General features: G+C 45.6%; 1 long non-coding RNA gene across 1 annotated transcript; it reads right to left on the bottom strand.

Annotated features, from left to right (window-relative positions):
* Positions 1-49,446: 49,446 nt before the first annotated feature.
* On the bottom strand, positions 49,447-50,221 carry LOC138918752 (uncharacterized). Its single transcript, XR_011428468.1, has 3 exons — positions 50,082-50,221; positions 49,849-49,968; positions 49,447-49,584 (listed from the first exon to the last, which is right to left on the bottom strand). It is a non-coding gene; the product is annotated as an uncharacterized lncRNA (long non-coding RNA).
* Positions 50,222-72,089: the final 21,868 nt, after the last annotated feature.

The following is a 72,089-nucleotide window of genomic DNA, read 5'->3' as shown; positions in this document are numbered from 1 at the left end:
GGAAGAGGCACAAAGGAGATTTCTGGGGTGCTAGCAATGTGCTATGTCCTGATGCGGTGGTAACACAGATGTGTTCACTTTGGGGTTGGCAGACCTGAGCTTGAATCCCGGCTTAGTGGGGGTATAACCCCGATAAATTTCTTAACCTCTCCAAAGTCTCAGTTTCTTCATTTGTAAAATTCAGATAATAAGACCCAGTAAGTGTGAGTGAAATGACATAGGTAAAGCGCCTAGCTCAGGGCCTGACCTGAACTGGAGGCTCCACGGGTATTAGTTCCTTTCGCCTCACTCTGTATGCACTGCCTGACCCAGTTAGATGAGAGACAACCCCGGCCACCCACACACATCAATGAGGCATTCCTTAGGAAAGGATTTATCCTGTAACAGGGCCAGCAGCCACGGGTGCAATAGGGATGCAACCAACAGCCATTCAACAGAGTAAAGACATCTAGCTGGACTGGGGACAAAACCTATGACCTTGACTCTGTCGGGCTGGGCTGCGGGGTGTATGGACAGCATGGATGCCTCAAGTGGTGGGATCGTTTCTGGTTCCAACTCTCTTCAAGGGGAGAGCACGGCCTCTCTGATGCAGAGATGCCTGTCGCTGTTCTTCATTCGGTCTCCTGGAGTAAGGGATGCGGCAATGATGTGGAGGGTACTTCCATGTATTTGGCTGAATCCCAATTTGCAGGATTAGATTTTACCTCCCTGGACTCTCCCGGCAATTCCTCTTGGATCGAGTGTCCTCAGATTCCTGTCCTAAACTGCTGGGGGGTGAATATCAGGCAGCTGTGAAACATCTGCCACTGCATTCCACCTTCATTAGAGAGGTGGACAAAGTGATATATGTGTGAACTTTTTTCAATAGCGTGTGTGTTTGTGTGCACTTGTATAAAATTTCATTTTTAAGGCCCTTCTTGGAGTCTTGGGGATGAAAGCCAGCGTGGAGTTGATGCTATCATTATTACAGTGAGGCCCTCATATTGTTTTGGCAAAGATAATGTTTCCCAGGCATATAACGTTTTTCATTTAAAGAGGCAGCCGAAGCGCACATTCCAACTTGAAAGATTTTCCTTTCTGATGGTGGTTTCCTCCTCCAAATCCTTGGGAAAATGTTGCCACATTTTTTACCCAAATGATTGACTTCCTGGAAAAAAAAGCATCTAGAGCTCTTGTAAAGATTTAATTTTTATGAGTTCTCTAATTCTTTCTGGAAAAACAGATCACTACTCAAAGAGCCTCTGTGGGGGGTCGAGCTCCAGCAGGAAGGTCGAGGCCAGGACCAGGGGTGCTGGGTTCCCCTTTGGTGGTGGTGCTTCACGGGCTGTGGAGTTCAGGCCCAGAGGGAAGACGTCTCCAGTAGACTAGGTTTGAATTTTGGCTCCATCTCTTAGTGGTGTGTCCTTGGACGTTTAATCTCATCCCGGAGAGTGGGACCACAATCCTCGCTCTACAAGATTAAATAAAACAGTGTACATCAGTGGTTCTCAGCTGGGACCATTTTTCCCCAATGTTTGGAGGCATTCTCAGTTGTCACAGCTAAGGTGCAGGGGGTGGGGGTAGTGTGCGACTGGCATGTAGCAGATGGGGGCCAGGGGTGCTGCTAAACCTCTGATAGTGCACAGGATAGCCCCCCACAACACAGAATTAATAGGCCCAGAATGCCAATAGTGCCGAGGTTGGAAACCCTGGTGTGTGTGACCACTTGGGGCGGACCTGTCACTTAGCCAATCTTCCCTCCCTCCCCTCTTTCCTGCAGTCTATAAGTTCTTCCGCAAGCATTCTCCCTGCTGAGGACCTCGTTGGAATTTTAGATATTTCCTCCACCAGTTCACTCTTCCCTCTCCACAGTGATTATTTTAGATCTCTTCACTCCCACCAGCTCTTTACTCTCACTCTTAGCAGATGACAAACTTACAAAGAAAACAGACGTTTGATGACAATTCAATAAACTTTCTGCTCCGAAACCCACTGACCTACCTTAACTGTACCTCTGAGTCAGACACTTCTGGTTCCAACCTAAAGCAACCGTTTCTTCTTTGTCATTGGAGTCCTGATTTTCTTTATGGTGCTGAGTGGAGATCCGTTCATCTCAGAGAAGTGGGCCCAGCTTTGGTCTAGGGATGACTGTTAAGGCCCAATTTTAGGTAACGTGATGTATCAAGAAGACTTCTAGAGGGCTTCTGGAAAAACAATTTTCTTTTTTTATTTAAGAGGGAGGTATATGAGGAGAAACTCTCTGCCCTATACCAACTTACGCTCCCTGACTATGAATTGGTCATGTAAAGATGCAACCCTTAGAGCTGCTGCAGCCACCTTGCAGCCATGAGGCAAAGTTGAAGAAGATCACAGTTGTTAATTCTGAGCCCCACCAATGTTCAGCTGCTTGACTGATGGTAGCAACAGGCTACCTCTTGACATCTAAAATTGAAGTTTAAGTCGCAGTCCTAGAAGATTTGCTACTACTTGAGCCTGAAAGAATTTCTAACAGATACAGCATCTTCTTTCATTCTTGTCCCCATGAAACACCCCCTGGATCCTACCTCCATCTATTTTCTTCAGGATTCTCCTCTATCCTTGTCTCCTTACTCTTGTCTATATTTCTTTAACTTTTTCCTTAATATCAGCTTTTTGTTATGAATATTAAGACACGCTGAAGACTCTCCCACCTTAAAAAAAAAATCATTCCAAAAACCCTCCCTATACTCATCCCCTTCCAGGTACTTCCTTATCTTTCGTCTTTGTCATAGTTAGTTTTGCCTGCACTTGCTGTCTCCTCCTCCCCACCACCCACGTTTCTCTCAACATTTGCAATCTGGATTCCCCTGGAACTTGCCAAGGTCACCAAGACTTCCATTTTGTCCTGTTCAATGAATCCTTCTCAAATCTTATCTCATTGTGGCAACGCCCTCTCCTTCTGTGACTTCTGTAACACTCTGTGGGGTTTTCTGCCACCTGTCCAGCTGACTTTCAGTCTCTTGCATTGAGGCCCTTTCTTCTGCCTATTTCTTAAAGGGGTCTCCGCCAGCTCTCCTCTCTCCCTCTTTGTTCCTACTCTCTGGGAAATCTCATCAACAGCCCAGCAGCCCTTTATCATCCATATACTCCCAAATTTCTGTCTCTAGCCCAGAACTGTTCTGCTTTGGGATCCACATATTCATCTGCTCTTGAACAACCCCTCTTGCTTATCTCCCAAGAACCTCAGTCTTGACATAAGCAAAATTAATTTCAACACCTTCCCTCAAAACCTCATATCAGTCAATGGTACCACCTTTTACCTAGCTACCTAGGCCAGATACCTGGGAACCACTGTTGACTTTTCCTTCCCTCCCCTTTACTCTAATCTCTCATGAATGCTGTGAGTCATAGTCTCTAAACATCTCTCTGTTTTCCCTGGTTCCCTACAATCTCTCCCTCAGTTCGTTTCCTGCAACTCTCTCCTAACTTGTCTCCCTATCGCATCTTGCCCTACTCAACCCATTCTGCTGTCTAAAATGCTGATCTGAACATGTGTGTCACTCTCCTGCTTAAAACTCAATGTTGGCTCTTACAACATGGTCCAGACTCATCACTGTGACTTATGAGGCTCTGTCTTCTGGTCACTTTTTCCCTTATACTCTCTCGGTGGGGAGGGGGGTGCAGGTCTCAGCCTCAATCCTTCCTAGAACCTTCTACTCTCAACTCCTCTTCTCCATCCCACCCCAGCCTGGATGACTCCACTTGTCTCTGAAAGCTGAGAAGTCATCTGCCACTAACAAGTTCACAAGTCCTCCTCACTCACCTGTCTGGATGAGAAGCCACTCCATGTCCCACCTCTCCCTCTCACCTTGGAGAACTGAGCCTACTGAATTCAAATTATTTCTTTATGTGTCTTTGTCCTTGCTAAACTGTAAGCTCCATGAGGGTGGGCCTTGTGTCTGACTTGTTCACCACAGGCAGATACTCATTGAGTATGTGTGGAGTGACAAGAATAACAGGATGAGCAAGCAGTTGTGGACGTGTCAAGGGTCCTCCATCACACCCTGTAGGTAACCTGTCCTTCTGCCAGTGGCAGACCCCCTCCCTCCATTTCTTCTGTGCTCCACTTTCGACCCACCATCTTCTAAAGTCCACATGCATCTTCTGCCCACCTTCACATATGTAATCTTATCAAATTTCTTTAGTCCTTAGGACAATTGTGAGGCAGCATTATTACTTTCCTTGTAGAGATAAAGTTCAGAGAGATGAAGTAAACTTCCAGAGGTCACACAACTGAGGAGTGGCGAAGCCAGGACTCAAATGCTTTGTCCTTTAAGCTGTATGCTCCTCCCGCCACAGTAATCTTGCATGGATGTTTTATAGAGGTGTTGATTTAAAGTATTGTTGGCTGTTCATGTGAATTGACTGGATGTTGCTAACTAGAGTGTTGAGACAACGCCATTGGTCTTTTTTTTTTTTTAACTAGTAGGTTCTCAGGAAATGCTTGATGGTAGGTAAACTGACAGTTCCACCTTAGAGCTGGGTACAGTTTCCGGGTAGAGGGGGAGGAAAGAGGAGTGTTCTTTAGGGGTGATTCCAGGACTCCACCTTCATCCCTGTAGGGGAAAAACTTGTCTCTAACTTCAAACTCCACTGCTGGGACAGAACGAGAGCATAGTAAATGCCAGTCCTCTTCTTCCCGGCCCTCAAGAACTTTTATGCGACCTCTCTAAGAACGCTCTGAGGGACCCGGTTTTCTGAAGTTTGCATGGCTTGGAAAGGTAGCTTCCAACTTTGTGTTTCTGAAGCTTCTGTCATGCTTGGGGGCTTCGTAAACGGAGCGCTGGGCCCGTGGAGTCCCTGTTGATGTCCTGGGCATCCTGGAAGAGAATGCTCCTAGCATTTGGATTCTGCAAGATGCCTTTGAGAAATTCAGTACTACCCTGTCTGTCATTGCTGTCTTTCAACAAGAAGCCACAGTTGATTTTCTGCTTAGTATTCATTTGTCCATTTATTTATTCACCAAATCTGTATATATATATTTGAAAGCCAGTGGCAGGCTTTGCACGATCTACTGGGAACACAGATCATAAAGAATTACAGTGAGAAGAAAAATTCTGGGGGCGGAGTGTTAGGAAAGGCTCTCTGGGGGAAGGAATGACTCAGTTGAGACCTGGAAGATAAGAAGCTTTCAGAGACCAGCAGAGTCATCCAGGTGGGGTGTGGGAAGCACTGTGGCAGACACCGGAAGGGGACACAAGAGAAGCCCAAACCTCGGCCTCTGCTTTTCAGAAACTTTAAATTGAAAGGGCGACGCTGCCTCCTGTGATATGGTTAGGAAGGCCGCTGAGTGGTAGCTATCGAGTGTCCAAATAGATTTTAAATGTTTAAGAATTTCTAAAGTGAGATCCCTGTGTTTAAGGGCTCTGGGAAGCTGGTGGAGAGGTTTCAGTGCCATGAAATGGGGAAAGCTCGGCCTCACCACCTAAGGCTACCTCCTGAGGAAGTGAGTTCCCCGTCATTGGAGGTATTCAAGCAGGTCCAGAAGGCCAATTATGGAGAAGGTTGGGTGGTTAGGGGAGGCAGCAGAACTTCAATTGTTCAAATACCGCTCTCATGATGTTTGCTACACCTCAACTCCAACTGTGTTATTATTTACTCACTGTTTTAACTAAAGAGATACATCCAAAAAGGAAACTAGTGCAGATCTACATTTACAATATAAATTATCTCTAAAGTTTATTAAGCAAAAGTAGCAAGATGTAAATAAGCCTGATGGTTCCCATCACTTGTGTAAAAAGATACATATACATATATATATATATATTTATACACACACATCACACACGTGTATTGTGATGATATGTATATACATCACACATAAACTGTTGCTAGAAGGTGTAAAATAAGCTGGTAATGCTGATTGCTTCTGGAGTGGAGTGTTGACAGACCAGAGCACATATTCAAAAAACAGAAAAGAATGAGAATCATTTTAAGAATCAGTATCGATTTAAGTGGCCATTTTGTCTATTAGATCCACAGGGAGAAGACTTGAGTAGTAAACATCAAGAGGCTGCCTTTCTTTATTTTTCTATATTTTCTAAAATTTCTCCCAGGAACATATGCATTGCTTTTGATTTAAAAATTGTGTTAAATGGCACTCCCGGATAATGGAGAGTAAAGCGCACAGGTGTAAGAGAAGGAAGGAGCAGCGAGACCTATACACAGACTTAGAGAGGAGAGGTGGGAAAAACCTGGCCAAGAGGCTGTTTGTGATCTGAGAGAAAGTCTCAGCCTGATTGGAAAGGTCGGGCTGGGGGTTGGGGGAAGGATCCCAGCAAGGGGTCAGAGGCTGACTCTGAGGTCCTATGGTGAGGGATGGAGGCGCAGGGAGTGGCTCTGGCTGGAGAAGGAGTCCTGGAGGTTGAGAGCAGAGTAACACCTGTGGAAAGGGTATCGGGAGGCTAGAGGAGGCACAGGGCAGAGAGGCAAGCCTGAGGCAAGATGGTGGTCACAGCGCCAGGCGGCTGTCAGGGCCACTGAGTTGCACAGCTTCAGGAGGGACTTATTAGATTGCAATTACATAGAACCTCAATAGCTGGATATGGTTGGGACTCAGGAGGGGTGCTAGGCGGGGTAAGGGAAGACTCATAAGTGAGAGCTGAGAACGGGCAGAGAGGAGGCAGAGGCTAAGAAGGACCATGCTTTGGGGTGAGCTGGAGCTTAGATGGTGGTAGGGGGCAAGTGACCAGTGTGGGAAAATCTGGCTGGGGTGAGCTCGTGCCCCAACAGTAGAGGTTGCATAGGCTATCTTTTTGATGGAGAACATGTGCCTGCCAGTCAGCACCCAGCAAATGAAGTCACTGCGTTATCTGCGCATCATTAATTATACTGCTTCCAGCAGCGGTGGGCATGCCACACTTTAGGAATGGCTGGCTGGGGGACAGGATGGGCTAGATGGCTTCAGTGGTCATAGAACACCAGTGTGTGATTCTAGGCAACTAGGAAAAGCCCTAACTGACTGGAATAGTTGAGGTGGAGGGAGGGCCTGTGGTTTCTGGAGAGAGAGATGACACAAGTGAAAGAGACCTATGGAAGCAGCGCAACCTCTGAACACTGATCTGTTGGATAAACGCATGATGCCCTGATATGAAAAGCTGTGGGCAGCAGGGAGGGGTAGAACATAGCCATCATTTCCCTTTTTCTCTTGGTTAGTGGAGGGGGGTCCCACATAAGTCGAATTTAATAAAATCAACTTGGCCTTCCATCCCGACCCAGACTATTGAAAATTCCAGTTAATATAAGGCATCTCTCTCAGGCAGCCTTATCACTCTCCTTGGAAATGCGGTTAAGGCCTCTTAGAAACCTTAAATTTGAGGTTCTCAAAGCATCCTTTTCCATAGTTCTGAAAACCTAACACTGTGTTGATCTCTCTTTGGGATTGGATCAAAGACGGGTGTTTCATTCACCTTTCTAAACAGACAACAAGAAGACACACTTCCCTTTTTCCTAATTTCCCCTAGAAGAAAATGACATTTGCCTATACAGTTCTATTTTTTCTTTTGGTTTTTAATTATAAAAAGCTCCTAGCAGCTGATTTATTATATAGGGAACAAATTGTGTCTTTGAGACCCACTGCACTGTAATTACTTGAGTTAGCACTGCAGATATCTACGCAGGGGCCAGCAGTCAATTCTGAGTCGGAATAGATAATACACGGGCTGCTATTAAGTTTAATGTAGATTAATGTGAGTTGCTTCCCTTTGCACGTATGTATGCAGGTACCAATAATTAAGATTAATTTCCACTAGATAGAGTGGCCTTCATTGTGCACAGTGCCAGAAAATGCTTCTTTAATAGCCGTTAATTGGATATATTTGCTTTGATGGTGAAATCCTGATTAGTCTTGTTACCCTGCAAACTCCACTCCTTGCTCCCCCACCCCCGCCCACTCTTTAGGAGAAAAAGAGATTGACAACAGCAGAGTCAGAGCTGTGGGGGGGTGGGGGGTTTGAAGTCGTTTGCATCCCCCTATCCAAACCCATCCCACATACCCCATCTTCGGATGACTTAGTCCCAGCTGCGTCTACTTCCTGAGTGCCTACTATGTGCTGGCCGCTTTATTTCCATGCTTATTCTCAATGACAGCACTGTGAGGCGGGAATGACCCCCCTGTTTATACTGATGAGGAACTTGAGGTTCAGCCAAGTTAAGGTGTCTGCCCAGATCACAAGCTAGGAAGCGATAGAACGGGGATCCCACTCCGGCCGCTTTCTGAGTCAAATGGAAGGATTTCAAAAATTGCCAAGATGGGCCATTATCTTACCGGCACTGTTGTTCTTTTCCACGTTCCTGTTTCTCCCAAGGTCTTAGAGCCTAGACTGAAGCACCGCCACCCCAACCTTCTCTGTGTCTGTCGTCACCGTTATTTCCCATCTTCCCTGTACTGCACCGTTCAAGGGCAAGTAAAGAGAAAATAGAAACTCTCAAAGCTGGTCAGAAGCATCAGGCAAAAGCCCTTTCGTTTCTTCGACAGGTTGCACAGGCTGGTTTGTCTGAGGCGGAGCTGTGAAGTGGGAACTGTTCTAGAGAGATCCTTACTTCTCCTGGGCAGTAAACCCTCTCTATCCCCACTCTATGACGGGAGCCGCCTTCCTCATGTTTCCATGACTTTCCACGTGGCATCGGCACTCTCACAAAGAGCAGCCATTCCTGTCAACAGCAGCCAGCGCTCACCGGCTAGCTCGGGGGGTGAAGGGTGCGGTTGGTGGAGGAGCCACAAGAGGAGGAGAGAAGGCTTCAAGGTGAGCTTCCAGGTTGGTGGAGTCTCTGGAAGACTTGAGGTGTGACTTGGGGTGCACACAGAGAAGTATGACTTGGGGTGCCCAGCTTGCTGCTCTCGTGTGGCTCTGTGGAAGCACTTTGCTGCCTGGGAGAGCTAAGCTGGAATCTTGCCTCTGCCATGGATGAGCTGTGTGACCTTGGTTAGTTTACTTAACTGCTCTGAGCCTCAGCCTCCTTCCTCCAATACCACCTGATTCCCAAAGTTGTTTTTCTTTTTCAGAGAGGAAACGAGAGATAACGTGTGTTAAGTATTGTGCTCAAGGCAGGATTTGGCACATTCAGTGAATATCACTTCTCTTTCCATTTCTAGGGCCTGCGGCCCTTCTAATGAGTTTAGGGAGAAGCATCAACCTTCAGGAACTTTTTTCCTGGGGGAGCAGAATATGCACTGACACCACTGCATGGAACAAAACTTCTCCCTCGGTCTCTCTAGGTCTCTGAAGGATGTGTAAATCCTTCCTCATCTGTAAAATTAGAAAGTTGGGCTCAGTCCCTGGAATGCCACTGGCATTTTGAATGGTCAGTTTGTCATTGTGTGGGCCTATCTCACACATTAGAGCACGTTTAGCGTAACCTGCCCTGCCACTAATTGCCCACTGCCCCTCGGTCATTGCAACAGCTCACCATCACATTTCTGAGTGCCCCCAGGGAGATACTGTGCTCCCCACTCCAGTCGAGAACCCCTGGCTGGGCTCCCCAGTTCTGATATTCCTCATTGGCTCCCCACAGCACCTTCACCAAAGTGTGAGGGCACCCTGAGCCAGGCTGCCTTCCTGGAAACAGCCTCTGATGGTCCCAGGTTGTCTATGATGGAGGCCCTGCCACGGAGGAGACAGCCCCCTGCCCAGGTGCAGGCTTCCAGGACTGGTCTAACCATCCACCTTCCGTCCTTATCACTGGCGGCAGATATCAGCCTGGCTCCCAAATCCTCACCTGGCACGTGCTGGCCGAGGAGCCGTATGGCTGGAAAGAGGTGAGATGCCCTGACCTCTCCTTGACACTCTGTCCCCATGTGGCTCTGAGTTAAAAGGGTCCACTTAAGTCTTGTATCCCTTCTGCACAGGGCCTTATAGGCTGGCCAGCCCCTTTGAACAGGAGGTGAAAGTGAAATTAGAAAAAATGTTATTGATGTTTAGATAGCAGGACCTGATTTGGAGGGTAAGTCAAGCAGGTGTATTTAATAGCTCTAAGCATTTCTGATCGGGCCCAGATTCTCCTTTCGGAACTGTGTAAGTCCCAGGATGGTTGTAAGGTGAACACACTAAACTATACTTTTTCGAATAGAAGTATTGCTGGGTGTTTGGTGGCTCTGACTGTGGAGTCCAACTTGTGTCTCAATCCTATGTCTGTCATTTATTAGCAGTGAGATATTATGTGAATTATTAAATCTCTCACAGCCTCAGTTTTTCATCTGAAAATGGGGGAAATGAAACGAATTTTGCAGAGGGCTGCTGTGAGAATTAAAGGAAATAATGTCACCATATGATGCCTGACACATGGTAGGTTTGCAATGAACAGTGGTGTTATTAGGGAGGAGAAGAGTTTATGAAAAGGAGAAAACCTGAAGCGCACAGAATGGGCTGAAATTAGAGCAAGATGGGCCGAAGTCAGCTCTGAAAAAGGAAACCTGGAATGTGTATATTGTTTTACCTTGGGACAAAGAGCTAGTGAATGTCTGGAATTCCTGGAAATCTTCAGGAATACATGACTTATTCCATCAGAAATTGTCGGGCTATAGCTTAATCCAACAGAGGGGGAGAGAGTGGGTTAGGGGTTTTCAAACGTCAGGCTGTATGTGACGGCTATGTCCTCACCTGCCACCGTGCATCTGATGGGCGCAGGCATGTGCTTGGGTCTTGGCTGGCCTCTAATCGAGTGTGGCCCTAGCACCCCCTGGTCAAGGATGCACTCATACAATTTTACTTGAGTGGATGCGCACAGACCTGACTTTTTAAGAGAACCAGTGCAGAGGTCCAGCTTCCTAATAAGGCCACACTTAAAAGAAGGAACTTATATAGACTCAAGTTTGGCAGGAGACACTGGATTCAGAGGTCTTCAGACAGACAAAGAATCTGGCAGCAAAGGTTGGCATTTTAAGTTATTAACATTTGGGAAACAACACATTAGCAAGGGACCTGGAGGAGTGGGACCTGAGCGGGGCCCACAAGATTAACCTCTGTGTTACAAGAGTAGTCATAGAACTTGGCGACTGGCAGAGCAAAGGACTGGTGGCCTACGTGATGACCACTCTGTCTCAAATGACCTGGATAGACCATGAGAGCTCAGCGTGGCTTTCACAGGAATGCTCAATATAGAATCTTTGAATCTAATTCCACCATTTTGTAGTGTGGCAATGGTGGGAACTATTGAGAAACAACGACATGCCCTGAGGACCATGGATGTCCCCTTGACTGCCTGGGGCCAATGGTGATGTCTAGCATCATTGGTGAAGGTGAGTGACAGTGGCTTCAACAGCTACCAAGGTTGGCATTGCTGTTAGGGGTGGAGTTTATTGCACCCCATTATTAAGGGCATTGTTCAGACCCAAGGTATATACTGGTATTCTTGCCTTGTCTGCGATAGTTGGGATGGAAGGATGGATGGATGGAGGCACAGGTAGCTGGAGGAAAAGGGGATAGGAGGAACAAAGAAGAAGGAAGAAATGGATGGATGAAACCTGAATTTTAAAATGGAATTAGAGTGCTCTGTGCAGTTCTGGGTTTCACGCTCAAGAATGGAACTGCAGAGACAGAGAAAACCCAGAGAGTGACAAGGACCAAGGAGGATTCATAAAAGAAAAATTAAAAAAAAAAACACTTCTTCGCTACACTCAATGTGAGCTGGGATGTTCTCAAGGCTAACATCAAAAGACATGCATAAAGCCACCTGGGGCACAGTTACAAACCTCTTGAATTTTAGTCCAATAATCAAAATGCTTCAAGAAGGTAGTTTTAACACAAATTAAAAGGAACATTTCTTTTCATTCTATTAAATTATTATACGGAACATGAGGTGGTTATGGATTGGAATTATTACTGGGACTAATGGATGGGATTTACATGGAGGCAGGGTTAGCAGGAAATTTATCATTTAAAGACTGTCCAGCAATGAGTCGGACTTCCTGGTGACATCTTGAGCTCCTGGTCGTTGAAAATGAATTGTGTGGCAGGTGATGAAAGCGATTCCTGCCCTGGGTCAATGGTTGGACCAAAACCTCTCAATTTTCATTTTAATTCTTAGGTTTTACGTTTCTAGACTCAAGAAGGACTTAGATAAATTCGTATATGGCAGATCCCATTACAAGTTCTTATTGGAGGCTAGAATACAGTACAGCACAAATTTATAGAGTAATGTCAAGGAGGAAGAAAGGGAAGAAGAAAGGGATGAAAGGATTGGAACTAACATGTATTGTGCAAGGACTGTGCTGAAGTTTATCCTATCTCATTTAATCTTCTCAATTACCCTGTGAGGTAGGCGTGAGGAGGGTCACTTTTACAGATGAAGAAACAGATGCTCAGAGAGGTTAAGGGACTTATTGGAGGTGGCACAGTTAATTAGCAGCATAGATGGATTTTTTGGTTAGTCTTCCTGAAGCCTAAATCCAAGGCTTCTCTGCCATGCCATACGCCTCCTAAAACTGTCCTTGCCTGGAAATTCCCCGAGTCTCCGGCCGGGCGGCCTGGGGCCTGCAGTGTGCTGCCTGCCTTGCCTGCTGTGGTTATCTTAAGGGATGCTCGCCTCGGGCCAGGGGGCGTGGTGGTCAGTGAACGGCAGTTTCACTGCAGTTGAGAAGCTGGAGGTTTGCCCCCACTGCTCAACTACAAAATGGGTACAACTTCCTCCCCATGGTCTCCTGGGCAAATATGTCACCCCAAAAATCATAATCGAGAACACTCTACTACTTAGAATTTTTTGATACAGTATTTTGAGTTGGAAGTCAGGAAACAAGATTCTTGTCCCAGGGCCAGCTTTTAGTCTTTCTGAGACTCAGGTACTTTATTTTAAAAGGAAAGGAAAGACGGAAAAGCTACATCATCTCTGAAGTCTTTCAAATTATATCTGTTTATTATATAACATATAATTATATATAAATTATATATGTATATATATGTATGTATATATACTTCTATTAATATTTAAACCCACATCTGCTTATCTACTGATATCAGCTACAGCGATACGATTATCCAATAACCCAAACACAGAAAATAGTTTAATGTCAATTGTTTGGCTTTGGAGTGCGTTATTTAGTGATCCTGCTACAGATTTACTTAAAACAGTAATAAAATAAAATTTTATTTCCTAATAGCACCCTGACTGGTTGGTGCAATCCCAGGAGGACTGAAGGAGATTCACTCGGGTTGAAACAAAATTATCCACAAAGTGATGGCCACCAGCCAAGAGCTGACTACAGTCACGTGGGCTCCGGTGTCAGACGGCCGGGGTCTGGAACTGACGCACACACTCGCGGCTGGAGTCATCTTAGGCAGGTTATTTAAGATCTCGGAGCCTCGTTTCCTCGCTGGAAAGTGGGGAGAAGAGTGCCTGTCTCGTAGGATTGTTGAGGATGAGACTTGTGCACCTACAGAGCCTGGCACACGTTGGCCCTCCACAAATGGCAGCCATATTGTCATGCAGGTCCTCATGGTCATCCACACCCGCCCTCAAGGTCACGGTCAGTGTGTCTCCTCTTGGATTGGCATGCTGCCTGAGAGAACGGAGAGGCACTTGCCAATTATTTGGGTAAGAAAGTCTCTGAAATGCAAGCCATTCCCATTTGCTTTTAGCCCTGCCCTAGAGGGTCCAGGGGGTCTCCCCTGGCCTCTGTAAATTGGCCCCTAGCCACCAGCCTCACCCTCCTCCTGCTCTGGCAGGTGCTGTTCCCGGAGCGTCCCGCAGGCCAGCGCTCCAGCCAGGAGGGGGTTAAAACCAACATTTGCAGATAAAGAGGTAAACATATTTACATTCCTCTCTTCACACTTTATGCATATGTCATGCAGTGAATAGTTTTAGAGGTCTGTTTGTACTATCTCTCCAGAATTTTTACAGTCTGGAGGACACAAAATCTCTATAAAGTGACTTATTGAAATAGAAGCAGATTGGTAAAACCGTTTCCCCTCTTATGAACTGTGAAGAATGATCCTCTAAATGAAATCAGGAAGGAACTGGACAGAATCTTGTTTAATGGTCTGACAAAATGAATCACAACGATTCCAGACATCCATCACTGCTAAAAGGGAACCACAAATGATCTGTGAACCACTATATATTGATTACCCACATAGTACAAGTGTCGGATTTAATGTTCACACACCAGAGAGAGGCGGCAGGGACAGATGGTGCCTTAACTCTTCTTTGATAGATTTTAATGGTGAAATATTGATTTCTATCTGGCCAAGGCCTGCTGTTAGGGGCCAAAGTCATTTGTTGGGTATTGCTGGACACCCAGTTGGCCCGGCGTAATCAATCATTTTTGGCAAGGCAGGTGAAAATCTAGAGAGAAGCACCTTGGAACCCAAACTGGAGCGTGATGTGTCTGAGTCCAGCTACCTGGAGAAAGAGAGAGAGAGAGGGGACTCTTGGAGATTGTGCTTGTAAAGAATTATTAATGATAAGACATGTTTACTGAGGAGAGTCGCAGCGAATCAGAGCTGACATGAAATAGTCCGGGAGCCTCGTGGAGAAAATGAGCCTCTTGCTAAGAGGGACTATATTTTATTTAAACATCCTTCTAAGGCTGAGAACTCAGGTAATCTGTTGTGTTACAAGCCACTGGCTGTTCTTGCCATCCAGAGAGATAACACTGAGGCTCTAATGGGAACACATCAATCACAATCAGGCTGCAATTCCAGCGGTGTCTCGTCCTCCCAGCTCCTCTTTAAGCTCCTTAATAACGGTGATAACATAGTTCGGGGGGCTGCGGAGAGGGGCTCTCCCCTCTGAGGGTCATATTCATAAAGTGAATAGCTTGCCAAGTCAGCACCCAGGGAAATGGATCTGTGCCGGGACTTCCGTGCAGGCAGAGAGAGGAGCGTGGACGACTGGGGAGGGCTGAATCCAACAGGAGAATTTTCTGTCACGTTGGCCCCCCAGGATCTGTGATGTCACTCCTACCTCCTTCCTAAGAAAAGGGTGTGAGTGTGTGTGTTGTGTGTAATTATCAAGTAACAAGACGCATTTTCTTGGGCGGTTTATAAAATGGTCTTGAAGGCAATTCCCAGATGGAGCTCTGCACGGGTGTTGAGTGATGGCAACCGCATGGGAACAGGTGGATGGCTTCCTCGGAAGACTCTGGGCCTGGGACCGGTGAGGCAGGTGAGAGCGGGCGGGGGTCCTTGCCACCGTGGCAGCTCTGTGTCAGTTTCCAACCTGTATGCCCCAAGGGCCAGCATCTCTTTGCTGGTTTGACGCCCGCATAGACTATGAGCTACTTGAGGGCGGCAACTGTGTCTAATTAATTGTTGCATCTTCAGTACTAGCACGTGGTCTTGGGACTCACAAGATGCTCAATATGTGAACGTGCAGGTGCTTGTGTTGAAAAGCAGTCAGTCATACTGCTACGCCCCTTTTGAGTGTCCACATGAATGTGTGTGTGTGTGTGCAAATATACACGTTCATGAAAGAATGCACTGACCTTAGAAAGATTTGTAACACATTTTATATTTGTTTGTGTGATTTACTTTTTAGGAGGCAGCAGATGACAGCCTGGACTCCAGGGCCAGACTCACATCCCGGCTCCACCACTTACTGGAGGACGACTTTGGACAAGTTGCTTCAACTCTTTGCGCCTCAGTTAGCCCATCTGTAAGATGGGGATAATGATACTACCTAGGTTTCGGGGATTAAAAGGGTTAGTAGACATGAAGCATTTATAACAGTACCTTGTAGACAGTAGCATAAACGTTTTATGTCATATATTTATGTTTAAATTATATATTTAGCCAGGACATTATACTCAAAATCTTTATATAAATGAATACGGATTTACGCATAGCGATACATAAACTTCAGCTGGTTGATATTAGGAATCCCCACCAACCCTTCCCTCGTTCCCAGGCAGACAGCAAGCCTAAACTGTGAGCCGTGAGATAATTTTAGTGGTGGTTTGGTGGGGTGGCAGGTATTTTGATTCCTTGTAAATTCGGATACTCTCAAGCGATTTCATCCTGGGGCTTTAGTGGGTCTGTACTTGCCTGAGTGTGTTTATCTCCCAAAAGCTGTTCGCAGGGGGTGGGGGTGTGTGTCTCTCGCTGAACAAGTGTATATATTGGTGCACACATACAAAGGTTCTGCAGGGCAAGACCAGCCCAGCTTTGTGGACCGCCCCAGCTGTGCAGCCTGCCCCAGATGTGAGTGCAGGCAGCAGATTCCGCTTAGATTATCTTGCTTACCTAATGATTTTTGCTTCACTGCTTTGCTCGATTGTGTTCACCAGGACGGCAGGCTATTAAAATGTCAAGGCACATTGAATTGTTGTTATCCAGAAGAGAGACCTTTCCAATCAGCCTGTGTTCTGGGGGTTGCATAAACTCGGAGAAGGCGATTGGAGAAAGGCTTTACGGCTTTTTTACATAGAATGGGGTGAGCAGGGAGGTTGGGAGAGGGCACCAGGAGGGGGAGGAGGGGTGTGACAGGAGTGAGGGTTTATGGCAGCTGGAGTGTGCTAATTAAAATACCATCTCCTCAAACAGGTATTGGTGGCTCCTCGCCTCTGCATTTATGGGTAACTGCTATAGGGCCTTTCTGTGTGATGCTCCAGTTTAAAGACCCGGGAAGGGGAGGTGACTCACACTGGGCGGTGGGGGTGGGGCTGAGAGGCCGCAGTGCTGACAATCAGGGGTGGGGTACAAGAGCAGTACTATAAGGCGGACATAGCAAAGAGTTACACCGGTGGTTGGCAGGAAGGGCTAAGGAGAAAAAGGTTTCCTTGGCGCTGGCCTGTCCCAGCTCCGCGGAGGTCCAAGTTCTCTGCCCTACAGGCGCCGTTTCGGGGTGACAGTACTGAGCCCCGGGCGGCAGGGTCACCCGTGCTGCACCTCGGGCCCGGCCCCGCCTGTGCCAGCTGGGACAATCTGGAGACCTTCTTCTTTTCATGCCGTCAAGTCTCATTTGGCCAAGGATTTATTTTCCTTCGGGGAGAGAGGGAGAGCAGGGGCAAAGGACGTTCTCATAAAGTATCTAGCGATCAGAGGCTCGGAAGGCTCCGAGCAGAGACTCAAACTTCCGCGGATTGACTTTTCCCCTTCGTTCACATCAGTTCACAGTTAGCTTTCCCCAGCCACGTCTGTTTCACTTTTGTTTGAGAGAGATGGCTTTGTTTTTGCTCGTGTACGGTCTGCGAGGGCTCCGTCTGTCCCTCCCCCTCGCCTCAGGCATTGGGCATCCTTGACTGGCTGCGCTGGCTCCTCAGCGGCTGGTGGGCTGCAAGGCGCCCTCGCTTTTGTCAATTTTCTCAGCTGGAGTTTTATCTGCGCGCGCGCGCGCGCGGAGACACACACACACACACACACACACACACACACACACACACGCATGCGCTCACCCACCCCTCCACCGACTTCCCTGCCTCTATCCCAGTAAGTCACACGCGCCTGTGATTCTCAAGTTCCCTGCCCTCCCTACCCAGCCGCGCCCTGCCTCCGCAGCCGTGCCCTCCCCACTGTGGTTTCTGGTCCCCAGCGCGGCCCATTCTTCCCGCCTAAACCAAATCTCACGTACACGTTTCCACTTCCCTTCATTCCTGCTTCCCTCTCAGCTGGCTGGACACGTGGGAGAGTCTTTGTAAGGCCGCGTCGGACTTCCCTGTCCTTGGGGCCTCCTTCCCGATGGAGGATGGCTGTGCTCCGGGAGAGTCTCTGGCCAGTCAGACCTCCTTTGGTCCTTTTTCCCATCTTTTATCCAGAGACAACTTCTCCCTCACAGCAAACTCTTCCTGGAGCCTTTCCTGATGTTCCCTCTGTTCCCTCTGTCCCCTCCCCAGAAGGGTGAGGTACCCCTCATTGTCTCTCTTATAGCTTTATCATGCTTTATTGAAAATGTCTGTTCACTTGTCTTGAAGCCCTACAAAACTGTTAGTTTATTCATTTAGTTAACCTATCGTTAAGTATTGGAGATATAATGGGAAGAAAACCAGACACGGCTCCTCCTCTTATGGCCTATAGAAGAGTCTCTGGGTCAGAGACCCTGTTAGATTTATTTCTGTAACCTGGAACATACAGATGCTAGAGACATTTTGGAAGGATGGGTGAAAGAAAGAATAAATCCTCGCCCTGCCCTCTTGAGCACCCTCACCAATATTTTCTGTTTGCTGTTTTATATGTAGAACTCAGCATGACAAGCTTAATAGAAGATGTTTCTTTTTCAAATTCCTGTATGCCCGTTACCTTCCTGGGTTTCTGAAGCCACCCTGTGAGGTGGCTTTGGTTCAGTTCTAACAATCCATTCTACTAAGGCTCAATGAGTACAATGGCAAAGGTCAAATGGGTCACTAGTGATAGAGCCCGGACCAGACCTGACCCTGGGCCTCTGCACTCCTAGCCCAGTTCTGCTCTCCAGCTCTCTAGATGACACACATCCCCGTCTTCTATGCCACACGCTTCCCAACCAGAATCTCAGGAAAATGGTAGAAGAAGGAAGAGGCTGATGCCCAGTTTTCATTTAATTCTCTTCCAGATTCCTCCTGGACCCTCCCTGGCACAAGAGGTATTGCTTAAGAGGATGGTGCATTTAATGGATATTAAGATATGATTTCCTTTCTTAGCTTCTCCTTAGCCCCCACTCTTGCCCCCAGTTATCTTTCTGAACTGTGGTAGGCTCAACTCTGTCTTAATTGGAATTTCTGACAACTGCCAGGAACTTGAGGCTGAGTGCTATACCCGTCATCTGAGTCAGTTCCTTTCCATGATTAGATTTGTTGAATTAACATAACGTAACTGGGAGGTCCTGTGTACCTAGGCTGAGAGGAACAGACAGCTCCCCAAATGCTCTCTGGGCACAGAGCTAATGGCAGCTTTGGTTCTATGCCAGTGGCCTTAACCTCACCGACTTGGGGCACTGGAGACCCTCACTGTGTTGGCAAGGCCAGGGCTTCTGGGCCCCCAGGCTGCTGCCTTGAACCAACAGCCTACCACCGGAGGGGGAGGGGGGAAGATGATGAGGAGGGATTGGAAGGACTGAGTCAGCAGCACGAAAGCACAGCTCTGCCTCTCGTATGGTGCCCTATGGACAGCATGGGCTCCATTATGTATCAGCTGGGCCTTCTTGGGCTTCATCTCCCTGAGATCCAAGTTCCTAACCTGTAGAGTAGAAATAATAAAGACCACCTTACAAGATCGCCACAAGGATTCCATGAGACAATGTCTGTAAAGTGACTACCTCAATGTGTTGCATGGAGTGCACCCAACCCCAATATGTCTCTCTCTGATGTTAGCACACACATGTGCACATGCACACACACACCCACGAATGTGCACACACGTGCACATGCGCACGCTAATGAGCTTCTTCATCCCAGGCTCCTCTTCATTCTTCCGTTTCCACTTCCCCCTTTTCTGATATTCCCTAAATTCCTTCCCTTCTGCTCCTGCATTTCCTTTTCTCCTGCTCCACTTTCTAATGTTGTCTTTTCATTCGGCTGCATGTCCTTATCCTTTTCATGAAGTTTTCTCAACTAGGCTCTGCCCAATGACACTGAGTTGAGTGATCCAGGCCAGTTTCTTACCTTTTTGGGCAGGCAATCCTTCTCTGTCTTCAGGAGCCCCTTTCCTAGCCATGTTGTCCTGTTCTGTATCAGTCACCACATGTCTGTTCCGTCATCAGACCCTGGGCCCTTTGAGGCAGGGACAGTGGCTTAGTGAGCTAGCAAATAGGGGAGACTTGAAAAAGGTTGGTGGAAGAAAGGACTCTTTTTACGATCCAAGACCAGTCTTCTGAACTCCAGAGCATACACATGGCCACCGATAGCCCCTACACACCTTGATGCAAATTCAAAGGAGGTGCTTCCTCCAGCCAGGGAATTGGCTTGCCCAATGGAGAGTGGGCGGGGTTCCAGACCTCATCTGTCTCCTTGGCTCTCACGCAGGGCCCACTGCACAGCATGTGAATTATGCTGTAAAAGGAGCCAGGGATGCAGCATGGGCTGCCTGGGCACTGGTCTGATTCACGTCTCCCGTTGAAGTGACCTAGGTTTCTCCTGTTAAAGGATTCCCTGCCACTGGCCTACTCCATGGGCATGTGACTCTTTCCCACAGAGCTGCAGCAAAGTCTGGGTAGCGCCTTCCCAGTGCAACAGAGCTGCTTGCACCCCCTAACGTGCGGTCATTTCACAATGCCGCCACCTTCGTGGCAGTGGGAGGAAAGAATACCTCCTCCCCCCTCGTCCCCCGAAGTCTGCCCTCATTGGATGACCCTTCTGCTTTAAAATGATTGCAGAGAATGCCAATCATATGTATAGCTTCTTTTATTAAGTGCCTAGTCAATGCTAGTTAATACTAGTTAAAGCTAGTAAAAACTAATGCAAACACTGTGCAATTCTTTTTGCTCCTCATAAAAAGAGGAGAAGGAAAAAGCCTCTCCATTTCACAGTTATAGAAATTAAGGCTCAGAGAAGTAAGAAGCTGGTGGAAGACCATTTTCAGCCCTCTGCGCTCTCCCTCCCCAGGGATGGCGCCTCAGCTCTGGGGTCTCTGATCTGAGGATTCTCTTTAGTGTCTGCCAGAGGTCTTGGAAGGACCTTGGAAACTGTTAGGTGGGAAAGGGCATCTCTGAGCTGGGGGAAGATGTAGTTTGAGGAAGCGGCTGGGTTACAGCTTTCTTTGGCCAGAGCCAGGCCCATATCAAAACCACATGGCCGCTCCTCTACCGGAAAAGCATCACTTTTCTTCCTGCCAAAGAACCAAAAAAGTGAGTGAAACTTGGAGCTCCCAGGAGGCAGCACTCATTGGGGGGTGCTTCTGCTAATATGGCTCGTAGGAATATGAAACACTTTTGTCACATTTTAGAAGCAGGGAAGGCAGAAAAAGGTCATATTTTCATCTCTTCAAGTTTCCAATAATAAAATGAAATTTTGTTTTTCTTAATCTCCTGCCCTTTCAGTAAGTCTCAATGTTCTCAAGTTACTAATTTTTCCATGGTTTCCTGAAATTCCAAGTCTCTCTCCTCTGCCGAGGCTGGTGTTTGCCACAGCATCAGGCTGAGTCTACTGGCAAGTGAATTTTTAGATAACTTAAAAAAAAACTATTAGGAATGGCAGCATTGTAGAGACTGAGGGTGGAAGGAAGTGAGCATGCTTCACAAGTCTACACAGAGATCGCAAGACAGACCAAAGACTGCCCTGCCACCTGTGCAGCAATTCCTCAACCTCCGTGAGCCTCCGTGAGCCTCCGTTTTGGCATCTGTAAAATGGTGACAACTATAAGTGCATCCCAGGGACCCCGAGGAATGGATGCCATGCCATGTGAAGCATGGGACAAGATCTGGCCCATATCGGGCTCTCCCTAGGTGTTCACACTTTCCCTCCCAGTCATTCTAGCCCCCTTGATCCTCACTACAGGCCGCTCCTATGCAGCACTTGTTTGATTTAGCTCCATACAGCTAATTATTAAATTTTCGTTTAGATTGGTTTGTCTCATACTCCCAACTACAAGTGGGGTTCTATGAAGGATAAATTTGCTTTGTGTCTCTCCCATTAACGTGGGCATCTTGACTGTTGCATCAGTCATTAAGCTGGCAGCTTACAGAGAATGGAGGCTCAGTTCTACTTTCTTTGTAGCTCAGGCCATATGACCACTTGACACACTTGTCTTTGAGTCACATATAACCACTGAAAACGTTTGACAGAGGCAATTTTGCTTACTGGTCATAAGCAGTGAAAGAAGCCTCTGACACTAAGTGCGTACCCACTGATGAATCACTCAGTCCCTCTGAGCCTCAGTATTCCCATTGGTGAAATGGGGATAATGAAGACCATCTCCCAGGATTAGCTTGAGGATTACATGAAATCATATATGCAAAGAGGGAGCCCTATGCCTGGTACACAGTAAGTGTCTAATAAACTATAGCTATTATTATTTGTGGTTGTTATTTTTATTCTTAATGTTGTGTGAAAGCTATCTGTCTATCTATCTATCTATCTATCTACATCTGTCTATTGTGTCAAATATTCGCAGTGATATCCATTATAACCTCTTAAGAAACCATTCTTCACAAAACAATGGCTCAAGACTGAATAAAATTGTGCTGCAGCCACTTCAAGGAGCATTATCCTCTGTGCAGATTGTGGACTAAATGCGTTTAATTTGCTCACTTGACCCTTAAAAGAAATTATTTAATGCCAGTTGACATTTAGAATTTTTGTCTGTACTTTGAAAAGCAAATGACACCATCAAATATATTAATAAAGCAAACATCTAATTATCCTGAAAAAGTTAGTTTATACACGTAGCAATAATTTGAATTCTTAAAAACCAAAGTAGCTATTGTTCCTTTTAGGAATTCTATTCACTGTCTTCCTTTGTTGTGTCAAGGAATATTTCAAAGAGGTTCTCATCTGTTCACTCTATAAGTATTTGTTGAGTCGCAGGGGTTATGGAGATGAGCATGACATGGTTGATCCCTGCCCTCAGAGATGTCTCAGCGAAGACACCAACCTGGATCAATATCCCTGTGCTCTGGGAGAAGTATATGGAGGGTGCAAGGGTGGCAGGAGGAAGGGGCTTTCCATCAGGCTTGATGAGTGGTGGAGGAAGCCAAGGGAGGTCAGGAAAGGCTTTGTGGAACAACAGAGATAACTGCGCGAGCAGTTTCAGAGAGGAGGCAGAAACACACTGGGCATATTGGGGAAGAGTAAGTAGCACGATGGAGAAGTGAAGGGAGGAGAGGCAAAGAGACAGGTTGAGCTCCAAGATGGTCGCCATGACCAGAGTCAGGCCCAGAAGTGTAGAGAGGATCCCAAGAACTGCAAGGGGGGAAATGATGTGATAAGTTTTCTGTGTTAGATTTCTGGGAGGATGGAGGATGGACCTCAGGGAGGCGGAGGTGAGGTTCTGCTGAAGCAGGGAGAAAGTTAGAGGATTGCTTCTCAAAATATGGTCCAGGGGCCAGCAGCATCTGCATCACCTGGGAGCTTGTTAGAAATGTAGACTCCCTTTTTTCTCCTTCTCCCCAAAGCTCTCCCAGCACATAGTTGTATATCCTAGTTGGAGGTCCTCCTTGTTGTACCAGAAATACAGACTCTATCTCCACTCTAGACCAACTGAATCAGAATCAGCATTTTTACAAGGCCCCCGGGTGGTTTGTATCCATGCTGCATTGGAAAACTCTTGAAAATTTCGGGACTGAACTATTGTGGGGCATGGGCATTGGAGATAGAGGGGGACGAATTTGAATCTTGTCTAAGACTCTGATTCCACTGAAAAGTGGAATGACTTAGCAGGGAGTAATGGAAAAATTTTTTGGCAAGTTCTCTCTAGAAGCTGCTGTGTAAACGTGCATTTTGTGCCATCAGATATGTAAATTAGTTAGCTGCCCAGAGTTTATTAAGAAGTTCTAAAATGTACTAAAAGACAATGTGAAAGATAAATTACTTATGCAGGGCTGTGCTCGGAGAGGATGCTGGGTAAACACCATTTGAGTAGATAATTTAAAGCGAATGGGGTCTTCCTTAGCTTGTTCTAATAGCCTTATGGGTATGTAATGTGCTTGGGGCTGGGAGCATGCGGCCATGGATGGATAGATGGTATTGGACCAGTGAATAGCGAACAAGGCCTGAGGAGGGTGACCTCTCTCTTAGAACATCTTCATTCGTTCAGATGTTCATATACTGAATATTATACCAGGAGCTGGGAATATAGAGATGAGCCAGATAGAAGTGTAAACATGTGTCACGAAATGAAGGCACTTGAACAGCCACGAGCATGGATGTGATGGGTGCAGCAAAGACAGCATACTCAGCGCCTTGCCAAGTTTTGGCAAGCTGTAGCAGTTAGTTCTTAAATACACGGGTTCTGAGCCCGAGACACCCAGACTCCAAACTCTTCTTCCTGGGGTACCTTGGGCAAGTCCTGTAATGGCTTTGTACCTCAGCTTCCACATTGCAAAATGAGAATGATAACATATGCGTGTGAAATGCTCAGTAAAGGATAGCAATTATCATCCTCATCATCGTTATTACCCTTAACTTTGTTTTCATTCTTGTGAGAAATATAGAAGAAATTCAAAACACATTCTCAGCTCTCAAGAAATTTTCTGACTAGTTGGAGAAAGAGTCCACACCCCTGGGAGATGGGTCACTAACAACAGAAGCTAACTACAGGCTCAGGCCCATCCTTGTTGAGGGGCTCTGAGGAAGAACGTGCTCTCCATGGGCTGAGACACCTCGGAAAGGCTTCTCAGGAGAGATGCTATTAAGGTGGGAACGTGAGTGAGAGGGCAGAAGTGTCCTCCAGTCACGCAGAAGGAGGACAACAGCAGTGGAACCCTACAGATTTGAGGAGAGAAGGATCAACAGCAGCCTTTTGGCCCAAGGCCCTCATTGTGCACACAGGGAGCAGGGCAGAGGGTCGTGGCCATCTAGTTCTTTCTCAAGGTCACTCAGCAGATGAGTGGTTGTGCTGGGACAGGGACCACCTCTTCTGGCTCCTGAGCTGGTGCTCCTTCCACCTCAGCAGTAGTGCATCTGCATAAAACACCCCAGCACACAAGGAGCTCCCTAGTGCCTGTGGGTGGCTATATTGCGAGGCCAAATGAAGCAAAGTAGATAAAAGGAAACTTGGGTTCTGTCTGGTCAAGGATGAAATCCAACCTCTGTCACTGGTCCCCTGTAATGGCTCTTCCTGTCTCTTCCCTCCCTCTCCTTCCTTCTTCCTCAAGTGTATCCCAAGGGCCTACTATGTGCAAGGTCTCATGTTAAGTGTTGGAAACACAGGACTGAGGGAGACTCTCTGTCTCTGTCCTCAAAGAGCAGGAGTGGAGAAGGTATTTCAATATAAGAATGCGACCCCACTTGCTTGGCAGTGCAGCCTTAGCTCTGTATGAGAGATCTGAGGCTCTATTGGGAGCCTATGGGAAATCATGATTGATTAGTGATGTCTGCCAGGGGTGCAGGAAGAGAAGAATGGTTGCTCTAGGTCTGTGCATATGTCCCCAGAAACAAGTTCTGGATCTTGAGAATGTTTACATTTGTGACTTATAACCCTAAAAGGTCATGTTCAGTAGTTAGTGCAATGACTAAATTTAGCCCTAGAGATAAGAAAAAACAAAATCCATCAACTAACCAAAATTACAAACAAAAAACGTCCCATCCAACAAACAAATGAAAAAACAAGCTTTCTTCTCCCTAAAGAATCCCTGGGGTCGTAAGAAGCTTAGACTCTCTGAAGGGTAGCTGTGTTTAAGTCACTCTCTGTGGGAGCTTCAGAGGGTTTTCTTCCCCTGAACTCTCCGATTTGACTACTGAGTTGCATATATTGGCTTTAAAAAACCCTCAAATTTTACAGGATTTGTATTGCACTCACCATGGCCCCACCTCTTGATGCAGCCCTGCCTTCTGGCCAAAGCATCTGCTCCTCTCCACCCCCCGCAGGAGACTGGTGAGTCTGTCTGCCCCTTGAGGAGGGAACATCCTGAGTAATGGAGCATTTACAAACTACGAGGAACATGCGAATGGGTTCCTGGTCTATGCATATTCATGCACAGGAGCAGTACTCTTTGTAAGCCATGATAGTAGGATGAAGGCCTGGGTTTACTTTGCGGGAAGTCGGGATGGCTTTTATAGATCCACCCACACTCTCAGCCTGGTTTCCCTTTGAGACCACAAGCACACATCGGTGAAGCTCCTGGCTGCTGGTAGCTGGCCAGCTTTGACCATGGATTAGAGCTAAGGCACCTGGCCTTCATGGGGAACCAATCTGAGGCCTTATTGACCTGGAGTGTGAACCACATTGGGAAATTGCCCAAAGCACACAACTGCATAAATTCATAAGGCCCACATTGTTCTAGAGCTTCCCAAGTGTGGAGGCAGAATTAATATAGGAGAAAAGACAAAGGATTTGGACCCAGACAGACCAGAGTTCATATCTTACAAGCAGTGTGATGGTGGGTGAATTACTCTCTTAGCCTTAGCTACTTCATTCATAAACTAGGATATTAAGTCCTCAGTCATTTCATTGTTGGGAAAAATAAGTAAGCCAATACACGTGTGACAGTTAGTATTACGTTTGCTATGAGTAACACAGACCCCAAATAGCAGTGCTTAGACAGACAGCAGTCCTGCTCTCTCCCTTCAGTCTACAGGTATGCAGGCTGGGCTGGCCTAGAGGCTCCTCTCTGTAAAGTTCTTAGCTTTCTATTTTCTTTTTGTTCATTTCTCCACCATTCCTAAAGTTTGTTCTTATCCTCATGGTCCAGCATGATTGCATCCACATCCATGTTCCAGCAGGACACTGGAGGAAGGTCTGAAAAAGAGAGAACAAAGGGCATGGACCAGTCATCCTTGAAGGAAGGTACCCAGACACTTTCACACACTCCCACTTACATCCAATTGGCCATAACTGAGTCACATGGCCACTTCCTGCTGCAAGGGAGCCTGGGAAATGTAGTCTTTATCTGGATGGCCATCTGACCATTTATTACTTATGAAAGAAGGAGGAGTATAGATTTTGGGGGTCAATCAATTCTGTCCTGATTTATGAAGCACTTAGCATTGTGCTTGGCTAAATGGCAAATCCTTCCCTCTTTGTACTAGTTGCAATGCACGTTCTGAGAAGGATGTGGGTATGGGTTTTCAGTTCAGTGTGGCTGCCACTAGCACCCGCCACTCCTGGTACTGTTTTCTAAATTTACCACCTGAAAAATTCGTAGCAGGAGAAATTCCTTTTACTGTCTTCTTGCAAAGGAGCTGGTGAATGCTTGATGAGCATAGGTTGCTTGCTTGTAAGTTGACTGGGTTAGTGCATGTTTCCTACAAAGTCAGGAGCAGCTCAGTGAGTTAGACAGCCACCGTTGTATATCACAAGGAATGTTGTGAGGGGAGCAGAACCCTGGCATCTCACACTGCAGAGGCAGGTGGTCCCAGCCTGTAGTTCTTTCAAGAAGAAAGACCTGTTTAAATGATACCCCCACTCCTCCTTCTTTTGTGTTCTGGGGCATAAAGACAGGGAGTAGTGAACCATTTTTACCAATATTTACCCAGTTTACTCTATGCCAGCCAATGGGCAAGCCATAAGTGTGGGCATGTACACATTGTGGGGGTACACATGTTGCCCCTGAGCCCACGGAGTTTCCAGCAGTTGGGAAGACAAATATTAAACACATGATTACCCAAATCATTCTCTACCTACAATAACATCTAGATTTAATCACTCTTAGTAACTGGGTAGCCATTTTTAATACCTGCTTCCTTCTCACCTGTAGGTGATCAGGGACCAGGTCCTGGACTTCTTTCCTGGAAACGGCTCTTACGTGATGTGTCCCCTCTCACCTCTCCCTATTGCTGCTCTGGCTCCCGACCTCATGACCTCTTACAACTGCTGGGCTCATGTGGAGGTTGAGTGCGCAGGCTCTGGAGGGAGGCTACCAGCACTCCGGGGCCCCCACCTACTGGGTTGGTGTAACCTTGGGGTTATTTGACCCCTCGGTCTCAGCTTCCTCTTCTTTAAAGTGGGATGATAACAGATGGACTTTATTTGTTTGCTAGAGCTTCTGCAACAAAGTACCTCAAAGAGGATGGTTTAAAGAAGAGAAATTTATTGTCTCTAGTTCTGGTGGCTAGAAATCTGAGATGATGGTGTCAGCAGGGTTGGTTCCTTGCAAGAACCATGAGTGAGACTCTGTTCCATGCCTCTCCCCTAGCTCCTGGTGCTTTGCTGGTGATCTTTGGCATTCCTTGACTTGTAGAAGCATCATTTCTATCTCTGCCTTCATCTTCACATGGTGTTCTCCCTACAGGCATGCCTCTGTCCAAATTTCCCCTTTTTATAAAGATACCAGTCACACTGGATTAAGGTCCTTGTCTACTGCAGTATGACCTCATCTTAACTAATTATATCTGCAAAGACCTTAAGTCCAAATAATGGCACATTCTGAAGTTCGGGGAGTTAGGACTCCAACGCATGAATTTTGAGGGACACAATTCGTCCCATAACATTGGTCACACATAACTGTGGGTTCAAATGTGTTATATATATAAAGCACTTAGAACAGGACCCGGCACAAAGGAAGTGCTCAGAATTAGGAACTATTATTTTTAATAGTGATTTCTTCCTAACTGGTCTCCAGCTCTAATCCCTGCCCTCCAACGTAGCTGAAATGGTAGATCAGTCAATACAAATTGATCTCATTATGTCCCTGCTCAGACCACAGACCTTACCACGCAGTTCAAGCTTCTATATGATCTGGCACAAATTAATCCAGCTCTTCTGCATACTTCCACATCACATAATTTATAGTTTTATCATGTAATTTATAATCTGCTTTGCACTGTGATTGGCTGTGAACGCTGGCAGCCTCCCAGGTGAGCTCTTTAGGGCAAGGATCATTATTGTTTAATCTGTTCTCAAATATAAATCTATTTGCATTCATTTTTGAAGCTCCCATATCTACAACAGTGCCAGGCTTCCTCCAGATTTTGTGCAGTGGTGACTAAGTGCTCCATGTTGGGGTATGAGTGTGTGTGTGTGTTTGTGTGTGAGAGAGAGCATGTCTTCCTGCCTAGACATTCTCCTGGGAAGGTCAGCATCTTGCAGTAGAGTCGTCTGTCTGCTGTCTGGGCTGCTTGGGCTGCTGTAACAGAATACCATAGACTGGGTGGCTTAAGGAGGAAACATTTATTTCTCACCGTTCTAGAGTCTGGGAAGTCCAAGATCAAGGGGTTAGCTGATTGGGCTCCTGGGCAGAGCTCTGTTGCGGGTGGCCACCTTCTTCTTGTGTACTCACGTGGCAGAGAGAGAGAGATCATCTCTCTCATGTCTCTTTCTATGAAAGCACTAATTCCATTCATGGGGGCTCCATGCTCATGACCCACTTACCTCCCAAAGGCCCCACCTCCTAATACCATCACACTGGGGATCAGGGCTTCAACACATGGCTTGTGAGGAGACACAAGCATTCAGTCCATGGCAACTGCCCTGCACAACTTTGCTCTTGCCTTTATGTCCCACCTCTGCTCTTTACCTGGCAAGTCGACCTATGTCCCTCTGGACCCTGCTCCTGGGCTCCTTTTTCAACTCTGGGCCCAGCTGGTTTCCATTCTATCTTTTCCCAGAACCTCCTTCTCTCCCAGCCAAAGTCTAAAGTTGTTTGTGGATAGTGAGGAAATGCACTGGCAGGAGTAGCTGAGGTCTGGAGGAAGAGGAGCGTGAAGTTCCACACTGGAAGGACAGTGGCTGGGAGGAGCAGCAGCCACCACACTGTGAGGCTGCCATCCCAATTCCACCTCCTTATGTGGTGTGTTTAGGCTCTACGCTCTTTTTTGTTTTTAAATCCCTTCCCTTGCCAGTGGTGCCCCTTTCACTTCTCAAGTACTTCGTGTCCTCATGCTCCCTGGCCTGTAACTAAACCTCTCTGGAGAGAGAAGACACTACCAGTTCTTTCGCCCCGAATGCAAGTAGAAGTCACAGGATTCTACTTTCTCAGTCTGCTCTCTGATTAGGGACTGGGCGACTTGTTCCCTGTGGAAGTGTCTGGGGTGAGGAGCCTGGTGTAGGAGCGGAAGGAGGGTCTACCCCTGCAGCTGGAAACCCTCCCTGGACAGAGCTCCATATCCTCCATATCCAGCTCTTGGCACCTACTCTGCAGCTGCTCATCCAGAGATGTGTTCCCTTTACTAGTGAATCAGAAGTGGGCCTTTGTGGGCCACTGTTTGCTCTTCTGGCCGTGTGGAATTGTAAAGGGGTGAATGATGTGGCTCCTGACCTGAAGGTGCATCCATGAAACTGATGGGCTGAACAGACATGAGGAACACAAATGACTGAAATACACGGAGGCACCTGCCACCTGCAGGCAGGAGACGTGAGTAAGGGCAGACCTGTGGGGAGCAGGACTGAATGGAAGGCAGTGATTAGTCCTGGTAGGGGAATCTGGGAAGACTGTCTGGAGGAAGTGGCAGAGGGGCAGACCACATCTGGAAGAAGAGAATAGTCGGGAGTGGTCTAAGAAGGGAGCAGGTTAAGTATTGGCTCTAGAGCCAAGAGTCTCGGCAGGGAGCCAAGTTTGGAGATGGGCAGAAGGGTCTTGAAGTCCACACTGAGGAGAACTGATGACGAAGCTGCTTATGTTCACTTTGCTGCCCAAGTGAGTTTCCTTTGCTCTCTGGATCTCATCTGCCATCCCAGTGAGTCCTGCCTATGCAAGCCTCCTCTAGGTGGTATAGAACCTTTGCGCAACTTAGAAAAATAAGCTCCATCTAGGCGGACCTAGCCCTGCAGGCAAACAGTTTGGCCAGCAGATGGTGCCTCTGTGTGAATTGGAAAAGCAATGGCATATGGCTTGGTCAGCCCAGAACTGACTGGATTTTAGATTCCCTTGGCACCTTCAGCAAGGCATCTTCATGTAGGACAGCCTTATCTACGTCCCTTGAGTCCCAGCTTTACGAGCCCTCTAGATGCATCAGCCTCTCTCACAACTATTTAACCTTGACACGTGCTGTTCCCTCCGCCTAGAGTTCCTGTCTCCCTCTTTGCAAATTCCAACTCATCCCTCTAGACTCAGCCCAAGTGTCCTGCTGTTGGTGACACTTTCAGACTTTTTGAGGCAGAGGGGGTGATCTGTTCTTTGAGCTCCTGCGTGCACCACAGGGCTGGGCACTGCTTATCCACCAACACATCCCACACCAGTCCTGGCCACCCAGCGGGGGCTCAGGAAAGCCTGTTGAGTGAGTGGGTGAATTGCATGCATCTTCCCATGTCTTCTCTCTTTACATTCTCTGCCATCAGAGAGGTGAGTAGGGTAAGTATCATTAACTTCCTTGGGTAGGAAAGAAACTGCTGGTCAAAGAGGGTCAGTGGCCTGCTGGAGGTCCCAATCTAGCTCTGCACTGTCGTCTCCTGCAGGAACCCTACCTACCTTATTCAGAATGTGCTCAGTCAAGTAAGAGTACTTCCTGCTTCTTGGAGAGGCTCTGTACAGTCCTGCCCCTCTGCCTTTGCCTATGCTGTATCTGCTTTCTGAATACTTGTCCCACACCCCACGTAAAAACTAACCCAAGTTTAAGGGCCAGTTCCGATACCATCTTCTCCGTGAGTACGTCTACAATCTCTGGGCCCCCAAGTCTGCATTTTGTACTGTGTTTTGCCCAGAATCAGTAGTCAGCGTGCTGATGTCTCATTCTTCTGAGAGCTGGAAGCACTAAGTTCTGGGCCTTGTTTGTTACTGAGTCTTTTGGACCACTGAGAATAGTGCCATCTGCCCAAGAAGATACGCCACATGTGCTTCCTGGGTTGGAGATTGCTTGTATAAGCTCGGTTATACTCACGTGTCCTTTCATTTAAGTATTTATTTACCACTTCTAGCCCACTTTTTTTCCAGAAAGAGTTAAAGCAGCTTACCTCATTTTGAAGTGGTTGTATCAGTGGCTTTCAAATGATCATCCAAGACCCATCATATCAAATACATTTTGCATCATGTTCTTGTCTCTATATTTTTTTCTTAAACTAACACACTCTAATACTTCCTATTCAATTCCCTTCTGCTTTTAAAATGCTGGTTGTAACCAATTAAATTGATTTCACAACCCACTAATGGGTCACAGCCCTCATTTTGAAAAACACTAATTGAAACCACCAAGAGGCAGGATTCTGAGAAAGCATTGGCCAGTGGGCTAGCCTGAGTTCTGTTCTTGGATAGGCATGGGAGGGAGTGGTGGACGCTGGAGTCATTGAGGAGGTGTCTGGACCTGAAGTCAGATTCGGTGTCCTTCCAGGGCCATGAGCAGTGATGTGGGCAAATGTCCTGGCATATTTCCACCTCCCATTCTGTTCCGTGTCTGGCACCCAGCACGCTCCTGCTGCCCCCTGGAAGGCCCCTTTGATGACCAACAGTGGCAAAGCCTTTCCTCTCTACCTCTCCACATCTGTGTCCCTCATTCCACTCTCCTAGCACTATTGCACCTGTTTGTCACCCAAGACTGTGAGTTCAGGAGGGATGTATTTTGTCTGTTCTTACATCCTCAGTACTTGCAGAGTGCCTGGCTTATAGGTACACAATGAACATTGGCTGAATAAATGAAGGAGTGAATAAGTAAGTGGGTGACTATCATTAGAGTCCTGCTCAGCACAGAATTCAAGGAATTGCTAACTCAGATGCCCTCAGGGGTCAGGCACGTAACATTCCTGCATGAAGCAGGCCATGTAGGAGGTGACAGGCCTCTCATTCAAGAAACCCCTTGGAAGGCCAGTGTCTGTCTATATACTACTTTCCTGTTGCTGCTGTAACAAATCACTACAAACTTAATGACTTAAAACAACAGAAATTTATTCTCTTACAGTTCTGGAGGCCAGATGTCTGAACCGAGTCTTCAGGACTAAAATCAAGGCACCAGCAGGGCTGGTTTCCTCTTGAGGCTGCAGGGTAGAATTGTGCCTTCCCTATTCCAGCCTCTGGAGGCTGCTGGTGTCCTTTGGCTTGTGGCCACATCCCTCTAATCTCTGTCTCTGTGGTCACACGGCCTTCTCCTCTTCTGTCAAATCTCCCTTAGTCTCTCCCTCATAAGGACCCTTGGGATTACAATTAGTGCCTACTCAGATTGTCCAGGATAATCTCCCATCTCAGTATCATTAATTATATCTTCAAAGTCCTTTTGCCATGTAAGGTGACATTCCAAGGTTCTGGGATCAAGATTAAGATATCTCCGGGGATCATTCTTCAGTCCACCATGCCATGTCTGAGCGGAGTCAGAGGGAAAGTTGGAGCTAAGAGGAACCTAAGATTCTTCTGGGCCAATCTTCTTACTACAGACACAGGCAAGTGAAAGCCATGGAGAGGAAGTGACTTGCCCATGCTCATTTGCCGGTTAGGAGCAAGGCCAAGATTACATTTCAGGTCATTGCCGTGTCCACAACAGCTTCTTCTCTCAGGTGCCCTGTGGCTCTGGGACATTTTTTGCAATGTGTCCTCAGCAGTCATATCTAAAATGCCAGACAAAAGGTTCAGCAGTTGTATTTTCACCCTAAAAGTCAGACATGTTGTCAATAATTATTTCAGGACTTTGGGAGTTGAACCAATACATGAAAAGCTGGTGCTACTTTCCACAGAGGTGAGGCATCGTTAAAGTCTGGAGGATTTTTAAAGCGCCCACGAGCTGCAAGGGGCACCTTAAAATAAATGTAGGTACTCTTTCCTCTTAATCCCATTATTATTCATGTCTTACTTTCTATTCAAACTATTCATATCCCAAGTACTCATACCTTTCTTTTTCCTGATTGTAATCATGCACTACAATAAATCCAAAGGAAGTCACAGCCCGTATGTTCAGAGGGCCCAACCCCTTCAGTTCTGTGTCGAGAGAGATTTGGAGGTTTTACCTTTTCCTTCTAGGTTAAATCAGTGTCAGAAAAGAAATACAAACCCTAACTTAGGAAAAGCACCAGGGAAGATGTGATTGTCGGTCCCATGGGACACCCAGACCAGTGTGTCCCTGGATATTTGTGAGGGGGTAGGTCCTCACCTGTGTTTCTGAACATGCCCGAATACCCTAATCTATCTTGAAGAAACCAATGTTGCTTAGTCAATTTCTTTAGATAGAAAAGTAGGTAGATAGATAGATGGATAGGATTCTTTATACAAACATATATACATCTGTAGAAATGCATACATATGTAAAAGATGTGCATATGTGTGTTTGTACAAGTGTGTATGGGTCCTGTATGACCCGTTTAGAATAACGCATTCTATAACTTTACCCTAATCGCCTCTGTGTAAAGTAGAATTTAATGCTATTGGTTTTCCAATACTCAAAGGAGAGTGATACGAGTGGGAAGAGTTCATTGTGATATTCTGGATGTGGGGAACTGGCCTGGTTTTCCTTTGTGATTCTTATTCTTAGGCCCATCAATTGATAAGGCAATGACGGCTGGATGTAGCTCTTGGCAAACATCAGGATGGGAAAGGGAACATCTCTACCCAAAGCTATGGGTTTTAAACAGATGTCCGAGCATCCCATTGATGTGTCACCCAGAGGAGGACTTAAAATGTTTGGGCTACTGCAGGACCAATCATGCCCTGAAGCGTGTGATTATTCCTCTGTGCATCTTGTGCGTCCCTGATCATTCTGAACCTTCATCGTGATGGTTTATCCATTTATCTTTTCTTTCCTACTAAATTGGAAGCTTCACATTGACTTACATCTGTTTCTCTAGTCTGAGGATTTGGCACCCAACACTCAAGAAAAATCTTGTTGAATGCATGCTTTGGTTGAAATTTTCTTTTTATATTTTATCTTTTACAGTAGCCAAATTTTGGGGATTTCTGTAGCAGAAAATGTTAAATAAGTATCCGCAAGAGCCAGTAGGGTGGCAAATGAGCCTCAGTGAGGAAGGTGGCGAAAGGCAGCAGAGAGCACTGGGTTCTGGGGCACGGAGCATGCTCATTGATGCTAACGGGCAGCACCACTCAGCTCCAGACAATGTGGACATTTGTGAATATGGATTCAGTTTTTCTAGATCGTTCCATTCTTCAAAAGAAGCTGGAAAATGTGAATTTAAATATGAAACTGTCTGGCTGGATTAGGTCTGCAGGCCACCAGCTTGAGAACTCTCCCGTCTGGAGCTCCTTTCTGAATAACCAAACGATCAATCCTGTGCATGGAATAGTCTAGTGCAGTGGGCAGTTTGACTGCTCCCTCTTTCGCTCTGTCTCTCTCTAGCCTTCAAAAACACTTTATTTTGTTGTAGGAATGTTACATTATCAAATAATTTCCTTCTCTTGTGCTACATTCATGAGTCGCTCTGGAATGAATTTATTTCTTGTGAAATGATCATTTGGGAGGTTAACTTTAAATAAAATTAGAAGCAATGCATATTACACACAATTAACTTGGTCAAATTTAACAAATATTAATCGCTTGTTACTGGATAGTGGATTCTACACAGGACCCAAAGATGAGTTAAAGCACGGTGTCCGTCCTCCAGGACTACTACTGTCCTCAGACTCAGGCAAAGGGGCCCTGCTCTGGTCCTGTGCCAAGACCAATGCTGCTTTGGCTTCATGTGCACACAGATGTCCCAGGGAATCTTGTTAAAGTGCTGATTCTGATTCAGGGGGTCTATGGTGAGGCCTGAGAGTCTGCATGTCTAACAAGCTCCAGAGTGATGCTGATGCAGCTGGGTCAGGTTACATTTTGAGTAGCAAAGCTCAGAGACCCTGCCATGGCCTTCTTCTGGCTGTACCTCTCCCCACGGAGTGAGGAATCTTGGGAGGTCAAAGGGTAGGGCCCATGTGGTGGTCATGCTCCTTCTCGGCTATACTCTGGGTTCTGGGACCCTGAGATTATCTTCTTCAATGGCTCCAGGCCCTCATTCAGGACTTGCATGGTCCTCTTTCCTAGACCATTCTCTAAAGGGTAGACTGTGCCACCCAGAGGCTCACTCTTAGGCCCAAGCATCAGCTGAGGTATTTATGAGAGATACAGAAGGCACGTGACATGAGGCCTGAGGTGTCCTCACACATAGACACAAGGTCCTGCAATCTGTCCACCAAGCCTTCCAGGTGATAATTCTACACACTTAGGCTGAGAACCACTGCTCTAGATGAAGCAGGACCAGAGGTAAGTACAAGTTGCTTGGAAATCCTCCAAAATAATATGATATCAGTAACCCAGGGACCATGTCACCCCTCTTCCTCTGGCAGCATTGCAAGGAAGCCTCCTCTCTTTTCTCCTCTTAGCTCCACCACTAGCTTTGACTTTGCATAAGACAGTTCCCTTCTCTGAGCTTCCAAGTTTTTACCCACAAAATGAGAGTTGGAGTATAAATCATTGGAGGATTTCCAGATCTAATTTCAGGACTTAGATCTTCTAGATCTAAGGCAGTGAACCTGAAAATCCATGAAATATCTTCAGTTTCACTTATTCACATTAAAGTTTCCTTGATTAGTTTTATAAACCTTTCTCGTTTACAATGTATATACAGTACTCCTGGGTGAGGCGAGGGGTAAAGGGTGGCATGGGACGATTACTCTATAGCAGCACGTCTAAAACTTCAACGTGAATGTAAATAATCTTATGATAACAAGGGATCTTGCTAAAAAGGCAGATTTTGATTTAGTAAGTCTGGGGTGGCCCAAGATTCTGCATTTATAGGGAGCTCCCAGGTGACGCCCATGCTCCTGGTCTGGGGAGCACCCTTCAGTAGCAGGTTTCTGTAGTGTCGAGAAGTTTAATCAGATGCTTCCCTCTGAAGCCCTGGGATCAGTCTGAAAGAGAAATGGTATTTTATAGAAGCAAGGAACAGAGGAAAAATAAATTATAGCAGGGTACACAAAAGCGTGCCACTTAGTAGGTAATGTAATCAGTGTACTGTAACTAGTCATAAACTGGCGAGAATGTGCCCATTAAAGGGGGTGGGTGCTCCTCAGCTCTAGCCTGTTAGTGCCATGGAGGAATGTGCCCCCAAGTTGCCAAATTTTCCAACTTTTTAAGAGAGTCCAGAAACTAGGAAATCTTTTTATTTTGAAATGTTGTCAATTTATTTATATAAAATTAACTGACAGCTAAAAGCCAACTATTTAACTAACCATGTGAGCCAAACAAAACATGTGTGAAGACCTAATGGCCTATGAGAAGACAAATTCAGGAAGGGGAAAGAAGTCTTTCCTGGGCTCTGGGGTGGGGAGGAGGGCTGGGGAGAGGACACCAGACAATCCAAAGCCTGCCTGTGTCTAATTGGTGCAGAAGAAGAAAGGTGAGTGGGTAAGAAAAGCAAGTGGGAGAGCTCAGAAGACTGACTTGACTGCTTCCAAAGAAGTATCTACTTATTCCATCTCTTCCTCTTAGGGCTGATACAGAATTTCCCCCCTGGAGCTTGGGGTGGGGAAAAATAAAGAGGAAGGGGGCTCATAGCTGAATCTGAATCATGAGTGACCTGTTTTCACTCATAGGTAGGGAGGGGCCCCAGACCCCTCTCTTCCCCCTAGTAGCACTGCTATCCAGTGGCCCTTAGGGGATGTTTTCGGCATCTACTTGCTGAGCTTGCTACGTATTTTCTGGGAGAAGCTCCATGGCCACAGGTTGTCCATGTTCCTGTGGGTAGCCTTTTGGATGGGAAGCTTCCAGAGAGCATCCCCAAGGGAGAGTTGGATAAAATATGTCGAAGAGACATCATCTGGTTCAAACTCTCATTTTGTGACATCTCACATCTCACTGAAGGCACAGACTAAAACCAAATCTTGTGAAGTCAAGTTTCAGTGCCCTTTTCAAGTTTACCTCGGGGGTATTGAGAAGACTAAATGTGAAAAATGTGAATAGTATTTGTAAACCATAAAGCACCACAAATGCATCAGTGATTGTTGGGAGGCAGCAGGAAGCCAGTGAAGCCTGAGTTAGCATCCTAGCTCTCACCAGCTTTGTGAGCACAGCCAAGTGACTTAATCTCTCTGAACTTTTCTCCCCATCTGTAAAATGGGGGCAGGCAAAGCCTACTTCATAGAGGTCAAGATTGAGACAGTGCATAGAACGCACCCAGAATTTTTCTCACACATAATAGCTGCTGCTCAGTTAATAGTAGCTAATATTATAATTATTATTCCTTATACATTCAAATGCCTCAAAATTCCTCTTGATATTTTGAAATGCTTTATAAACTTATTTAAGTAATTTTCATGTCAAAAATCAGAAAATACTGATAAATAAAAAGAAAATATCAGTGGTGATCTTTGCATCTGGAGGTTCATCCCTGATACCAACTCTAGACACTCAGACTTCTGTATACATATTTAACTTGTAAAAATGTAACTATAGCATTTTCCAACTTGCTTTTTAAGTGATTCAACAGCATGAGGAAATTTCCATCAATAATTACATTTTTACATCATTTAAAAGGACTGCAGAGCTCCTCTACTTCCAGGAAGATGGAGTAGATGGACTTTTCCCTCTTCCTCCCATTAAGTACAACTAAAAACCCTAAACATTATATATAAAACATACACAAGAAGACTCTGAAAGGTAGAGAGAAAATGATAGATTGGATAGAGACCTTCAGGACACAAAGAATGACTCAGAGATGAGCTCCCTGGGTTTTCTTCTTGCCCTGTATATCCCAGCATTGGAGTTGGAGAAGCTGGCAACCTGGAAACACCAATGGGTGCAGACAAAAAGACCTATCAGAAGACTGCTCTTGGGGCTGGCCCCATGGCCTAGTGCTTAAGTCTGGTGCACTCTGCTTTGGTGGCCTGGGTCCAGTTCCTGGGTGTGGACCTACACCATTCCTCAGTGGCCATGCTGAGGTGGCAACCCACATATAAAATAGAGGAAGATTGGCATAGATGTTAGCTCAGGGAAAGTCTTCCTTAGCAAAAAGAGGAGGATTGGCGACAGATGTTAGCTCAGGGTGAATCTTCCTCAGTTAAAAAAACAAAAGACTGCTCTTTCTAGACAAAAGACAAGGAAAAGGGCAGCATAGGAGGACAGAAAACTTTCAGACAATAACCACTCTACTCCAGCCAAACACTACAGAAAAAACTGTGGCCCCACTCCTACCCATGCCTGCAAAGGCCAAGTGGGAAGCCTAGATTTCCACCCTCACAAGGCTGTAATGAGGGAACCCAACATACACACATGGGAGTGGTGTCAGAGAAGGCCAGGTAGGGAGCCAGGACTTTCACCTCCCCCAGCTGGAAACAAGTTCTTCCCAAACCCAACATCACAGTGTCGGTGGAAACCACATGAGAGGACTGGACTTCCACTCTTACTTGGCAGCAATAAGGCACTTCTTCTTCCCATCAGTGTGATATCAGAGGGACCCTAGATAACCAGAACTTCCCCATCACCCAGCAGTAATGACGCTACCCCCACACAATGTCAGTGGAGGCCACATGGGGAGCCAGAACACTCACCCTGCCCAGAAATAATGAAGAGTCCACTCTCCCTATTGGGGATAAACAGAGGCCAAGTGAGGAATCTGAACTTCTACCATCATTGGGAATAATGAGACAGTGTCCCTTCTCTTCCTCCTGGAGTGATGGCAGAGCAAAGCAAATAAGAAAGAAGATCAAAATAAGATGTAGAGGTTTAAAACATAATACAAAAATGCCCAGTTTTCAAGAGTAAATCACTTGTAATATCAAGAGCCAAGAAGATCTCAAACTGAATGAAGAAATCATCAATGGATACAAACATCAAAATGGCAGAGAAATAGAATTATCTGACAAAGATTTTAAAGCAATCATAAAAAATGCTTGAATGAACAATTAGGGACATGTTTGAAACCAATGAAAAAATAGAAAACCTCAGAAAAGAAACAGAAAGTGTCAACAAAGAAATAGAAGATATGAAAAGAAAATTTTAGAATTAAAAAATACAATAACCAAAATAGAAAGCTCAGTGAATGGACTCAACAGCAGAGTGGAGAAGACAGAGAGGAGAATCAGTAAGCTTAAAGAAAGAACAGTATAGAGGGCCAAATCTGAACAGCCGAAAGAAAATAGACTTCAAAAAAATGAACAGAGTATCAGATACCATGAGAATATAACAAAAGTTCTAACACTTATGTCACTGGAGTCCTGAAAAGAGAGGAGAAAAAAACGTGAGGCTGAAAAAGTCCTTGAAAATGGCTGAAACTCCCCAAATTTGGCAAGAAACACAAACCAACAGATTCAAGAATCTGAATAAACCCTAAAGAGAAGAAACCCAAAGAAATCTATGCCAAGACACATTATAATTAAACGTCTAAAAATGAAAAACAAAGAAAAAGTCTTGAAAGCAGCCAGAAAAACATGACACCTTCACCATAAAGGGAAAATAATTAGAGTGGCAGCTGATCTCTTACCATAAACCATGGAGGTCAGAAGGAAGTGGCACAATATTTTTCAGGTGCTGAAGGAATTGTGTGAACTATGAACCCAGTGAAAATATCTTTCAGGAATGAAGGGGAAATAATGACATTTTCAGAAGAAAAAAAACTAAGTGAACGTACTGTCAGTTGACCTACCCTAAAAGAACGGCTAAAGGAAGTGCTTCAAACAGAAAGGGAAAGATGAAAGATAAAAGGAGAGCATCGGAGCATCAATAAAGAAGGAAAATTTGATAAGCCAAAATATGGGTAAATTCAGTAGACTGTCCTTCTCTTGAGTTTTCTAAATTACGTTTGATCATTAAAACAAAAATTATAACACTGTCGGATGTGGTTCTAAATATATGTGAAAAAGTATTTAAGACATTTATATTATAAATGGGGAGGGCAAATAGAGACAAGATTTTTATGCTTCACTCAAACTGGTAAAATGCCATCACCAGTAGGCTATGATAAGTTATGTACACATAATTTAATGCCTAGAGCAACCAGTCAAGAGCTATACAAACAGATACATTCAAAAACATATAGATAAATCAAAATGGAATTCCAGAAAATGTTCAAGTAAACCACAGCAAGACAGAAAAAAGAAAACAGACAAATAAAAACAGAGAGAACAAGCAGAAAACAAAAAATAAAATGGTAGATTTAAGAACTAACATATCAATATGTAAATTCAATTTAAATAGTCTAAAAACATCAATTAAAAGGCAGAAATTGACAGAGTGAACTGAAAAGTTTGTCTCAACTATCTGCTGTGAACAAATGCACTTCAAATATAATGACATAGACAGGTTGAAAGTAAAAAGATTATATATGATGCAAACATGAATCAAAGGAAAGCAGAAGCGGTCATGTTAGTATCAGATAAAATCAACTTCAGAATGAAGAAAAGTGTCAGAGACAGAGAGGGACATTATCTAATGATGAAAGAATGAATCTAACAAGAAGATAGTGATTCTGCATATGTATGCAACATACATAGATTTCATCAACAAGATGAAAAATATATGATGCCCAAACTGATAGAAATAAAAAGAAAAAAGATAAGTCCACAATAACAGGTGGAGACTTCAACAGCCCTATCTCAAGAACTGATAGAGCAACTAAACAGAAAATTGCCAAGGATACAGCCATCCACCAACAGGATCAGATCAGCATTTACAAAGTGCTCTACTCAGCAACAGCAGAATGCACATTCTTTTCAAGCGCCCATGGAACATATGCCAAAAGGATCGTACTCTGGGCCACAAAACAGATCTCAATCAATTTAAAACAGTGGAAATCTTACAAAATATGTTCTCTAATCACAATGGAATTACACTAGAAATCAATGACATAAAGATAACAGGTAAATATCCAGGTACTTGGAAGCTAAACAACACAATTTTAAGCAATCTGTAAGTCAAAGACAAAGTCTCAAGAGTGACAAAAAAATACATAGAACTGAATGAAAATGAAAATACAACATGCCTAAATTTGTAAGATGCAGATAAATCAGTGCTGAGAGGGAAATTTATATCTCTCAATGCATACTATAGAGAAGAGAAAAAGTCTCAAATCAATATATAAACTCCAACCTTGAGAACCTAGAAAAAGAAGAGCAAAATTAAACCCAAAACAAGCAAAGAAAAGCAATAATAACGATAAAAGCAGAAATTAATGAAATAGAAAACATAAAAATAGAGAAAATCAATGAAACAAAGAGTTGGTTCTTTGAAAAGATTAATAAAATTGACAAACCTGTAACAAGAAAAAAAGAGAGAAGGCAGAAATTACCAATGTCAAGAATAAAACAGGAGACATCACTACAGACCCTGCAGACATCTAAAGGATAATAAGAGAATGTTAAGCACAGCTCTACACACACAAATTGGACAACTTAGAGTAAATGGATCACTTCCTCAAAAAATACAAATGATCACAACTCATCCAATATGAAATAGATAATTTGAATAGTCCTGTAACTATTATGGAAATTGAACTCATAATTTAAAAACTCCCATAAAAGAAAGCTCCATGTCCATATGGCTTCACTGGAGAACTTTACAAAATGTTTAAAGAATTAGTAACAATTTTACATCATCTCTTTCACAAAATAGAAAAGGAGGGAACACTTCCAATTTATTTTATGAGGCTGGTATTACCTTGATACCAAAACCACACAAACACATTACAAGAAAAAAAACCCCAAAAAGCTATATCAATATCTCTTATGAATACAGGTACAAAAATTCTTAACAAAATACTGGCAAGTAGAATTCAGCAATACATTAAAAAACTTACTAACCATGGTCAAGTTGGCTTTGTTCCAGGGATGCAAGATTGGTTCAATATTCAAAAATCAATCAACATAACCCACCATATTGAGAGGCAAACCACATATTCAACAAAGGACTAGTGAGGATGTGGAGCAACAGGAACTCTTATTCATTGCTGGTGGGATGCAAAATGGTACAGCCTCTTTGGAAGACAGTTTGGCAGTTTCTTACAAGACTATGCATGCTCTTAGCAAACGATCCAGCAATCAAGCTCTTTGGTATTTACCCAAATGAGTTGAAAAGTTATTCCACAAAAACCCCGCACACAGACATTTATAGCAGCTTTGTATATAATCGCTCAAATTCGGAAGCAACCAAGATGTTCTCCAGTAGGGGAATGGATAAAATTATGGTTTATCCAAACAATAGAATATTATTCAGTGCTTAAAAGAAAGAGCTATTAAGCCATGAAAAGACATGAAGGAAACTTAAATGTGTGTTGCTAAGTGAAGTCAATCTGAAAAGGCTGATTCCAACTATCTGGCCTTCTGGAAAAGGCAAAACTCTGGAGACAGTAAAAAAGATCAGTGGTTTCCAGGGTTTAGAGGGGAGAGCGCCAGGAATAGGCAGAGCACAGAGAATTTTTAGGGCAGTGAAATATTCTGTATGATACTAAAATGGTGGATACATGTAATTATATGTTTGTCAAAACCCATAGAATGTGCAATACTGAGAGTGAACTATGGGCTTTGGATGTAAAGTATGTAATTTAAACTATAGGCTTTGGGTGACGATGTGTCAGTGTGGGTTCATAGATTGTAACCAATGTCCCACTCTGGTGCAGGACGTTGAGAGTCGGGGAGGCTGGGTGTGTGTGGGGGCAGGGAGTGTATGGGAATTCTGTACTTTCTTATCAATTTCCTGTAAACCTAAAGCTGCTCTAAAAAAATAAAGTTTGTTTAAAGAGAAGCAACCAACACCTCCTTCACTAGGTGAATGGATAAATTATAAATTTACCCTTTTTATAATTATATCTAAATTATATTCAACATCTAAATTAGCCTTTGGGAATGCAAATTAAAACTACAATGGACACATCACTATACTCCTATCGGAATGGCTAGAATAAAAATTAATGACGACATCAAGTTCTGGCAACTACGCAGAGAAAATGGATCTTTCATACACTGCTGATGGGAACGTAAAATGGTGCAGACACTCTGGAAAACAGTTTGGCAGTTCTTAAAAAACTAAACACGAAACTGCTATACAACTTAACAATTCACTCCGGGGCAATTATCCTGGAGAAATGAAGACTTCTATGTTCACAGGAAATCCCGCCGAGAAATGATTACAGCAGCTTTACTCGTAATAGCCTCGCACTGGATACAACCCATCTGTTCTTCAGTGAGTGAATGCTTAAACCAACTGTGGTACATCTGTACCATGGAATAGTATTCAGCAGTAAAAAGGGACAAACGATTGATACATGCAACAACCTGGATGAATTTCCGGAGAATTAAGCTAAGTGAAAAAAGCCAACCCTAGAAGGTTACATACTGTAAAATTCTATTTATACAACATTCTTGAAATGACAAAATAATGGAAATGCAGAAAGAGATTAGTGGTTGCCAAAGGTTAAGAAGGGGAAGGAAGTGGGAGGGTAGCAGGTATGGCTACCAAAGGGCAACGGGAAGCATCGTGTGGTCCTGGAAACGTTCTGCACACTGTTCTATAGTTGTGCAAGATGTTCCCATTGAGGGAAACTGGGTGAAGGCAATGGGCTCTCTCTATTATTTCTTACAACTGCTTGTGAATCTATAATTATCTTGAAATAAAGTTTAATTAAAAAGACAATTTGATAGGTTAAAAGAAAGGACTGCAGACTATTGTATCCTATGAATATGCCACAATTTATTCAGCCAATTTCTTACTGTCTTACATTGAAGTTATTATAATTTTCTTATTTCAGAAAGCACTGGTATGAATGTCCTTAAAGCTAAATTTTGGAGCATATCTTTACTCATTTTCTTATAATATACCCCTAGAAATGGAATTGCCGGTCGAGGGCTACGTATTTTTTCACATTTTCAGCGCCCCTTTGCATCCAAAGTATAGAAAGATTCAATATTTGGAAGCATTGAAGTTCTGTGAACACTCAAGATGTGAACAGAAAGAAAATTTTAAAAAGATGCCCATGCTATCGATGTTATATCTCTAAGAACTTTCCTCATAAGAAAATTGTACAAACGCCTTTGGTTTTTTTTCGTGTTTTATTTGCATTAATTTTCATTGAATCTGGGGCGCAAAGAATTGCTTGCTAGTGACACACGCTCATCTTCGCTGCAGGCATGGTCCTCTTTCACGCAGTCATTCCTTTGACTTTAAGAACGTAATAAGCACCCAGGAACCCACCACAATATTATAACGAGGATCTTGAAATAATTTACATTCTTCTTTGTGATCTGCCCTCATCCTGTCCTTCTATTGAGAAAACCATTTAGAAGTCTGTGTTTTCCTTTTCTTTCACACAGTTTCATCTTAGCTATATGCTTTCTGAAGAAGTATATGCTGTATTTAAGTTGTTTTAATTCTCATAAGGAGTGTCACGCTGCATGCAATCTCCTGGCACCACTTTGTGCACATTTAACATTTCGCGGCTCAGATTCATCATTATACCTGTCTCACTGTACTTCATTTTGCCTGTTGTATATACTTAGTCGTGTCCACATACCACTGTGTTTTTCATACATCCCCCAAGTTATGGACATTGAGGTCACTGTTATGCCTGGCATGGTTCTGAATACACTTAGACATTTTTTGTTTTTTTGGTGTACAGGTGAAAATGTTTCTGTAGGATAGACACCCAGAAGTAGAATTGCTGAGGTATATGGTATGTGCCAGACTGTTTTCCAAGGTGGTTATATATCTTTTCCTTCTAGAAGCGTTGTTTAAGAGGTCCTGTGGGACCACATCCTCTCCAACACTTGGTATTGCTACACTTAAAAATTTTTTTTCCAATTGAAGAGCGTTATGGTATCTGTGAAACAGTATCATTATGGGTGTTGGTTATAAAATGGTGTCTCATTATGTCTTTGCTTTGCATGTCTCTGGCCTGTTATTATATTTATTGGTTTCTGTGTTTTTGCTGCTATAAGACGTCTTTTTCTCATTTTCTTTTTATAATTTAATCTTTTCATGTAAATCTTTAGCAATATGCAGTTTATTTTTGGTTAAGGTGTGTATGAAGTTACCTTTTGACAAATAGATGCTGTGTTTTCCCAACAACAATCCTCTCTTGGACTATTCCTCAAGAAAGTGTGCCGTTTTCTCTATATACTTTCTTCACAACCTTTTTAAGTTTGTAATAAAGATCTTAGATTATACTGATGGCTAAGTAATTCTTGGTCTTCCTTGATGAAGTTGTCTTAACGTTGTACAAATAACCCAGCAGCCTTGTCTGCGTAGATGCCTCGAACACAGCTCTGCTGGAAAGACCCTGCTAATCCAGGTGAAGACAATTTTACCTGCTGTGCAACTAGCCCCTGACAGCCAGCGTGGCTGTTGCAGCTTCCCAGACCTGGCACATATCATGGGCTCAGTAAATGCTTGTCAGTTAACATAAGACGAAGAATTCAGTAAATGATTTCACTAATTTCACCCAATTGCACACCTTTCTCTCTAAGAATTCAGTTATGCAGGCAAAATATTTGGGCCTTTCTTTACTGTAACATGGTCTTAATTTTTCACACACTCTTCAAAGTACATCACCAAGTTAATTTTCTCCTTGAATAAGAGACCTTCACATAAGAAGGTAGAAATAACAAACCCATATATGCATATGCATAGAAGTGGACAGATATCCTATTTTTAAAAATCTAGCTTTCCTTTGGGGAAAAAATATCAACCTTTGGACCCTGTGATCTTTATCACTAGGCAGGAAGGCTGTGAAAAAATGCTCCCTCTTCGCCGGCCACGTAATCCTCAGTACCCGAGTAATGATCAGCACTTGTGAGAGAAGCAGCAGCCTCCGGACGCTGGTGATGTGTACTAAGGAGCTTTGTATCCTGAAATCCATATTGTAGAAGGGACTGAAATCTACAGAAAGCCACATCTGTGTGCTCCTCGCCAGACCCCAGCAAGAAGCCTGAATACGGCATGTCATCATGATTAATTGTGGGTAATGAGGGTCTTATGAACCCAAGAAAGAGAAGCGTTTGTTTCTCTGCTGCTACAGTTATAGCCTCCGATTTGTTTTCAAGCACTCTACAGAGGTAAGCCAAAATAGAAAGGGACTATTCTATAGCCATCCTTTACTTCCCCGCCAGGCATTTTGGTAAATTAACACACAGGGACCAGTGAGAGAATTTGTGAGCTCTTTCAAGGATGTGATAAAGAAAAGGTTTCCTAGTTAAAAGAATCTTAAAAAATCAGGCTGTAGGAAATCTGCTGTGAGTTCTCAGAGAAGCTCACTAGTGCTCCGAGTTCAGATACAAATAGGACAATGTTCACAGAAGCACGGTGAATAAAAGAATTCTTTGATGGAAGCAGCGATGTTTTCGTCATTCTCTAATCTACCAGAAGGTGGCGCAAATTCACCGCCGATACAGTAAAGGAGGACGCGGCTTTCTTTTCTGGAACCCTGCTCGGTGCAAGTACAGTAAAACAGAAAACAAAACAAAACAAAACAAAACAAAAAACCAACCCTCCCCTACTTAAAAATAAATTAAACGGACGGAAAGATTTCATCTTTAAAAAAACAACTCGTATAACATCTGTCAACTTATTTCTTTCAGGACTCAGTTGTGTGGGTCAAACTAACGAACAAAACAAAACAAAACTAGGATGGGATGGAGATTTGAGGAAGATAATTTTTAAAATCTTAATGTAAGAAAATTAACAAGATGAGGTTTGTAATCGCTTCAGACAAACACTCCATTAAGGAAACGGCCTTGTCGGAGATTCTAACAAATAGCAAAGTGGTGTTTAATTGGACATACCTTTTATTCCATTTAAAAATGTTTATGGTCGTATTTTAATGGTTGAAGGCTTACAAATATCTTTAGGATGAAGCACTGTGATTTCCCTTTTGTGTGGCAGCTTGTGTATTTGTGAAAGAAAAATTAAACCTCCCCCCAACGAAGATAATACAGGAACCAGAAAACTCAGTGAGAGTGTTTAAACAACAAATAAAAACAAAAAATAACACAAAACCCCACCATTAACAGCAAAAATAACAAAACTTTTTTCACTGGGCGTGAGGGGAGCGGCTGGAAGCAAGCCCTGGTTTCCAGCAACTTGAATGTGGGCGCTGGTGCCCACTTTTCCACAGTCAAGAGCATTTTTAGGGATGTGACGTCCACGCGGAAGGGAGAAAGTTTTCTAAAAAATTTTTTATTATTTCAGTAAAATATCAATTGGGCACTTTCTAAACCTCTTTTCCTAAATCCTCCCAGTTTCCAAGAGGGAGTATTTTTGAGTACAGACAAACAAAACAACCCCTCCCCAAACCTTTCCATATAGAAAACAAAACAAAGACCCAAAAGAAAGGCTTGAACATTTTCAAATTAGAATTTCTAAAGACAACGCACTCAGAGAGTGAACTCAGAGTTCCGGGTTAGTCCTGATTTTTCAGCCCGAAACCGAGCAGAGTTTTAACAAATGTTACCAGGGAGAACAATGTATTTTTTTTTTTCCTAACTAAAATCTATCTTTTAAAAAATTAATTTGCTCTCCGTATTGCCGGATAACATTTTCATTTAACTTCGGTGCCGTGCCTTGTAATTAGTTTCTCTTGATCTGTTTCTTGGAAGAAAAAAAAAAAAAGTAGAAAGAAAGAAAAACAAAAAGAATAAAAAACAAGCTTGTAGGTTGCAGTTCACATTTTTTCCTTTATCACGCCTGGCGGGAAAAGAACCAACCAGGCTGAACCCGGAGCGGCGGCAGTCACACGTCCCGCTTTCCCAAACCTCAACGTCTTTTCTTAAAATCTTCGGGGCTTATTGTGAAGCCAAGGGCGCTTGGCGTAGGAAGAGAGTGATTTATTTGGGACAGGAACAGGGTCTTGGAAAGGAAACTGGGGGGTTCACGAGGAGGACGGGCCGGTTTTATTCAACGACTTATTCTCGGGTTTCGGGGTCTGAAGGGCCGTGGATGCCCCTCCCGGGCTCACCTGCGAAGTCTCCCTCTTGGCACCCGCTTTGTTCAGGGTCCCTTTAAAAGCTTCTTGCTGGCAGAGGGACCCACAATGAAACAAATCCTCATTTTATGACGTCTTTCCCCCTCTAGGAGTCCGAACAATGTTTGGCGGGCTCGGCACGCAGGAAGATAAAAGAGTTTTATTTTAAATGCGATACATGTCAGGATTAGACAGCGTTTCCTTTCAGCCAAACTACAGAGCGGATCTTCATTTCCTATTGCCCGGCTTCCCCCGAAAGAAACTTTTCTTTTTTCTCCCCTCTCTCTTTTTCTTTTCTACCTCCACCCCCCTCCTCCGCCCCAAAGAGTCAGGCGGAGAGTCCTGTGCACAAAGCTGCTCTCCAACCCGCGGAAATCAGATTTCACTGCTGAGCGGGGTGAGGATCGGGGCCACCCGGGGCCTCGCGACGCCCCGGCCTCGGTTCCCTCCGGGGAGCTGCAGGCTGGCCGGGCCGAGCGCGAGCTGCGGGGCGCGGGGAGGCCGTGCGGGGCCGGGGTCCCCGCGCTGCCCCGCCGGCCTTTGTAAGGGACGGGCAGAGACAAGCGCCTTCGCCCTGGCACCAGTGGCTTCACTGTGGCCGCAGCGGCCCCTGATGGGACGCGGCGACTCGCGGAGCGCTGGGCGCGGCCTTTGTCCGCGCGGGGCTGCGGCCACCTCCCGCCCCGCCCGCCGGGCCGCGTCGCCCCCTTCCCGCGCGGACGGCGGAGAAAAAAAAGCACCAACAGCATTTTGCACTTTTCCGCCACTTTAGCGGGAATCGGAGGAGACCGGCGAGAAAACCCGAAAAGGGAGGCCGTTATTTATGGCCGGCGAGTTGGAGTCTGGCACCATATGGTGGGATTTATCAGCCCCCGGCTCCCCCCAACGTCGGGCAAACAGGGCCTGGCTGACAATGTCGCCGGCCTGGCCCGCGCGCTGGGAACGCCTCGCCGGCTCCTTTCGTCGCTTCCAACCCCCTCTCACATTTTTTCTGCAGAAGTTGATAGAAGACAGGCTTTTACTTTTTTATGGTATTACTCGCAATTAAACAAAAAAGTAATTCGTGATCTTTGGGCATCAGCACTTAAGGGCCAGTGGCACCCTCCCTACCCTTCGGAGGAGGCCGGAGTGGGGGGACTTGGGCCAGGTGGAAGGTGGTGTAGGGTTAAGAAGCGTCAGACCTCGGAGAAGGGCCTCACTTCCTCTTCGTTTTGTCGCCCTTTGTGTTACATACGGGGGCAAGCAAGGTCTGCCAATCACTACCATTTCTCTTTCTTGTTCTATAAAGACAGGGTCGTCACAGCAACAGGGACATGACAGGCTGGTATCTCTCTCGAGCTCCAGGGGGCCCCTAATAGGATTGAAGCAAAAGATCAAGCGAATGGTTTCCTATTTTAGGCCCGTAATAACTCCCAACTGCTTGCATATACATGGGCCTTACAGTGTTATGAGGCGGCTTTAATCTCAGGAAAGAGTCGCCCACTTTCTAGCAGAATATTTTAGAAAACCTTGTGGCATCCTCCCTCCCTCACCATCCTGCGTCCTCATCTACCCATCTTCCCCTTTATTTGGGGGAGAGGGAGGGAAGTCTCCCCTCCCTCTTGATTTTACTTACCACCCCTCCCCCAGAAGCTGAAGGTGTCATTTCCTTTCATTAATTCATTTTGCCAGCTCAAAGTAAATACTCCGTGTAGAGGGAACAAAGACACCCCTTTTTGGTATTCGGTTGAAGTCCCTGATGGGATCAGAAGTTTGCACATCTTTTGGAAAAACTGGCCTTGGATGTGGTTTAGCCACCCCCACCCCCCACCCCCCACCCCCCACCCCCGGCTCCCCCAACACACACACCTAGGAAAACACAAAGCAACCTAAGGAGGAATGAAAAGGTTCCCCAGGCCATTTGTGTTCACAATGCAACGTGAAGTCATGTCGGCTGGGGAGTGTGTGTCCTGCGTGGGTGTCCTTTCTACGTGGGCTTGCAGTGGAGAGAGGAAACAAATGAAATGCGTGGGACAAGGGGACGGTTTGTTTTCACCCTCAAGACCTGGTGAAACCCGTCAAACAAGCCTGACTTCAAAAAACCGAGACTGCCTGGGAAATGTGAATGCAAACAGGGCTGGAATAATCAGCACCACCAACATCTGTCGCCACAGCTGTTTCCTTTCTGGTTGGTGAGAGAACCTGTCTCTCCCCGGGGCTGGCAGTGAACTGCAAGCAACCAGTCCAGGGTCTTTCTCTTCCAAACAGAATCCTCTAGGTCTCTATGTACTTAGCTTGCTTAAAAATAAAACACAAAACAAAACAAAGATGACATTCTCCACCTTTCGGGCGGACATAGGTAGCCTGGTAAAGTAGGTGAGGAAAGAGAGTTTTTGTCATGTGGTCACAGATGGGGAAACTGAGGCACAGAGGCAGCCAGTGACCTTTCAAGTTAATATCCAAAGACGAATCAGAATTGGTGAATTCAGTCCTCAGCCTACTGGATTCTGCTGGGTGTCTTGGAAGGCACTGGGTTTAAATAAAAAAAAAAGAGGTGAGTATTTTTATTGTTTGTTTTCTCTTTCATTCAATCAAAGTGAGCATCTAGGGTGTGGAAGACAAAATGCTTTGTGTCGTGGAGGGGTAAAGCAAGGGCATGGATCCAGCGAAGTGGTGGCTTGGTCTGAGGTTAGGGCAGGGAGGTCTGACAAGGGAACACGGGCTGTCTGGCCGGAGTAACCAGAAGAGACTTCATGGAAGAAGCAGCCTTGAAGTTGCTGGGAGTTGCAGGCTGGCTGAGATTTTGATAAGTAGAGGTAGGAGAGGACATTGGAGCTCCAGAGAACAGTGTGCATTCCCAATCGCAAGGGGACAGCAAATTAGTCTTTCAGGGGCTGGAGGGAGATAAGGCAGGAGTGAAAGAGGAGCCAGCTGCTGCCAGGCTGAGACGTTTGGACTTTAACCTGTGGACAAGGGGAGTCCCAGAGTGACAGCTCTCGGGGCCATTTGTGGAGGGTGAATCAAGGGCTGATGCCCGGCAGGGTTTGGAGTTGGGGAGGAGGCATGGATTGAGATCCCAGTGGGAGGCTGTGCGAGGCATGAGGCGTGAGGGCTGCTGTGGGCCAGTGGCATAGGGTTGGAAAGGACAAATGGTTGTGCAGGAACTGGATGGACATAGGGCTCAAAGCAGAGAGGCAGGTCAGAGGTGACTGGGTTTTCAAGCCTGGGTGACCAGGGAAAAAAGGCAGCCTCGTTATGTGCAAGGCATTAAAATAACATTTAAATCCAGTTTTGCATGCAGAGTATTTAAAACAGAGAGAGCTTCGTGAAAACAGAGAAACTCACATACAGACGTTAATGAGCTTTTCCAACGTTGAAGAGCTTTCATTGTCAAAGCCAGATGCTTGGCCTCCTGGCAGAGCCGCAGCCAGACTTAAAGCCAGGATCTCAGAGCTCTGTGCCTTCGTGGGGTGGACAGAGGAGCAGCCTGTAGAACGTGTATTTTCTCCAACACATTATTCTTCCTTAGCACTCATTTCAATTTTTATACCATTATTGAGAAAGGAAGTGAGAGCAAGCTATCCAGAGGCATTTTCTCTGCACCTCCCAGGCGGGAGGAAATGTTCTGGTATTAAAACTGATCTGGCGTTTATTTACTTATTTTTCAGTTGCATCCAGTGTTTGCTTGAGAATGTTCCAGAGGGCAGATAACTGGATCATCACGCAGCCAGTGCAGGCCAGAGGATGGAAAATGGTGAAAACGGACTGGACTGGGCATCTGGGTCCAGAGTTCTCTTCCTGGGTATGCTGGCCAGGCTGTGTGATCCCATCCACACAGTGGCACCCTCTGGGCCTGGCTTCCCCACCTGCAAACTGAGGTGAGTCGACTGATCTCGAAGGCCCTTTCCAGCTCTAGGCCTGTGGATCATTGATGTGACTCTTTCTCTGAATTTTCCCAGTGGTTTCCTCCTTATAGTCTGTATTCTGCTTTGCATGTGCAAACAGAAAGGATATTTATGTCGGGTGATTTAGACTTTATTCTGATTTTTAATAACTTCATTTGCATTGAACTTTATAAATATTTTGAAAGCATCAACACATCCATTCTCACTTGATCCATGAAACTGCCATGTCAAGTGAGTAAGCCAGGGAATTTAGCCCCAAATGTACAGCTAATGATAATCATTCCTTTCAGGGAGTGCCTACACATGCCAACATCTGCCTTACAGTGAATCTCTGTTTAATCACCACAATACCTTGTGGGTATCGCTATCCCTACTTTACAGATCAGAAAGCTGAGACTTACAAGGGTTGGGACTCACTGAATACTTCCTGCTCCTCTGTGGCTTAGACAGAGTGTGAATTCTGGTCTATCAACTCTAACTCTGCTCTCCCAGGCCTGGGGAAGTCGTCCAAGGGTGCCCACTGTCTCCTTCTTCTGCACAGTATTTCTCCTATGAGTTTACCATCTGTACCATCCAAGGACACTGTTGGCCAGCATGGCCTTCCATGGTCTTTGTGGCCTTCCATGACCTTGCCATGTGAATTTTAAGGGCCGAGATTTAAACCAGGCAAGCTGTTGAACAGATGTTTGTCAAGTACTCAATACATGTCTAACACTCTACCACGAGCTTTGGGACCCTGAAGAAATATTAGAAATGTCTCATTCCATGAGGATTTTTCAATCTGAGATGAAGAAACCAACTGAGCCAATAAAACTTCGGTGAATGGGCAGTGTTCTGCATAATGGAGACGACCAAACTTTGTGGAATGGTCACTCTGCTCCCACTGCAGCCTGGACTATTTAGCTTGGCAAGCCTATGTGGGGGCCACTTTCTACACATCTTTTAGGGAGAAGGATGTTGATCCAAATAGAGTATTTCAGTCACTGCCTGGAGGTCCCACAGCCAGCAAGTAGCACAGCCAGGATTTTAATCAAGGCCTCTGACCACAAAGCCTTGCTCTTTCTCCGTGTGCCACATGGCCTCCCATTCTCGACAGCATCACGTGTGGGTCAGGGTGGGGTGCACAGACCTCTGAAAGTGTAGACTCCGGAGGTGTAATGAGTCCACCTGCAACATGCTGAACAGAAAAAGGGTCTCACTTCTTTATGGTCTTGCCTCACAATGGGCAGTGTGAATTCTGTGGCGAATCCTTAAAGGACTGCAAGAGAGGGAAGAAATCAATGGGTGGATAGCTTAGAATTTGGGGAAGATGGGCTTTGGGTTTGAAGACTGGCTTCAAGTCTTGGCTCCATCATTTACCACCAGTGCTTAATCTCTGTATACCTCAATTTTCTTGTCTGTAAATAGGGCAATGATATTTCTCTGTCCAGGCTTAACATATGGCATTTGAAATATCTGATGGAATGACTGGTCCATGGCAGATGCTCAGGCAAATGGCAGTTACCCGAGGAAGCTATATGGACAGAGCCTGTTGATGAAAACTACAAATAGCATGTTGGTTCAAAGCGAAGACAGTTGAAGAATTTGTTCTTTGTCCAATGGCTTCCTTGTCCTGGGTTTTGATCCTTTTCCTAGTGTTTTTGGCCCTGGAATAATAGGTAAGCCAAGCAGACCCAGTTCTGGCAATCTCTTGCTGCATGATAAGCCACCTAACACAGGGGCTTAAAGCAGCACTCGTTTATTTGCTTATGATTCTGTGGGTTGACTGGGCTCAGCTAGGCTGCTCCTGCCTGGGGTTCCTCAGACCGTTGTAGTCAGATGGCTCTGGGGCTGGCATCATGTAGGAAGCTGCTTCCCTTGTGTGTCTGGAGTCTGGGCTGAGAAGACTCCAACAGCTGAGCTCCTTGGGCATCTCTTTCTAGGTGGTCTTCCCACAAGGTTTCTCCTTTTTTCTTTTTTTTCAGCTTTCGAATGTACATCATAATATCTTTTGAATTCTGTGCAGATTGCATCATGTTCACCACCCAAAAACTAATTGTGGTCCATCCCCTCACATGTGAGCCTAATCACCCCTTTTGCCCTCCCCCCCTTCCCCTATGGTAAGCACCAATCCAATCTCCATTGCCATGTTTTTGTTTGTCATTGTTTTTATCTTCTACTTATGACTGAGATCACATGGTATTTGATTTTCTCCCTCTGACTAATTTCGCTCAGCATAATACCCTCAAGGTCCATCCATGTTGTCACAAATGGCCAGACTTCATCATTTCTCATGGCTGAGTAGTAGTCCATCCTGTATAAACACCACATCTTCTTTATCCATTCGTCCCTTGATGGGCACCTAGGTTGCTTCCAAGTCTTGGCTATTGTGTATAATGCTGCAATGAACATAGGGGTGCAGGTATCTTTATGCCTTTGTGTTTTCAAGTTCTTTGGATAAATACCCAGCAGTGGGATAGCTGGATCATATGATAGATCTATTCTTAATTTTCTGAGGATACTCCAAACTGCTTTCCATAGTGGCTGCACCAGTTTGCACTCCCACCAGCAGTGAACAAGGGTTCCCTTCTCTCCACACCCTCTCCAACATTTGTTGTCTCCTGTCTTGTTAATTATAGCCATTCTGACTGGAATGAGGTGATACCTCATTGTAGTTTTGATTTGCATTTCCCTGATAGCTAATGATGTTGAGCATATTTTCATACGCCTATTGGCCATCTGTATATCTTTTTTGGAGAAATCTCTGTTCAGATCTTTTGCCCATTTTTTAATTGGGTTGTTGTTTTTTGTTGTTGTTGTTGAGATGTATGAGTTCTTTGTATATTTTGGATATGAACCCCTTATCTGATATACGGTTTGCAAATATCTTCTCCGAATTGTTAGATTGTCTTTTCCTTTTGTTGATGGTTTCTTTTGCTGTGCAGAAGCTTTTTAGTTTGATGTAGTCCCATTTGTTCAGTTTTTCTTTTGTTTCCCTTGCCTGGTCAGACATGGTACTTCAAAATATGCTGCTAAGCCACATGGTTTCTCTTTAAAAGCAGCAGAAGGTCAGGAGGAGCTCTTGGTGGCCTGCTGGGGTCCTGTACCCATTCTTGAACCAATCGCAGTGGCTAGAGGGAGAATGTGTTTTGATTAGCCAGGCTTAGGTCATGTGCTTCTCCTGGGCCAACCCCACCCACACTGCTTACATTGAGTGTGGGAAAATGATAATTCTCAAGAGAAAATCGAAGTGGGGAAGCAATCGATGATGGGAAAGCAAGACTATCAATTGTGCACTGGAGTTCCTCATTTGTCACTGGTGCTCGATAGACTTTTTGTCAATGATAATGATGAGTGGGGATAGGTCTGACACCACTTGTACTGAGACACCAAGACCAGTGGCTTCTCTTCTGGGACCAGAAGCTACACAGGGTGCCATGCCTTGGGGATGGAGTGGTGGGCAGCTTGAGGGTTTTGTAAACCCTACACGTTGGCCTAACTTGCATTTTCCTACATCTGCACTTTTGCTTATGTCATCTCTTCCACTTGGGGTGGCCTTCCTACCCATTCCACCTATTTGGAATTACGTTGCCCAATTTGTAAGATCCAATTTATCGTCATTTTAGTCAAATGCGAACTTTTCTTCCTCTGATCTTTGTCACCTTGCTACTCAAAGTGTGGTCGGAGTGCCAGCAGCATCTGGGGATTGTCAGCAATGCAGAGCCTTGGTTCCCGCCTCAGGTTTATTGATCAGAATCTGCTTTTTCACCTGATTCCCAGGTGGTTCTTAGGCACATTAGAGTTTGAGCAGCACTGCCCCAGAGCAGTGTTCTCACAGCGTGGTCCTGGGAGCCTGGAGATCCCCCAAATTCTTTCAGGGCATCTGAGAAGTCAAAACTGTTTCCATACTAATAGTAAGACTGTATTTCTTTTTGTTCTCTCATTCTCCTGCTAGTGGCCCGGGGAGTTTTCCAGAAGCTACATGACCTGTGAGAATGCAATCTTTCTGACAGGTGTTGGAATGTATACTTGAGTGTTCTTGTGTTTTAAAATTTTGTTTTAATTTCTGATGTGATAACAATAAATAAACATAACTCGCGTTATAATTTTTAAGAATATAAAGGGATTCTGAGACGAGAAAGTTCGAGGACTCCGGCTCTTGATCCTTCTGAGCAGGGAAAGTGTTGACTTTACCTCCGTATCTCCAGCTTCCAGCGCTGAGCCTGGCTGGCTGGAGGCGCTGGGTTAGTGAGTGTACCTGCTTGTGTGTGCCTCCTTGTCCCTGAGGCCAGGAGAGGCTCCCAGGGTTACTCCCAGGCACCTGGCTCTATGGAGTTCCTTTGTTCGGCTAATAGACACAGAGCCTCAGAATACAGAGTAACTAAAAAAGAATTTAGATTCGACCCCCTGCATCATCCTTTCATTTATGGCACTTTTCACCCTTCAGTTCACACTGTTCAACTCCCCAGGGGTAGAGAAGGAACTCCTGTTCTCATTTAAAGAAAAGCAGCACAGATTAGGAGGTATATGACTTTCCAATATCGCAGAATGCGCTGGTGTCATCTGGGACCTGGGTCTCAAAATGCCTAGACCAGAGTCCTTGTCGCTAGACTGTGCATCTAGGAAAGGCCATAAATGAGCGCAGTGGTATCCTGGATGCCTTACTACCATGAACAGCTGCAACATCATGGGGTGGTGGAGCCGGCAAACACTCAGGTGTCAGGAACAGAATGGATGTGGATGTGAGCATCTCTGCAGGGGCGGAGGCTCACCCCCACCTTCTGGAACTCTATTCATCCATCCAGTGCTTTCCATGTACCCCCACTGGGCTGGTACCTGTACTTGGGGATCTCAGCTCTTTCTTTCGACGGTGTAAAGAAATCGGCATTCCTATTATCCTGACTGTTCAGAGGGGGAAATTGAGGCTTCCGGGGTAACTCACTCAAAGACGCAGTGTAAGTGGCAGATCTTGTCTTTGCAGACCTGCCTTGCTGCTTCTGCCAAATCCCTCTGGCCCTCTTTCCTGATGGCTTGACTTTGCTGAGGGGCTAGATTTACGATCCCTGCAGTGCCTGTTCATCACTCTGATCCGGTCATCGAGAAGGCCTGTTCTAGGACTGTCTTTGAAATCAGAGCCCCTTCTGGCTGGACTGCAGGTCCCCCTCCCATTTCCTCCCCCCTTCTTCCTTCCCTCCCTCCCTTCTTCCATCCTTCCCTCTTTCTTCCATTTCTTCCTCCCTTCTTCCTCCTCCTTCTTTCTCTCTCTCCCTTCCTCTGTCCCCTCCTTAGAAGGTTTTGGTATCCCAGAAAGTGCTTTGAAAAAGGATGAAATCTCCCTCTTCTAGGGTTAAAAACATTGCTGTTCCTGGTGCAGAGATGTTCTGTGTAAAAGCCCACACCCCCCGCGTCCCCCTCCCTGTGCCCGCCCTGACACACTCAGCACAGAAATGCTAAGGAGCCTGATGCTCTGAGGACCTCCCACCTGGGAAAGGGCAGCTTCACAGCCCTGCCCCGCAGGCACTGAAATATCACATTTGGAATCACGGGCTCTGTTTCTATGCCCCACTCCATCCAAGGTAAACTGTCCATTACCCAGTGTGAGGGACTCAAGTAGGGGGCCAGGGAGCTATAGAGAAACCAGCTCATTGAGACCCAGATAATCCCTAAACCTCATTTTCCCCACTGCATATGACTGCCTCTCTGCCCTGCCCCCTTTTACGGATCTGCCAGGAAGCCACTGGACCGCTTTGCCTGGCACTCCTTTTATCTCCCTGGCCCCAGGGGGCCATGGGCTAATGATCAGCAAAATCGGCCCAGACCAAGAGGCCCAGCTAATCCACAAATTGGATCATCGGCCCCTGAATAATCAAGAGTCGCTGGCACAAAAGTTGGTTCCTCTCTTTGATCATCAGTACGCGCGGAACACACCTACGCCTGCTTTCAGTGGGAGTCCTCTGGGGAATTAAAGGCTGCTTCTGTTTGGCCAAATAAAATTCAGATATAGGGCTAAAAAAATCCAGTGTTCCAGTGTCCCAGGGGGACTGATTTAATAGGACAGTGAGGAGAGGATTGAAAAACTAAAAAGTTGTGTAATTCGCTAGATTTGATGGGCCAGTCCCAGTGAGTGTAGAGACTTCTCTGCCAGAAGAGGGGGTTTAATCGTACGTAAACCTCATGATGCCATATCTCGTGTATGGATCTTAATGATGGCGATATAGTGGGGGGATAATGACACTAGTAAATCAGACCTCCACTGCTTTGAGAAAACCCCGTGTATGGAACGGGGGAAGAAAAAAGATAGAAAGTCATTATTTGTATTACAGGATAATTCTGTTTTTCTTAACTAGGGCTTTCTCTCGGGTTCTTTTAAGTAGCAAGCTTATCAGTGCTTTAATTGACAAAAACTGCTTTTGCCCACAAGTTGTCACGAATGGGTTCATGTGGAACATGCTCCTGCGTTACTAATTTTTCTTTTTTAAAGATTTTATTTTTTCCTTTTTCTCCCCAAAGCCCCCCTGGTACATAGTTGTATATTCTTTGTTGTGGATCCTTCTAGTTGTGGCATGTGGGATGCTGCCTCAGCGTGGTTTGATGAGCAGTGCCGTGTCCGCGTCCAGGATTCGAACCAACGAATCACTGGGCCGCCTGCCGCGGAGCGTGGGAACTTAACCACTCGGTCACGGGGCCAGCCCCTGTGTTACTAATTTTTAATGATCGTTAAGAAACATCCGCCTACGCTTGACATTGGCCAAAAAGCTGAATGTAATAGATGTCCCCTTCTCAGGCTAGGACATTCTCATTTACCATGATATTACGATGGCAGGTCCCAGAGCAAAGGGAAACCGAGAGTTTCCTCAGTTTGGATCTGGACTCTCTTTGGAGTCAGATAGACATGGGATTGAATTCCAACTCTGCTACTTATGAGCAATGTTATTTCCTGTCTCTGAGCCTCAGTTTCCACCCATGGTCAAAACATTCCAGTATTTTCCTGTGTCACCCAGCATAACATCCAAAGACCTCGTCATGGCCTGCAGGACTCTCATAATCTGGCGACTGCTGATCTCTTTGATCTCTTACTTGCTAAGCTCTTACAACTCACATAAGCCAAGCTCACTTCTGCTCCAGGACCTTTGCACATGCCCCTTCTGATCTGGGAAGCTATTCCCCCTGGCCTCTGTGTGGCTCCCCCTCTGCCTTCATTCAGGTCTTTGCTAGAATGTTATGTCCTCAGAGAGGTCCTTCCTGGCTACACAGCCTCAAGTCCCTCCCTCTTTGGCCTGACTGCTGGCTTAATTTTATTCCACAGGACTTAGCATTGTCTGACACATACAATATTTATTCATTCATTGATTAATTTGTTGTCTACCTTTGCTGATAAAAATGTAAAACCATCAAGCAGGGAATTTGTCTCATTCGCCCCTGTGTTTCCACTGCCTAGGACTCTACCAGCACCTGGTATAGACATCCAGTGGTCACAGAACGAATGACCATGGGATATGGCAATCATAAGATCGACCTTGCAGGTGTTGTCAGAATTGGGAATGATGAGGTAAAGCCTGGCACAGAGCAGGTAAATGCTAAGTATTGTTACTGTTGTTAATATTATTAGCACAAGCCTAGTAAACTCAAGTTTTTTGTGAGTATTTGCTGAATTGGTTGGACTTGAAGGGCCCCGAAGGACCTTTAATGGACAGTGAGTCAATTCCTCTTAATGAACTCAGCCTCGGAACCTGTGTATCTGAGGCACCTGTCAAAACCTCCTCGTGCTCAGGAGTACAAAACTCCAGTGCTTGCAGGAGCCTGGAACCGAGACTTGAGACAGTCTGGGTGGGAGCTGTTGACCTGCGGAGACCATGCTCGACCCCCGGTAGCTCCAGGGTTATGGGACTCTTGGCTTTTTTAAGAGAAACTGGAAATGCATATTCTTAAGTAAAATCTCCTTATTGAAAAATGGTGGTTACTGCTTTGGGTGTCCTCAAGGCCACTCCACATTTGGAGACTCACTAGAAGGGCTCACGGGACTCAGCACGTGATTGTGCTCATGGCTGAGCTTTACTGCAGTGAGGCTGCAGGAGACGCAGATGGATCCGAAGGGGAAAGACACAGGCCGAGTCTGGGGGAACCCATGCCCCGGCTTCCTCTGCTCTTTCCCTCCTAGGAGGAGACACCCAGAGCCCCCTCTTCCCCCAGCAACAAAATGCAGTGACATGTGTTCAATGTTTCTGTGCAGGGCAGCCATTAGGGACTCGGTGCCCCCAAGGTTTTGATTGGGGGCTGGTCACTCTGAGAGCAGGTACTAAAATTCCAGACTCCCGGGGGAAAGCAAGTGTCCAGCATACACCACTTTGTTCCACGGTCTCCGCGCAGCAAGCTGCTCTTCTCAGTGAGGGAATGTTTCCTATCCAGGCAAGGAACCGTCTACCAGCCAACTTCCCAGATGCCAGCCAAGGGCCAACCGTGCAGGCCGGCCTTCTAAGGATAGCAGTTTCAGCCCTGCTGCGTTAACTCGCACAATTCCCAAGTGAAAAATGTTAAGCTTTTTATTATGGGACATTCCCAACATATACGCACAAATAAGATCGTATCATGAACCTCCACGTATCCATCACCTGGCTGCCGCGGTTAACGCATGTCTATGTTGGCTCATCCGTGTCCCCACACACTTCCCATCCTGCCCTGAATTAATGTGATGCAAACCCCAGACATCACCTTCCTTAAGACTTCAGCAGGTACCTCTAAGTGATAAGGACTCTTCAAAAGTGATCTGGAGTGCGAGCTGCCAGTTTGCAGGCTCCGCCCCAGCCCCATGCCAGGGATCATTTCCAAATGATGGTTCTTGGTTGACTGGCTGCCTTGTCAGACCCTCCCTTTGCCAACATCACTGCCACGAGGACTTGAGCCTGAGGGAGGGTAGGAGGGCACATTCGTGGAGTGTCTCTGTGCCCCAGGTGGTCAGGGCCGGGTACTCTGGCACTGAATTTTAGCAGGATATTTGCTTTACCAGAATGATCCTAGTGGTTGTTAGTGTGCGTGACACGGGCTTTGGCTTGACTGTAAGCTGTCGGAGGACAGTAGCTGGAGCTACTGTTTTTCAGCTGTCTTCAGTGAGGCCCACAGGAGACTCTGGGTTTCCAGAACCCAAAGAAGTGATGCTGAGTGTCAGCAGAGCAAAGGAGAACAGAGCTTACAGCAGCCTGTGAACTAAGAGAGTTTGTTTCCGAATAGTCCTGCTCTTGGTGCTGAGAGATACAGCAAAGAGAGAGGAGAGCACTGGACAGGGAGTCAGGAGGCCCGGGATGTGGTACCTTGGCTCAGTCACTGACTGACTGAGCGTCCCTGGCCACGTCACTTCACTTCCCCAGCCTTAGGTTTCTCATTTGTAAAAGTATGGGGTTTGTCACTCACTCACTCATTCATTCATTCATCCTACAAGCATTTATTATAAGGTATGTATGAGCTTGGCACTGTGGAAATGAAGATTAAACAGTTTTTAAAAGACAGTCCCTGCCACCAAGGAACTCACATTCCTGTATAGGGAGTGTGCACACACACACTCACGCACGTGAGCTGGAGTACCAGACTCACATATGATAAATCCTGTAAGAGAAATGCAGCCTATTTGAGGGGTTGAGAGGGAGTTCATACCATTTGTTGAGCTCCCGCCATGAACCAGCCCTGACTTCCTCAAATACTCTTAGCACGTTATTCTTACTCGAGCCTCACGATGAACCTGCCAGGGAGATAGTGCTGTTCCCAAGCGTGTTCGTTTGCTAGGGCTGCCATACCAAAACCCCACAGACTGGGTAGCTTAAGCAACAGAAGTTTGTCTCTTTACAGTTCTGGAGGCTAGAAGTCCAAGATCAAGATGTTGGCAGGGTTGGTTTTTTCTGAGGCCCCTCTCTCTGGCTTGTGGATGGCTGTCTCCTCCCTGTGTCTTCACATGGTCTTGCCTCTGTGTGTGTGTCTCCTAATCGCCTCTTCTTATGAGGACATCAGTCATATTGGATCAGGGCCCCCCCATAGGACCTCATTTTACCTGAGTTACCTCTTTAAAGGCCCTCTCTCCTAATACTTTCACAGCCTGAGGTACTGGGAGTTAAGACTTCAGCGTATGAATGTCGGGGACACAATTCAGTCCATAACTCTACCCTCCCCCTACAAATAGTAGATTGGACAATTGAATCTCAGAGAACTTCAGTAACCTTCCTAAGGTGCCATGGCTGGGAAATGTCTGAGCTCCCATTTCACACCCAGATCTGCCAGGCTCAGAGGTGTTTTTCCATCAGACCCCTCAGTGTTTGGTGGTACCCTCCCTGGAGGGACAAATGTGGGCACTCTCCTGACTCCAGTGACACATGATCTTGACTCTTGCTATGTGTCAGACAGGTGCTAGGGAGGGTCTTGGGTTGACTTCCCAAGAAGCAGACCCTGAGATGAACATTTGTGTATTAGTAATTTATTAAAGAAGTGCTCCCATGAGAAACTGGAAAGAAAGTTTGGGAAACAGGCCAGGGAAGGGGAAGAAATTAAGTAAGGATATGACTTCAGGAAAAGTTCCACACAGAGTAGCTGCATCCTGGTCCCACAGGGGACCTCTGGAGTATGTCATGCCGCAGAGTCATCCCAGATCAAGGCAGGAGCGCTGGCCTTTCATACTCTGCACCCATCAGTCACTGGCTCAGAACTGCCCCAGGGGGAGAACACTACCAGCTCTCTGGGTGTTCAGACAATGTGACTCTGGTCTCCAGGAGAGTCCCCTAAGGGTACAGGCTGTCAGAGATGCACGCTGAAGCTCAGGGGACAGATGCACAGAAAAGGAGCCCATGAGGATCTGGGCAGGGCACTGACAGTGTCCACCACAGAGAGGGAGTAAGCTTCTCGGGTCATCAGAGCATACAGGAGAGGTATTGCAAATATGGGTTTGGCCTGACATTGTCTAATTCTGCTCTTGCTCTATCAACATTCAACTCCTTTGCAGCATTTCTCAGAGGTACAGGTGACTTTAGGACACCTTATGGGGGAATGGAGTGAGGAATTTCAGGCTTTCCTCCTGGCTGCTTGGAACTTCCAAGGAACCCTGGGCTGCGAGTTCTGGGTTCAGTGCTGACTGTCACTCTAATGGTGGATGTGATCCTGAGCAAGTCATGTCCTGCCTCCCACCTGAACAGTCAAGATAATAAGACTGTCTTTCTTTCCTAGGCACCTATTGAGGGCAAAATGATGTCACAGGTGGGAAAATGCTCTGAGAAGTAAAAAGGATTAAAAAAGCACAAAGTGTTATTTTAATAACATGACGACCGTGCTTGGAAGGGAAAAACACAAAAACAGGCATTTATGATCTTAAACATCTGACCTTAGCTCATGTTCTCAGTGGTGTTATTGTTAGCCCAATCCTCAGCCCACAGTCAGTGCTGGAAAACCCTCACAGACCCAGTTGACTGGAACCTTGACGGGTGAGGAGGCCTCCTTCTCTCTAGAAGACCTGGGTGGGGGCTTAGATGCTTTTCCTTATGCCTCCTACCTTGACTTAGCCAAACTGCAAGGTTAAGGACACAGTTATCCAGACTGCCAAGTCTGCCCAAGCCTTCTGCCCCAACTACAAGGATCCAACTTACAAATTTAGAGGGAGGAGTCCACACAAGACCACTCTCAATTCTGACCAACTGCAGACTCAGGGGTTTCCCAAAACCATCTCAGCTTTGATTTACTACAGACTCAGAGAACTCACAGAAACCTGTCATACTTGTGGTTACCGTTTATTACAGGGAAAGACACAAGTCAGAATCAGCAGAAGGACAAGGCACTTCGGGTAGAGTCTAGGAGGCTTCCAGACGCAAAGCTTCCATGTCTTCAGGACCCATCACCGTCCCAGTATCAGTGTGTAACAATACACAAACATTACTAACAACCTTGGAAAATCACCCAAGCCTTCAAGTCCAGAGTTTTTATTGGGGCTTCATTACATAGACATGATTGATTGATTAATTGCACAGGTGGTTGAACTCAATCTCCAGCTCCCCTTTCCCAGAGGTCCAGTTGATATCAGGTGGTTGGAGGAGTCCACTCTGAGTTACCTTGTAGGAAAAAACTATCAGGTTTGGTTTGAGGGCCCCCCCGTGAATAATAAAGACACTCCTATTACTCAAGAAATGCCAAGAGTTTAAAGATTACCTAGGAGGAGTTGGGGGCAGGCCAGACCTATCTTTGGCAAGGCCAAATTCTTTACTACACACCTCCACTATTTCTGTCCGAATCATTCTTCCAGATGCAACTCCAGTCCTTTCTGCCTGCACTCTCCGAGCCCCTGTGTATTTCTCCATCCTCTCATCTCCAATGGCACTGACTTTTCTTAACAGATAGGAGACCAGACAGGAGTCGTGGTTAAGAGCTCCAGCTTTGGGGAAGATACTTGGGTTCAAGTTCAGACTTTACTACTTCTTAGCTGTGTGACTTTGGGAAAATTACTTACCCTTTATACATCTCAATAAATGTTAACTATTAGGTTTATTTTTGTTGATATTTAATCCATATTACTTACAATTTATGTAGTATTTGTATGATAGGCTGACCCTTGGTTTTATACTCTTATTTAAACCTTTTGAAGTCTTAATTCCTGTATTGCAAACTCTTTAAGTGGAGGGACATTAGCACTTTGGAGGTAAATACTAAGGCGTTGAGGGTACGGAAATGAGTGGCACATTTTTATTCTACAGGAACTGCTGGTTTTCCTCGAGGGAGGAAGGAAGTAAGGTAGACTGATAGTACTGTCGTGAGGCAGAGGTAAACTAAGTGTGGTTTGGAACCGTGGAGGAGGAGGATCTAGTTTGGGGCTTAGGGTGAGGGTGGGGAGGAGCTCAGAAAGGCTTCCAGAGGAAGAGACACTTAAGCTGGGCTCTTACTAATCTGCTGGGATTCTCAAACTTGGTGTGTGTTACAATCACTTGGGGAGCTTGTCAAAAATTTAGGCTGCTGATTCAGAGTGCTGAGGGGTGGCACCCAATCCTCTGTTTTTGTTTGTTTCCAGCTTGCCTGGCTCCTACATGTATTTGTGTTCAAGGCCAGCAGGGAGTGCCAAGTTTTGTTTTGATACTTGTCTTAGTCAGTTGGGGCTACCATAACAAAGAGCTGTAGACTGGGTGGCTTATAAACAACAGACATTTATTTCTCACAGTTCTGGAGGCTGGAAGTCCAAGATCAGGGTGCCAGCATGGTCAAGTTCTGGGGAAGGCCTTCTTTGGTCTGCAGACTGCCAACTTCTAGTGACTTCTAGTTGTATCTTCACATGGCAGAAAACAGAGAGAGGAAGCAGGCTGTCTCATGACTCTGATGAGGGTCCACCCTCATGACTTCATCTAATTAATTCCCAAAGACCCCACGTCCTAATACTGCCACTTCACAGGGTAGGATTTCAGCATGTGAATTTTGAGGGGGACACAGACATTCAGTCTATAACATTACTTGTTAGAGAACAAACTACTGGTTTTAGCAAGCTCATCTCATTATTAAAATAAGCAATATTTGGCAAATTTAAACAAAGAATTCAACATCTGGAAGAGTTTTTGACAGGTGGTATCATTAGTGACTTACACGTAGAGAATATGACCCAGGACATTCAGAAGCCAAATATGGAGGCTAAGACAAAGAACACGATACTGCCAGAGAAGGCTGCCCAACAGCAGATGCGCTAGGGGCCGGGAGTGCAAGAGGCTCATGTTCAAGGCTAACGTGCTGGGAACCCAATCAATACCCGCAGCAGGGTACCTGGGCTGTTCAGCTGCATGAAGCCATATTTTGGGAGGGAAGCAATGTAACCTGTGCTAGATAGAGTTGTGCACCACAGCAAGGTATGTTGCAACTAGGGACACTAAATATCTCTGGATTAAAATCCTGTAGGGAAGAAATAAGTGCAGGATATCCTCTATATCTTCCTGAATAAGTGGGCTTTTGTTAATTAAGAAGATGGGTAACAGGTTAATAAACGCCATTGACAATCAAGACCTAATAATCTATAGGGGCTTTACAGTCGGCCTTGAGAAGGTCAAAGGGAGAGGATTGTTAGGGATTGTCTAGCCTGCTGCTCTCCAACCTCTGTTCTGCGGAGCCCTGGGGTGCCACGGAGCTGCCGTGAGGCTTCTCTGGCAGTATCGTATCTCTGGCAGTATCAGTATTTTTCTGAGCAGGGTCGAGTTTCAGGCCTTCCTCATTGCCCATGGCTCCTTCCAACCAGAGGAACTCTGCTATGACTTGCTTCATTTATCCTTCTTGGTATTGTTTTCTTTTGGAGAAAGTGTCCTGGGTCTAAAAGAACAGTTTGATAGCCGCTGGTCTGATTGAACCCTTCATGTTGCAAATGGGCACAGTGAATCTCAGGGGAAGCGTCTTGCCCGAGTTGTTCAATGCTGTGCAGCCTGAGTCAGCGCCAGAACCTGGTCTGGTGCCTGTGTGGGGCTCTTGCTGCAGTTCTGTTGGGCCTCAGTTCCATTCCAGAATAACCCAGAGTAGACGCCACAGCTCTGCAGACATGAGTGTGAAGAAGGGAAGGACACCTGGTCTGAATATACTTGTGTGTCACTGTGTCCTCAATCTGATAAGCCAAAATGAAAACAATCTTACACATTTGTGTCCTGGAGAAATATTCATGAAATCGCCTTATGGTTGCCTTCCTGTGGGGCCAGGTCACTCATCAGAGCTTTCCTGGGCATCACAGGAATCCAAACCAGCCCGGAAAGGAATTCTCTCAGGTACCACAATCCATCGTGCTGGAAGGCTGGGTTGACAGCTAAAATGACCAACAAATGGAGCAGAGATAGAGGTGGAGCTGGCAAGCGACTGGGCCACAAAAGAAGGCACACTCCTGCCCAGGTGATGGTGGGTCCTGAAGCTGCAGAGGAGTGGTGGTGATTGGCTAGGTTTTGGATCATGTTCTGCAGTGGCTGTTGCTGAAAAGAAACAGGGATAGGACTTAAAAGACCAAGGACTTGATCTTGGCTTGTCTCTTGCTAGCCTCACAATCTAGAACAAGTGTCGTATTTTCTATGAGCCAAGACAGTGAGCTCCACAAGGCAAGGACTGAATTTAACCCATAGTGTGCAGTGTCCAGCATGTTGGGACATTCAAAGTCCCAAGAGACGCAGGTTTAGGGGTGCTCTTAAGCCACTGCTTAGTATAGGAGTAATTCCCTGCTTTTCCGCTTTGAGAACTGCCTCTTGTACTCGTTAGTACTGTTGCTTCATCCTTTTCTCAGTAATTCTCATTCTCTCTTCTTAACCCTCATTCAAAACACACCTTCTCTCTCTCTCTCATCCGTGCAGCATTTTCTTTCTCTCCACTGAAGGTGTGATTGTTTTGTGAATGAAAGAAGCGTGGAGTTGGTGGGGAGAGCGATGGGCTGTGCAGATTTCGTGCAGTTATATGGGATGCTGCTAAAAGAGCGTGGTGGGGTAGTCCACTGAGTGTGTCCTGCATGCTCACCAGTGTGTTGTGGCTGGATGAAAGTGTGGAAACTCCAGCCAGAGGGCCACATAATCACTCAGCAACCATATCCTCAGCACCCCAGGTATGCTAGGCACCTTGGGGCAAGGGACAGAAAAATGTTAGATGCCTTCTCCTCCAAAGCAATTCAGGCACAAAGAGTGAAATACACTAGAAGAGCTCTCTGTTGTAGAAAGCAACAGTACAAGAGAGGCCACGTGGCAGAACGTACGTAATTAGAAATGCAGATTACAGCAGTATCTGAGATGGAAGTATCTGAGATGGAAGATACTGACGATACCCTCCAGGCAGTATCATTCTGGGAGAGAAGTATCCTCTCTTTGGTTAGATTGGAAGTGGAATGGCAGCTTCCCAGGGCTACTGTGGATGGTGGAACAGGTTGTTCACTGCACATACTGTCCAGCCAAGGGGATAATGGAGGCTGCAGTCCAGCCCGTGATCCTTTCACAGAACTGTGCACACTAGCAGGGGGACTCAGATGTTCTGTGTGAATTCACAAGACACTGGCCATCAGCCATACTACTTAGCTAACCTCCGCAACCTTGAGAGACAGAGCTGGGCTCTCCAGCCTCTACTCCTAGTCTTGGGCATATGTTGGGAGCACCTGCCTTTCTAATCCTTCATGTTTCCATGAGAGTGGTTCTAAAATATTTTTGGGTCACAAATTGTTTTGAGAATCTGATGAAAAATTTGGAACTCCCCTCCCCTGCAAAAGGTACATTCACTCAATAAGCTTGTGTGAAATGTCAAAGGATTTATCCACCTGGAGTCCATCAGTTGAGCCTTTTCCAGAGATCACTGCCCCTGGTTGCAAACGCTTGTGCTAAAATAATCCTCTCGGCCTTGCACTCTGTTCGTGGAGGACAAATGAGTTGCCCCACCAATGGATGGCTCCTGCTGACCTACACTTCTTGTTGAATGGAGCCAATTTAGTCAAAGGCTGGAAGCATGGGGAATTTGACCTCTTCCTTCTCTCTTCACACTGGGTAGTTTGAAGTAGCAATGCTGTGTGTGTGTGTGTGTGTGTGTGTGTGTGTGTGTCTCTTCTGCAGTTCCAAACCTTCCCTCTGGAGGGCTGTTCCTCAAAAATGAGGGGCTGGCAGTAAGGGTGGACAAGGGAGGCCTGGCATAGGTGTAGAATCACGTTATCTAAGTAGCTTTATGAATGGTCCCCTGTGGTTGGGGATGGAACAATGAGGAGCATATAGACACAGTGTTGTCAGTGTCAGCTCTTGTATGGATGTGAGTTATTACTAAAAATGAATAAATGAAAACAGAAAAAGGTCATGCATAGACCAATGCTGTGATGGTGACATGAACCAAGTATCATCATTAATCTAAGTCTGTGCATTGAGGCTGGACAAGGTCAGGGTGTAGGTCACGGAGAGCCCCCGTGGTGGATAAAGGAATGGGGCCTTGGAAGCAGCAAGGAGCCCTTGTAAACTAGGGCGTAGACTTGCCTGTTTTTCTCTTTTCTTTTTCTTTCTTCCTTTTTTTTGACAGGTCTTTGTGATGGCATGTAGGAGAATGACTGGAGGAGCACGCTGAAGTTGGGCAGCCTTTGTAGCAGGCTCTAAACTAGTGTGGTGAGGTGAGCCCGGAAGGACTGTGGGCAGGGCCTTGTAATCGATTGGCTGTAAGAAGTCAAATAGAGGGTGGAATTCAAGACTGACTCCTAAGGTTTTTCGGTTTTTATTCAGTTGCTCCTTGAGTTTTTATTCACTGTTCTAACAGGACATATCAACAAATAAAGGCTCTAGTTTCATATAAACAGTGTTAACCAAAAAAAAAAAGATCTTGTTTCTCTAGGGGGTGGGGAAAGTATAAAATTCTGAATTTTCACTTCAAATATGGCCCACATTAGAGGAACTCAGCCACCTGCAAACCTGTACCTCCCTCTTCTGGAAGGAACTTGAGACTCCTGAGTAACCAGGGGCCTGGTGCAGAGACCAGAGTTTCCGTATCGTACACGAGCTCTAGGGTTTTATGGTAATTTGGGTTTCTTTCTCTGCCCTGAAGAGCTACCTTTGCCCTGATGGAAAGAGAAAGACTAGGGTTTTTGTGCTCCAGGCCAGGGGCCCAGATGCAAGCTGTCTACTCCCCAGATCAGGCTTCCTGGGCTTCCTATCCCAGCTAGAACCAGCACCATGTGTTCTGGAAGGAAGCCCAGTCTCCACTGTTCTCCTGGGGCCCATGGAGTCCCCTACGTGAGCCTGTGGTCTGGGAAGCTGGGGAGAAGGTACAGATGTTGCTGCCAGAGGCTCAGGCTGAGGATGGGTGGAGGAGCTGGTACTGGCCATGGATGGAAAGACAGGTGAGTGGGCAGCTTCCAAGACGGTGGCACACTGAGGACCAGTCAGGTGCCTTCGAGTACATCTGGCCCCCAGAAGGCCCTGGGCAAAGACAGAACCTCCTCGTGACATTTCAGCCAATTTGTCTGCCACTAGGAGTCGTGCTCCAGCTTGAGTGAAGGGGTGGATTTTAAAGCCACCAACTGAGCTGGGAGAGTAGGAGGAGAGGCCAGATTAATCATAATAGATAACATTTATTGAGCACTGACTCTGTGCCAGGCACTATGCAGAGAGCTCAGCAGGGATAATTATATTTAATTCTGGTGAGAATGCTTTTCTATATTATTGCCATTTAACAGATGGGAAAACTGAGGCTCTGAAAGGTAAGTTGCTTGTCCAGGCCACAAAGACTGTACATGGTTGTAGTGGCTTCGAAATGTGTCAGCTTGGCTAGGCTAAGGGAGTTTCTCAAAATCCTCTTCTTGTGTATTTGGGGTTAAGCTGGGCCACAAGGGAGATTCCTGTGGGAGATGAGGAGGATTTAGAGGGCGGGAGGAAACAGCAGCCGTTGTGCAGCTCGCACACATTGTGGCTGACCTGCTGGTTCACCTCTTTGGCGTGAGGCAGTTCTTAGGCCTGCAGCCACTTACCTTCCCCTGAATTCGCTTTCCAGTTTCTGGCCTCCTGCGCCAGGTGTGTGCTTAGATCTGTCACAAAGTCTCTGGCTTCTGCAGGACACATGGGCCCCTAGAGTGGGAGGAAAAGTAGAGCTGACAGGGGTTTTAGCTCCTCCTGTGGGCTCTAGCTTGTACTTGTGGGAGCACCTTATGTTCCTCTCCATCTTCCTTCCCAGCTCCCTGCCCTGCAGACTTCAAGCTCCAGCATCAGAGGCAAAGACACATCTTAGAGAGACCAGCTCCTCTAGTTGTGTAAGGTCAAATCCCTGTAAAAAAGGTCTTTATATAAATATATAGGGATGTATATACATATATGGACATGCCTATATGTGTATGTGTATACAAACACAAACATGCGTAGCATAGATATATAAAGAGGAGATATATATATATATATATATATATATATATATATTTATCTCCCAGTGGTTCTGCTTCTCTGATTAAACCCTGACTCATGATCAGTGCTAACACAGTGGTGCAGCCAGGATCTGATTTTAGGTAGTTTCACCACAGGACCTGCACACACTCAAGGACTCAGATTACATGGCTGGGGTTGGCGGGGAGTTGGGAGGGTGGGGCTAAAGGGGTGGGGGGCGGGGATGGAGTGGGTGGGGGTGGTGGGAGGGGTTCCGCTTTGGACAGCATTAAATTGAGGTGCCTGTGGGGTATTTGGGTGGGAGACGCATGGGCAGTTGGAGGTACCTGAGAAGTCTTGTGTTCAGCAGATGATCAGGGAGAGGAAAATTGATGTGGGCCAGCTGGAATTGGAAACAAGTTTTATGGTGGTGAGACTTGATTTAAGTTTCAAAGGCTGGTAGGAGTTGGTTAAAGGAATGGCAGGGAGGAGGGCATTGTGGATGGGAAATAGCATAAGAAAGGCCCGTAGCAGGGTCTGAGGCGATCAGCCTGAATGGTCTAGGAGGGGTGTATTGATTATATGGCCATTGTGATCTATTCAGGTTTGTGAATTATATCTCCCCAAGGATGTGGTGGGCTCTGGCTATTGTGTATTGCATCTGGCAGAGTAAATTTCTAGTTTAATTAAATTCAACTTGCCTCAAACATTTTGTGAGCATCTACTATATGGCAGCACTGTGCTGGATATAAATATGAATAATGACCTGAATCCTGGAAAAATTTGTGTTCAGGTTATAAACATTCAATATATTTTTGTCAAATTGGATTGAAAGGAAATCTTGTGCCAATGACAGGGTTGACTCCAGAGTCCTGATTCCATTTGGAGCTACTTGTGTGGATAAAATGATGAAACTCAAGTCAATTTATCCACCCATCCATCCCTTCCATCCATTCACCCAAAGCTAGCTGGCTTGACTTACCTACCTTCCTATGACTCATCTATCTCTATCAATCAATCAATTATTATTTCTCCTTTTCTTAAATGGGGGGCAGGGTTTAAACAGCCTACAAAACTAGCCATACATGAAATGATAATTCAAAGATAAAAGCAGACAAAATGAAAGTAGAGAGAAACAGACGTTGGCAGTGACAGAGGCTGAATCAGATATTGAA

Source organism: Equus caballus, chromosome 18, assembly GCF_041296265.1.
Source record: "Equus caballus isolate H_3958 breed thoroughbred chromosome 18, TB-T2T, whole genome shotgun sequence".
Taxonomy (NCBI): domain Eukaryota; kingdom Metazoa; phylum Chordata; class Mammalia; order Perissodactyla; family Equidae; genus Equus; species Equus caballus.
This window is presented reverse-complemented; position numbering and strand designations above follow the sequence as displayed.